The sequence below is a fragment of the Sylvia atricapilla genome, chromosome 17 (assembly GCF_009819655.1).
Source record: "Sylvia atricapilla isolate bSylAtr1 chromosome 17, bSylAtr1.pri, whole genome shotgun sequence".
Classification (NCBI taxonomy): domain Eukaryota; kingdom Metazoa; phylum Chordata; class Aves; order Passeriformes; family Sylviidae; genus Sylvia; species Sylvia atricapilla.
Window position 1 is genome coordinate 2,662,445 of NC_089156.1, and position 57,853 is coordinate 2,720,297.

At 39.2% G+C, this 57,853-nt stretch overlaps 1 protein-coding gene across 1 annotated transcript; it reads right to left on the bottom strand.

The window, feature by feature from the left end:
- Positions 1–10,660: 10,660 nt before the first annotated feature.
- On the bottom strand, positions 10,661–56,269 carry SPECC1L (sperm antigen with calponin homology and coiled-coil domains 1 like). The gene is made up of 15 exons (XM_066331237.1): positions 56,084–56,269; positions 50,659–50,818; positions 48,335–49,962; positions 46,693–46,900; positions 40,838–40,911; positions 40,183–40,358; positions 38,833–38,999; positions 37,120–37,211; positions 32,372–32,462; positions 30,380–30,463; positions 29,053–29,209; positions 25,519–25,621; positions 16,460–16,576; positions 15,884–15,943; positions 10,661–14,163 (listed from the first exon to the last, which is right to left on the bottom strand). Exons 1-15 carry the CDS (start codon positions 56,234–56,236, stop codon positions 14,074–14,076), a joined length of 3,360 nt encoding a protein of 1,119 aa, XP_066187334.1. The 5' UTR covers positions 56,237–56,269; the 3' UTR covers positions 10,661–14,073.
- Between the last annotated feature and the right edge of the window lie 1,584 nt (positions 56,270–57,853).

Below are 57,853 nucleotides of genomic sequence, written 5' to 3' on the forward strand. Positions count from 1 at the left end.
TCAAGTTTACCTCTTAGCGAGTAAATAATCTACCTGTTCCTATTGGGTGGACGTTGCAAACAGGAAAAACCTCCAGGGTGACTCCACATTTCCCATCAGCTCCATGGCAGGTCCCAGCCTGTGACAGACTGATCCCCCTCAGTGACAGCCCGCCCGGGGCCCTCCTGTGCAGGGACTGCCACAGGTTGGGTGCTTATGTGGTGCAGCGAGGTTGTATTCTAGGATTCCCTGCTCCAGAGGGGCTTTGCTCCTGCAGCCTTGGCCAAAAGCATTCCCCCATCCCTGACAGCCAGCACTGCTCCCCCTGCCTTCCCCAGCAGCAGCAGCACGGGTGATGCTTTACATCTCCCTGGTGTATCAAGACAGTAGGAAAGAAGGAGCAGAACTGGCACCAGCCCCTTCAGCACCAACCTCAAAATCTATGAGCATCTAAGCATTAAAAATTCAGCTCTGGCAGCAGCACCTGGCACCTGAGCTGCCCTCCCCTCCACTCTCACCCCAGTCAGGAAGGCAAAAAGGTTCATGGGCTGGCTCAACCACGCAGTTGGGAACCACAGAGCACAGTGAAGGCTGCTCCAAACACAATGGGAATCCTCTGGGGAGGGGAAAAAAAATAAAAAAGTAATTTTTCCCAGGAAGTTACTGAAAAAGCTGGAGTAATTTACCACACAGTAACATGAAATGATTTTAAGGAACACATACACTGACTAGCCAAGTCAAGAGAAAAAGCAAAAGTGGGAGATGAGAAAATTAGAAGTCTCATCAAAACATGCTGCATAAATGATAGATTTAGAAATGCCATCTGCCTACATGATGTTTACCAGAGCTTTTTAAAAAAATGCTGACACTAGGAACGGGATACTCTTCATGTAATGAACAGTGCATGTAATGGTCTCACATCTGCCCTGTAGAAGAGGTAATATTTTCCCACCCCTAGTAGATACTCCATGAAATTTTATGCCATGCTATTGTTTTTGAACTAGAGGGGCAAGTCAAAATCAGCTGCCTGCCAGGCTATGCTGTAATCTGCTCAGTGTTGCTCCTTTCCAGGGCAGTGTTTCCTGTATTGCAGAGGCTGCCTCACTCTTTGGCCCAGATCCTCAAAGCCATCCAAATTACTCTCTCCCACTGAAATCAATGAAAGATGGAAATCAAAATACTTTTAAGGAGCAGAGATGCAGTTTCTAAATATTATTTTGGTCCTGAACACATTAAACCCAAAGCTGTTGCAGTCAACCCCCTTTGCTGAACTGCCAGACTGGGGAGTTTATTCCAACCATCCCATCCTCAATATATCACCTTAGAAGTTTCTCAAGTCACAAATGTTGATCACCATACCTTTAAAGGACCCCAGAAATGCATCGTTGATTGTTTCTTTTCGCAGCTGTAACTCTTTGATTTTTGCAGCTAACCAATTTCAAGAGTATTTAATGTAGATTTTCTTTTCAATCTGCAAGTTGTAGAAGATCCAAAGCAAATGTCCTTTCACAGGACTTGGCTGATGCTGTCTCCCTGACCAGCATCTAAAGCTTCTTAGAAATTACTTTCCTTCCATGAAAGTGTTCTGATCCCAGGAACACCAAACCACTGGTTCCTTCCCTCCTTGGCCATTGCAGTTTGCATGGCAAATCAGATCCCCACTGTCACCTACCGATTTTCTCTGTGCACCTGGGAACTCTGCAGTGATCCAAAATGTTAAAATCAGTATTAACACTTCCCAGAGCAACTGGGCCAGGCTCTCCATGTCCTCTGCATGCTCATTTCTCACTTCTGCACAAGTAACTGTGTTTATAATGAGCAGCTGCTGTTTTATGTCCTATTCAGCAGTTGGATAGGATAACTTCCATTACTATAATAGGATTTGAATAGATCTGTTACCTTTCTCTTGAACTAAAAAATGAATTGGTTTTCTAGTGGTTCTATGCCATTGTCCCTGCCAAGTATCAGACCATAATTCTTGTGTGTATTCCATGTCCTTACCCCTGGGTATTTCTACTTATGCCCTCTCTCACCAGTGGCCAATGACAGTAAATTGACAGTAAGGAATACAAACAGCTTTTACATCTTTGGTTTTTTATAATAAATGCAGGGGTGGCAGCAGCATCAGAGAGTGCAACTTGCCGTGGTCACTCTGGAGAATAAACCAGCATTACTGTGACTGCCCAGGCACAGTTTGAGAAGGGGTGACATGAAGAGACAGGCTGAAATCTCCTGGAAACAAATCAGCCTCCAGCAGCCCCCGCAGCCATGGGAAGGTACTGCCACACCTTCTGAGCTGGCTCTGAGCTGAAAGGAGCCCAGGACTGCCAGGACAGAAGTTAAATTTTCTGATTCTCCCATGTGGATCCAAGAAAGGCTTTCTCATTCCTGGAAAGCAGAGCTGCGGTAACATCCTGTTCATTGTCACACTGAACAAGGCAAACTCCCGAGTTTTGGGCAGCTGGAAAGTAGTGATAAGAGTATTTGCACTCCTCAGACTTAGCAACTCAGCTCAAGCAGTCAACCCTAGAAAGCCTGTGTAGAACCACCCTTGAAATGCTTCCTTCAAAAAGGTGAGAGCAAAGCAAACAAAAACCTCCTGCTCAAGAGCTGTTGTGAAACTCACCCTTCCCTTTGCTGGTACTGCATGAGCAACACCTCGGGCACATCAGGGATACCCCTGGAACAGAAAACAGGCTCATGGCCAAACAAACACAGCCTGCCACCCTGGAAGCAGAAAATCATACCCAGATACTGAGGTTTCCACGTGGAGGACTGAAAATGTTCAGTTTGTCTAGGACAGAATCTAGAAGGATTTATTTTATTTTAAACAGAAAAATTATTTCTGTCTTTACAAAGAGATTAATGCTTCATCAGTTTTGAGGCTCTTCTCTGTCATGAAATTTTTCTTTCTAAGTAGACTGAATTATTTCATATGCGATAAATGACATTTAAGGGACGCATATTTTGCCAAGAACATCAAACTGAGAATTGCATTAGCACTCGTGTTCAATGTTGTTAAACAGGACATTTAAGATGGTGTGTTCTGACTTGTACATATCCCACTCCCCCAAATACTGCCTGAATCTCCTCAGAAGCAATGAAAGACACCTGTGTTAGTCTAAAAGACGGGATGAGGGCACAGTTACTTGAGGTCCTTTGGATACACCAGCAAATCCTTCAGCATTAAAGACAGAGATATATATAAAAAATCTGTATGTGTGTTTGTGTATCTGTGATTATTTCACTCAGATTGCTCAACATTAAATATTTGATAGCATTTTTAAAATAAACATTGGGAAAAGTTCAATTTTTCTTTGATTAAGAGTGTCTTCTTAATCAAAGTTACACATGCAGAATTGTGCTGGCAATGCCCATGGCTAAAATCCTAATGAAGGACACTCCCGGCTCAGAGACTGGAGCCTCTTTGCACAAACTGTTCAATTCCAGCACAGGAGGAGTTCAGCTTTAACCAAAGGCTTAAGGAGAAGCTGAAGTCAAGGTAAGATTTGCCCTCACAGGGAAATGCAAACCCTATCCCCAACAGAGTCTGAACCCAGTCTGGGTCAGGAACGAGGGAAGGATTTTCAGTAATTTCATGTCAAGAGTTAACAACTCTCCGTAAAAGGCACTGCCCAAACAGACTGTGGATTTATTTCTTTCAATGCTATTCAGCATGACAGACTATGAGATGGAATTCAATCTAAATTTAAGCACTCTCTGTAAACTATTAATAGAAGAAAAACTGGTAGCATGAATCATCATGTGGGAGCTGCAGAGCAGCAGCTAAAATATAACTTACCTTTACACAATAAATGAACTGTTTGATTTGAAAGGCCCAGCAGAAGTCACTTGATTCTTCTTCACTTGAACTATTCTCATTTTATTCTGAGGAGCAATGAGAGGGCAACCCTTACTGAACTTGCCAAAATGCACATTGTGTATAACCCAGCTCTGTCACAACACAAACCGGAGACAAAAAGTAGCTGCTGACCCTGCTCCCCACCACTCCCTGCTGGGGCATAGCGTGTGCTGGAAACGTTGGTGCAAAATGACACAACTTCAGGGGTTTACAGAGCTGAGCTCGTGTTTTAGCACCCCATTTCAATGCCAGGTGGACCTGGGGCCAAGAGCAGAACGGCACCAAACCTCCCTTTTGCCCAGACCAAAGCCCAGCTGGATTCATTTCCCAGAGCAGCCGTTTCAGGGGGGAGTTTTTGCAGCTCCCGAAGTGCAAAGCTGACAATGCAAAGCTGTGATTTTGCAGAGACAGCCCTGGCTGTGCCCAGTGCAGGCTGTGCCCTGGTGCAGCCCATGGACTCTGAGTGTGGCCCCATGGAGACACAGCCTGAACTCAACACAGTGGCATTTTGGTGCTCTGTGGGATATTTATTTTTGAAAAATATGATATTGTCAACAGCTCAGTGAAATTGTCTCCAGACTGTTATGTCTCCTTCTCAAGTTTCTTTCATTTTTAAGAGCTTAACTTTTAGGCTTCTGGCGTGAGGATAGAGCCTAAAATGGTTTAAGAAAAGGACATAAACAAGGGAGTGAGCTATGCACAGCACTGGAGAGAAGCACAAATAGTGCCCCACACTATAGAATCAATGCAGATGTCTAAGAGCAAAAATCCTGGGATGAGACACTACTGTGTCCAACCTTATTCTCATAATGAGATTAAGAAGGTTCCAAAGAACTCAAAACCCTGAAGGACAAAGGCTGTTTATGAAAAGTCGACAACATATTTTTCAAATAGGGCATTTCATATACAGAAATTCAGTTCTACAAAAAGGGTTAAACAATGGTGACACAGAGGAAATAGCAGACAAAGGCTAATAAAAACCTTCACCTGGATTAGAATTGGTGGCACCAGTCCCTCATCTGCTTCTTTAAAAATTCAGGGTTTTTTTTGGTGTTTTTTTTTGGTTTTTTTTTTTTTTTTTTTTTTTTTTTTTTTTTTTTTTTTTAACAAAGACTTACATGGGAGAAGTTTCAAATCAACTCTTCTAATAGCAAATAAAATAATAAAAATATTTATTTAGACATAAATGCTCTTCTAATCTTGAGCTGCCAGGAAGAGAGACACTAATTAGCCAACTTGCCCATTCAAGGTGCCGGGCTGCAGCACCAAGCAGGAATTCATGGAGAAGGTACTGCAGCTTCCTCAATGCCATCACAACTCTCCAAGCAAATTCAGAGGAGAATTCACTCAACCTTTAGTATTGAGGATGAAAAAGAAAACCAGCTTGAGATATGAGAATATCTCAACATGAAATGCTGGGCTCAAGGAAAGACAGTGCTGAAAAAACAACACAGACAAAGCACTGAGTGAGGGAGCTGAGAGGGGCACAGAATTCAGCTCCCTTTTTGTTGGTTTTTTAAGCTCTACCAGTAGCTGCTGGCTGTAAATTGCTTCCTAATTAATAAAGTTAAGAAAGGAGTTAACTTCCAATGATAAGGGTCTCCTCTAAAATAACTCTGTGTGATAATAATGCACATTTTCTGTCCATCAAAGCAATTGTGAAACCCTTCAGCACAATTTCAGCAGTTCTGTATTGCTAACCTTGTTCCTCCACAGAATTTAACTGCAGAAAATCAAGACTCCAGTATTAGCTTTTGTGATTTAATACAATGGAATATTATATTGCTGCTTCTTCTGAGGTATTTATTTTACTATTCCATATAGCTGCAGCTTTTTGTCACAATAAGATCTTTAAAACTAATGAAGCAATTTGATTATATTCAACTTAGACACACTTATGGAGCTGGTTTCACATTTTTGACACAATTTTTTAGTGACATCTTGGAAGGCAATCCATGAAAACACTCTGTTGAGGGAAGATTATTTCAGTGGCTATGGGAAAGAAAAGTTGCAGCTCTACAGACTGTGCAGACCCTGCAGTTTTAGCATCCCTCAGGCCTGGCCCATGTCCTGTTCCCCAGATGCCCCTTGCACCTGGACAAGTCCCTCCCATGGTGCTGCCCTTGCTACAGCAAAGAAAAGCATCTATTTTCTAACATGTGTCTACTGCACTACACTTCTGAAACATTTATTTGCAAAAGAAGTAGGAAAACTGAAGATCCACACTTAAAAACAGGATTTAAATCCATGCTGTTAAACCACACACCTCCAGCAGCTCCAGGCAGTGCAGGAAGGACTACAAGGAGTTCCCAGGGAGAATATTTCCCCTCAAGAGAGGAGAAAAAAGGCACTTTCTTGCAGAGTAACATTACTGTGACAAAGACTTTCCTGGATTGCTGAACAGTCAGAAAACACCACACAAAATCTCAAAAAGGTAGAATTAAAATACCTCTACTAGCTAGTGCCTTTCAGAACAATATTTACAATAATTAGGAGCTCAATCCAAACCTCTGGATCCAATGCATTCCAGAGCACTTGAAATTTAAGTTCCCAACCAGCATTTGAAAACAGTTACCATCCAGGATGATTGGAGACCAAACCAGATTTAAGGTGTTCTAAGCTTTATTTTCACCTGGAAAATTTATGTTTAGGCTTGCTTTAAAGAGTTTGAACTGTTCTAGAGATTAAGTCCCCAACCTCTCTCCAGCCCAACTCCTTTAGTGACAGAAAGGGAGTGAGCACACTATTGCCTTACTTGGGTTGGGCTAAGTAACATTTAAGTAATTCTAATCCTGCAACGTGTTACAGAAGTTGCCTAAACTGAACGTATTCTCTGCCATTTCCTTCTCTAGAACAATACAGGCTAAGCAGATGCCTTAAACATGTCCCTCTTATCTGGGGTATTCACTGTCTTATCACTTAAAACCCTTTGGGGGCAGATCCTGTAAAGGCTGCTGATGTCCCCAGAGAAATGACTTCCAAAAAATTCCTGAGGTTATGAGCACCCTCACTTCCATCACTGCTTCCTGCAACACTGCTGAAAAAACAGTGCCAGAGCCAGTGTGAGAACAGCCCCTTCTGCAGGCCCTCAGCCAAGAAAACAAACACACGTTCTGCTATTTGCAACCTTTATTTCATGAATAATTAAGAAGAAAACATGGCAACATTGGCAAATTGAAGGCATACATACTAAATACTCATACAGAATACATTATGGAGAAAGTAAATGCCCAGGTCTTTAGTGGTCCTTGCAAACTGAAAGCATATTGGGTCCTCCAAAAGGTTTAGCTTAACATAGGCTTGCTGACTTTTCAAGTTCCAATCATTACCAACTTGTGCCTTTCAAACCAGAAACAGGGTGAAATACAATTGGCATACTCATTCCAATTGTCCTCAAACCTGTATTTCTCAGCTCTAATCAGAAGCAAGCGAAATTTTTTTTTTTCCTCCTTGCCATTTAAGTATATACACTAATACACCAGCCTAAGTACTCAAGACACAAGCACTTGTTGAAACACGTTCCATGTTACTCAGAACATGCAGGAGTACAGATGTGGAGTACACACATTTATACATGTGCATATGGCCACATCTGTACATTTATGCAAAGCCTCTCTCTGTGTAAGATGTGTGTAAACTATTCAGAAGAGTTCTGGAAAAAAAGCAAAGTACTTGCACTTGTCTAGAAGAATTTCTAAACCCATACACAGGTTGACATACAACAGCTGTGTTTCAAGGAAGAGTAAAACCAACACAAATCAGAAAAGCTGGAAGGATGAGAAGAGCTTTTAGAGTCACTGTGTTTTGTATCATCTTTAAAGGCCATGGAAAGTGAGCTTTAAATTAGCTATTTAGCAGAGATCATTACTGGCTGCAGTGTCATCTCAAACAAGGTTAGTCCTTATCCAGTACAGTGCTGTCAAGTCAGACTGAGGCATCAATAAAATTCTGTTCTTTCACCAAGTCCAAAACTCGTCACACTGTTCTGTCAGTTCTGCCTCACAGCTGAACTGGAAGTACCCTCGTCCAAGAGGTGGAGGGTACCAATTAATGCCCTTCTGGGTTTGATCAGGAGAGTTATTCAGTATTAATTGGGATCATTGATTTATTTCAGATACACTGAACAACTCTTGATCATTACTGACCTAAAGTGAACTTACAGTCTGGAGGCAAACTAGTCTATGTCTTGTTTAATAGTGTTATACTTTCTTCCCATTAGATAATACACAGAAAAAAAAAACACATTTCTGTTCAAAAAAACCCTTCAGATACATATAAAAGTGCTACTTATAGACAGAAAAATTAACCTTACAATACACATAAAACCAAAAGTTTCTATCAAACTGAAATGTTGTAAGTTACAAGGATTAATTACTTGAGTATGTTACATGTATTTGTGCCCTCCTAGCTGAACTGATTCCCAAGTAACCATCCTAACTGAACATATGCAATAATTGGAAACCATTAAAAGCCTCCAAAGAAATTTCAACAATGGAACAAAAAACCCAAAAAAATAAAAAAGACCCAATCAAACAAGAAACACAAACAAAAATACCTCAACAACAACCACAACCAACCCCCCCCCGCCAAAAAAAAACCACACAAAAAACCCAAAAAAAGTGAAGAAGAGCCCATTTCTCCCCACTTGTTGAAAGAGTTCCAAATCAAAACTGGACTATTCCATTATTGCAAGTGCAGTCCACAGTCAGAGCAGGTCAGTCACCAGCCATGGATCCAGGACTGCCAATGGCTCCTGTGCAGCAGGAAATGTCTGCTGGGCTCCCTCACGACCATATAAATACACCAGTTACATGCAGTTACAATAATCCATGGATCACTAGGGTGAAAATGCACATCATACACTGCTGTGCTGGGGCAGAGCAGGTTCCAAGCCTTGGCTTCCCCAAGCAACCTCCTCATAGTCTAGAACTATGCAAAATACAAAAGCCTTAGAAAAGTGCAACAAAACTAGCTTTATGACATTTTCCTTTCCATTTCCATAAATACAATCTCATAAAAATATTATTAAACAGAAGCTTACTTCCTAGGGGAGAACTAACAGGCCACATTTCAGCTCTCAGTAAATGATTGTGCCTAAACTGAAACCCCCTGAAAATAGGGGGTTAAAATGAAACCAGCTTAATTGCATCAGGCTGCTGTAATATTCTGCCAGAAGTTAACCCTACTGCATCCCCAAGTCCTGCTGGGACTGATGGGAACTTTCTGTGCAACTCTGAGGCAGACAGTGGCCTTTGGGTAAGGAATATTCCAAGCAAAAGCTAATGTCAGTTGGAAGGAAGTCATCTGGTATTCATAGGTTTTACTAAAGTTTCATTGGGAGGAAATAATTCTAACTTCCCAGGATGAATTAAGGAGATCAAGACAGGGGCTTTGTCAAACTGAGTTCAAGGGTGCTGCATCCCAACAACTGGTAAGTGTCGCAAAAATATAAAGGGGAAAAAAAAGACTAATATCAATAAAAAGAAATCAGAACTGTACAAACCTCGACCTTTTAAGTTATTTAGCAGTAATTATCTACAGCATACTTGCTACATATTCCAGATGCTTAATGTCTTGGGTTAGATAATTATAGAGTGTACTACAAGACTGATTCTGAAATCAGAGAACACAACAGAAGAACCTTAGCTGAAGGAGGGACACAGCAAACCACACAGTAATTTAAAATCCATTCAGCCACTCTCCTGTGAAAGCAGAAACACTATTAAAGATACCTTGCTAAATAGGGACAATTAAATGTATTAAGAGATGTCTGTGTTTTGCCAGTCAACACAGACTAACTTGGGAAAGCACAATGGCATGTCCAGCCCTCATGGATGATGAAGACACTTTAATAGCACTTCTCACCAAGTAATCTCTCAAACTGGTTAATAGTAGCTTAAAGAAAGGGGTATTACTAATGGCAGCTTAAAGAAAGGAATTGCAGAAATAGAGCTCAGCAGAACATAAAAATCCAACAGAAATAAATATTTACCAAGTCAAGGGAAGGACCATAAACAAACTACACAGTGAACTCAGTCCATACATGAGCATGGCTATTTTAAGGTCCTCTTTCCAGACCACTTTAGCATAACTCAAAATAGGCAGAAAGCAGCATGAAGGTGGACAACTGCATTCCTTCCTGGAAGAATTTCCCCCCTTAGGAGCTCCTGCTTGGGGCTGTGCTAGCTGCAAGAGGCAAGCAAGAAGTGAAGTCACCACGGGAGTCACAGTTTAAAGGTGTAAGTGCATCACTTCAGCCTTTGGAAGGAACTGTCACACAACATCTGAACACCAGGAAGTGTCCCTAGACCAGGAACAGGCAGGAAGAAAAACACCCACAACTTCTCCACATCTCCATCTTCCCAAATAATCTTGGTTAAAACTAGGCCGGAATAAAAATTGTGCCCTGGGCCAAATCTGTACAGAAATAGAATTGAGTGAAAGTAATCTTCTGGTGATGCAAAAGAATCCAAATGTCTGGAGTGTTGAAACTGAAAAAATAACTAAGAAGTAAACACTGAGATCAGTAATGAGTCTCCAATGCCACAGCTACAACATTCACAGGGCAGATCCTGAGCAGCTTACACCACTGCACTGCACCGTTACAGTCCAATTTATTTCTCCTCATGCACCTAAAACCAGAGCATCACTGCTGCAGGGACATTAATAGGAATTTACACCAATAAATTAAAGCAGAGATCATTTAGCTCTGGCAAATTAAGGGCCTTCTAAGACACGATGATGGACTTTACAGAAAAACACAGACAGTGGGACTATTTCATAAAATTGGAGACAAAAAATTATCAGAAACACTACATGTAGCTCAAAGAATATATTTTATGCAAAAGAGACAAAAATCTACCTTTAAATCAGAATATGTCATAATTATATACTACATTCTGGATACACTATGCACAAACACAAATTTAAAAGTGAAAATTTCACTCAATTTTTCAGAGGCAGAAGGTGTTTTTTGTGAGGGCCAGATATTCACACTGGAAATACCAAATTAGTGTTTCTATTTAAACAAACAGCCAAATCAAACTGGATTTTTGAACAAAACCAACTGAAAACCAAACCAAGTGTAGCACCTGTGGAAGTGTTTCCATCCAGAGGATGACACAGCTGTACCTGCAGCAGGATGTTGCCCACTCTACAGCAAGCCATGAGTAACCCTGATATTCTACAGCACAGGCATTTGCAAGGCACATAGTAAAATATAAATGGATGACAACACATTTTCAGTACATTCAATCCAGAAATATCTTCTGGATTAAAAGTAAAACAAATCAGCATAAACTTGCACTTCACATGAACAAAAACCCAAGCTGTTTCAGGATTAACTATGAACAGAAAGCAAACACAGCAGTGTATTTATTCTACATCCAGAAGGGCTACTGCTATTTTTCCTCTTGGACAACTGGAAGTGGTTTGAACCTTCAGAAAAAACCACATTGTAGGGTGCAGCAGGGCACTGTGTTTGCTTTAGATCTTCCATTGCTTCATTCCTTCCACTCGGCAGCTGTGCAGCACCTCACATGTAAAGGCTCAGATACATCAGGACACAAAAACCTCTTCATGAAGCCCAGGGCTCCTGGGCTGGATTCACAGAGTTTTACCAGACAGATCACAACAAGAAGTTCACAGAGCTCTGAAGTTCATAGCAAGATCCCTTCTATAATTACTGCTAGCTTTTATCTCTCTTCCTTTCTGAAGACCAGCAGCTCGTGTTTTTAACAGAAAAGATCTGGCAAACATGATTTCTTCTTTGACAAATGGTTACACTCTCAGGATTATTGCATTTAAGGACTCTGACAACATTCCAGGTAAATGAAAATAACCATTGGACAGAAAAAAAATCAGCTCAAAGCTCAAATTACCTCACCAAAACACATAACGAGTGAATTTAGATCAAGAAATGCTATCCTTTTCATTAGAAAAATATTTTTTTTAACTCTAAGGCAATGAATAAGACAATCATAGAGAAGGATATCTGTTCAGAGGATAAACAGAAGGGTTTTAGGGTTTTTAAACACTGATTGGCAAAATCTGGAATTTAATAATAGGAGATAGAAAGCAAGACAGCAGTAATGTGTATTTCCACTAAGACTATTCTTATTGAAAGTAATGAAGTAAAAAAATGTTTGAAGAAATATAGAGGAGAGGAAAATGCATTTTGGACTTTTATTAAAATCTATTAATGAAGATCTTTCAGTTGAAACCTCTCTTGCAACAGTTGTCTTTAAATTATGCTGGCTCTTCAAATGCACCAACTAATTAACTCTACTTCTAGTTCTAAAGAGCTGTAAGAATGTTTGAGACACTGCTGCTCTGAAAACTTCTCCAAAGGCCCTCAGCACAGGTTAAGTAGTAATTTTGCAAAGTTCCATTAATTCTCACAGGCACATATCAGTGTAAATGTGTATTCTTATACAATGCTAAAGACATGCTGAATTATTACTCTTCACAGGGGCTATGTTCTTCAGATGATGGGGTTTGGGATTTGGCAATACTTTTGAGTTAAATCTGTGCTTTTATACCACGAAGAAGTTTCACAGATGCCAAGCACAGTTGCATTCACTGGGTTAACATCTATGACATTCAAACTGTCCTTAACAGTCGTAAGAGCACCATAGAACAGATTTATTTTCTTTACAGTGGGGTTTCTGCTGAAGGAGCCTGTGCTTATAAATAGCAGCTGTTACAGAACTCACTGCTCAAGTTGGCTTCTGCTTAATATTAATGAGATGTTCCGTGGCTGAACTGCTGGGAAGTGTTCAGAAAAGCAAGAGGCAGAAGCAATGACAGAGTGAAGTCTCCCCAGGATTTGACAAACAAGATTACAACAAACAGCTCGTGACAAATGGAGCCATGAAACTGTTGGGAGCCATTAACATTCCACACCAGGCCCTGAAGTGCCAGGACAGATCAACTCAGTGATCACTAAGGCACTTAAACGCTTTTGCCCAAGAGCTACTAAATGAATTCAGGTACATTTTCAGAAACAAAACCAAAAAAGTTGAGCAGACTAAAGTTTCTCAATTCCTTCCTCGTGAGAGTGAGTCATTTCCACGCAATATTTGAGACTACTGGGTGTACACACATTACATCAGTTCCTCCATAGTCCTTCCCAGAGAACATCTCACCTTCTGTCACTCAGATGAGGATGTGCAAGACCAATGAAAAACACACAGAAAACATGGCAAAGCTGGATTTTGATATAAACTACTTCATTATTACATCTTATGGAGAATATCTTCTCGGCAAAGGAAATGTTATCCCAGTTCCAAACTTCTAGCACAGATATCCATTATCCATGACGTGTGCTCGTATTGCTGTAGAGGAGAGCCCAGGGTGGCTGCATGTGCTGCACAGGCAAAGGAGGAAGAGAGCAAAGAACAAGCCAGGCAAGGGGTGATCATCAATTCATTTCTGTCAGAGTGGAAGCACAGGGACTTTGCACAGATTCCTTGAAGTGTAGTGTACCCTGAAAGCCAAGAGCTGTATGTGCTAGTCTTTACAATCCATAAGATAAAGATGAAAGCCACATCACTGTGACAGAGGTAGGCTTATAATGAAGCTTTAGAATGAAGACTTCTTCTGTGCCAGATTTTTCGAGGTATCAAGAGCACTTTTCCCCTCAATTTGTCATTATGGAATCAAAGCTTGTTTGCCTAGAATATTGTGCACATTTTAAAGGATGGAAAATAGCTGTATAGGCAGTAACTAAGTTACCATTAAGAATTCTACTGAAATGGGCTGCCATATGCTGTGGGTAGAATATTCAGAGTCTGTGGAATCAGGATGCTACAGAAAGTTCAGTAATAGGATGCCATGTTATCCTTTTCCTTCTCAAAGCTTTATCTGTACATTCAGTCTCCTATATGCCAGAGGAAGCATTCATCTCACTCTCCCAGCAAAGAAAGTTTCAGGAAGTCTGACTGGAAAGGCAGCACAGAAGTAGTTCAGGCTCTTTAGGCTACATAATTAATCTGAATAGCTTAATAACTTGGGTTATTCCAAGCTCTGTGGCAACAAGTTCTTGCTTTTAAACAGTTGTTTCCATGCTTAGTAGCTGAAGCAATCTGAGGCAATCCATGATAGTGTCACTGAAGTTTGAGGGGACTCAAATGTTGCCAGTTTTCAGTGAAATGGGGATTAGCATTTCAGTAAGATTTCCATTTGGTAGCTCCTGTTGGTCGTATCCCATGGATCTGTCAAATGATCAGGGTTCAGGTTTCAAAGTATTTGTAAATTGCTGTAACATACAGCATGACATTCTGCCAGTCTGGACGCTCAGTTCGCACCATTTCATTGATGTCCTGTCACAGAAAACAGATTGGTCAAAGTCAGGAATGAAAACCCTGAGAGCAATGTGGCAGTGTTTTCACACATTCCTGGGAATGGTAAATCTGTCAAGTTTCCACAATTTAAAGTACTGATGAAGAAAGCTCTGTTTTCTTCCATATATCTTGGTATTACCCACAAAATGTAATGAATAGCATATCTGTAGATATTTTGTTGACTTAAGATTGAAATGCCTGATGCTGTGCATGCTCAAGCTGTCCCCCACTGAGCACAGCTGGTACAATGGTCAGACTTTGGTGTTCACATAACCCTGCACCATCCTTGCAAATCAACACAACCTACCCAGGAACTGTGAGCCATGGAATCAAGGCCCAGATATTAATTAAAGTTCAAAATTCCCATCAGGTTAAGCATCGATAAATAATTGACTCCCATCTACTCTCTTCAGCAAATGCACAAAGCAAAACAGAGTGGTGTAGTTCCTAGTCATTTCTGTTTACTGTAAGGCTCTGCTTGAAAGCTTTGGATGCAGGAATCTCCAGAACTCAACAAAGAAGTTGTGAGCTCTTTTAGCTGAACACCTTCTTCAGAGAATGAGTAACTTCTACTTGCATTCCACTCCTGTTCACATGCAGCAGTTTTCACACCCTTCTTAGTCCCTTGCTCATGTAAAATGGATGAGACAAAAATCCACAAACCTACAAATCTCAGAGTGTGCATGTAGGTATGTGACTAGATACTAACTTCTTAAGATGAATACAATTTGCATTGAATTCCATTCAATTTGCCTGTTTAGAGTATCTGTAATGAAGTGCATCACAAAAGGGAAGGGCAGACATTTGGACTAAGGCTGAGTTATGCAAGAATTTCTGCAGTTATTTTCCACAATCTCATTCTTACATCAGCACTTAGTAAGAAACTTCCACATCTCAAATCGGTGCCAAAGTCGAAGTATGAAAGCCCAGGAGTTGCACTGCCATTGTCAGCAAACACAATGCTGGGGGGCTAAAAGCACTGATAAGGATCAAGGAAAGTGTTATTTTTAAAAACTCTGTTGTACTGTTAGTTGCTAACTATGGCAGCTTTGTTAGAATTTAGGTTACAAAAGTATCACTTAAATCTCATTTCTGATAATGGCCACTTCAGCTGAGCTTTATGGTCAGTCACAAGGGTTTAGGATACTCCCAATTCCACACCTTCAGAAATACTCCTGTTCTAGTAAACACTCTACTATTGAAAAATAATTCTTATACTCTAAAATTTATGTAAGAAAACTTTTAAACAATCACTGAAAAAACCCTTACAACTACTTGCAATGATGACAAAGTAAAGTCTAAACTTAAGAGGCAAATCTCAGCTCACACACTACACTGAGAAAAAGGAACAAATAACATTGCTTGATTTTAGCTCCAGAGTTTAAAAAATCCCAAATAATTTAAAAATAGGTCAGAGACAGAACAGATTTAACGGATTCTTGAAAAACGTATTTTCAAATTATTCTCAAACAAATTCATTGCTGCTATTGATATTTTCATATTGAGAGGGTTGGTGAACCTTCCTTTGAAAGCTTAACCAGTCTGTATTTCAGTTATTATTTAGTGCACTAATCTCTAGCTGAGCTCATCTGCTGCTATATTTAAGTAGAAACATTCAAATCTTTTGAGTCTACAAAACAGAGCAATTTTGATGTTTATAAATGGGTCATAATTCATTCAATATGCATTTAAATCTTACCAGAGTAGATTTGATGCCAACACTTTCAGCTGCCTGAAAAGCCAAAGTGAAATTTCTTCTCTGCATGAGATATGAAAACATGTTAGAAAACAAGGAAATACTATTTCTAACATAACAAAATGGTCTTAAGAATGTTCATGATAATGCTACTACTTTTGCTTCAAATGGAGACTACAGTAATTTAAAAGAATCATAGGAATGAATGTTTTAATATCATCCAAAAATTTATAAGAATTTTTATTAATTGACTATTCAGAAGACAATGCTGAGTATCATTGTCAGTGAAGAATAACTGAGTTATAAAATACTAAGAAAATATTATTTATTCTCTAAAAAGCATAAATTTAAAAAATCTCTTATCATTATCATTATCTTATCATTAAGGATCTATTATCATTAATTGTACATCCTGGGTTGACCAGCAGGTAGGAACTGTGGCAGAGTAAAATACACAGAGATAGTTTAGAAATCCTAGTAACACTGGGATTTTTAGAACTCAAATTAGTTCATTAGTCTTTATGAACTCATATTAACTAAAGCACTGCAGTCCTGGGAATGGAATTTTTAATGTCTTACCTTGTCCTGGCTGTTCAGCTCTTGATAGGGAATATGGGCTGGGAGGTAAGTGTGGAGAACTGCACAGAAAGCCAGGCCATCATTCCAGCTGCTGCTGAAGTTTGTGATGTCAATATTCTTGAAGAGAAAAAAAATAAAACCAATATTAAAATCATAATCTAACAATTATTACCTGCTATCAATTCCTCAATACTTCTTTTTAACACCTTTGAAGAAATTGGCAGAGAAAGGGACAGCCCAATACCAAAGTGCTGTGGTAAGAGCAGCACTACTAACAGAGGAAAACAAATATAGTGATAAGAAAGTCAGTTATTTTATATATTAATTTCAGGTAATATTAAGTCCTCCCTTAAAAAAAGTGGAAAATACGTGTTTGAGTGTGTGTTAAAAGCTGCAAAATGTTGTGCTAGAGAAGGTAATGGATATGGTGCAACTGTACACCACAAGAGAGAGAAGCAAAGGAGACAAAGACTTGTACCCCAAATCCCTAATCAGACAATGTGCTCCTATCTCAGTTCAAGTTCATTCTATTTTCTGTTTCTACTGCATTCATATCCAGACAAAATTTGTAAATGATGAGGAAAATATTTTTCCTTCTAAGCAAATGATTTCACTATAGAAACTGATGTGAACAAAATCACAAACAAAAGTTAACTTCCATTTGGAAATAAAGATGTTCCAGCAGATTTAGTGCTGACAGTAGAAGAGAATCTTTCGGATTGAAACTGAAATTGAAAACTGCTGTCTTGCACTCTTGATCTTTTAGTTCCCGTAGGAAACTCAGTGGCACTGGTAAATGCATCTCCTGAGACTGTGTAAATTATTGTAGAGTCAGCCCAGTCCAAAAGAGTTATGAACAAGATGCCTCAGTGACCTTTTAAATGACTGTATATTTGGCTGTTGGCAGTCAAACAATGTTAGAGAGGCTAAGTGGATAGCAGTCAGTTTAAACTTTAATTAGGAAACAACCAGTAACAACAATATATCATATATCTTTTACACTTTCATGGAGGAATATAAATATGCTTTAATATCTAACTCACTTAACTGGGCTCAAGCAGAAGCTGACTTAGTTTACGACAGGAACTAAAACCTCCAGTCACAGAAGTGCAGGATCCCGATCACCTGAGCCAACCTTTCACCTGACAGCAACTGAGTCATCAGCAGCAGCAGCAGTCTTGGACAAGACCCTAAAACTGGTTATTCCTAAGGCAGCAAACTCCACCCAGAGCCAGAGCTCTGTGCCAGGCAGTCCAGGGCACTCGGACTTCAAATGAACAACAACCACAGTCTCCTCCGACAGAGGGGAAAAAACAAAACTCTGGGCAATTTCTAGAAGAATGTGAGGGAAATCTTGGTTTCCTGCTCAGCTTTAGCACTTTTGCTGTGAAGTGGTCCCAGTGTACGTGCTGGGGCTCACGGCGCCGCGCACGGAAACGGCGCTGGAGACCCCCGGGCTGTGGGAACAGCTCTGCACAGGCTTCCTCCAGCCACAGGCTGGGAAAAGGCACAAGCAAAAGGGAAAAAAAATGAAGGGAGAGAAAAAAAAAAAAAAAAAAAGCTCTTTTCTCCTCAAGAGAGACAGGAAATTGGATTTAAATTAATGCCTGGTTAAGAGTTTCTCAGTGTTACTTAAATGAAGGACACATATGCAACACATAGTATGAGACTTTAAGAGGAAAAAAAAGGGAAAAATGTCAGATTGTTGAGCCAATAAATCTCTACATGTGTCCATTTACGCTTTTTGGGAAGTTCTTTCTCCTACCCTGTACCCAATAAGGCCTCAGGCTCACATTTGTGCCAGTAAGATGGATAAAGGTAGGGAAAGGGGCTTTTTCTCATTTACAAGTGTGTGTGGCAAGCTGGCCATAAAAATCAGGTGTGAATGATCATGTTTGCTTTGCTACACAATCCACTGAGGGAGAAAAACTCAAAGCTGGTTTTCATCTTTTGGCTGAAATGTTCTCCCTCTTTCCCTGACATGACCAAGTGATGTGGGAAGGGGAGGAGACAGATGTACACTGGCATTGCCACAGTGATATTGCAACAAGCAAAAGTCATCTTCCCTTAAACATTAGAACTTACAAACTAAAAACTTCACTTTAACTGTTAGTAAGTATCCATAAAATGCTGAATTTTTAATATAAACTTTGGGAGGGTGGAGGGGAAAGGGCCACTTAAAGTGCACCCACAAGTTTGGTTGGTTCTCAAACAAAACCAAACTCAGAATACCCCAGTTTTTCTAAATCATCTTGTAGGGTCCAGCTTTTATTATTAAGACAACAAGCAGAAAACAAACCCATCATCCAAGAATTTTAATGTATCCAGAGAAGCTGAATTAAATACAACGGAAGGAAACTATTAAAAGGGACTGGTTTCTGTTTCCAATTGCTCTAAGCATTATGAATTATTATTACCTCTCAGACTAAAAGAAGTATAATATTAGTCAGACAGTAAAAACAAATCTAGAAATGGGACAGATTGTCATTTAAACTGAAAATTTAATTTTTCATGTAGGGCTTTGAGCACATAACTGGCACATTTAAATGCAGCAAATTTTATTTTCTAAATGCTTTTAACTACTTGTGGTTTTTTGAAAAAGCTTGGTCAGTATAATGAAATCAATCTTGCATTAAGCTCTTATTTCTCAAAGAATTGATGGTAAACAGAACATCAGCCTAAAATCTCTGACATAATTTCTTCTTTGTTACTGCTTTTATTAAGTAATTGGCTCTATTAAGAGAATTCTGCTGGAATCTAATCTAGAATTATTCTTCAAGACATTTCAGACCACAAAGTACTAAAGCAATGGAAGGACATACTTTCAGATAAATTGTCACATGAGGAATAAGCTTTTCTGGAGATAAATGAACTAGAAGGCGATTTATCATTGTCTATTAATGACTAATAGGTAGGATGAGAGTGAAGCAACCTCTAGTACTTGGGGTAAATGGTTTTTAAAAAGGCAATTCTAACAAATGGTTAGGTCTAAATGGTTTTTAAAAAGGCAATTCTAACAAAAATTAAGCAACAGACCATTGTCATAAAAAGATCTGTGGAAGACACTTTCCAACCAGGAGTAAACAACTCCTGGTTAAAAAATTGTAAGACTTTCTGGAGACAGAACATACAAACACAAAGTGAAAAACAGATGGTAATACAACAACCTGGTAGATCCACAACCAAGAAGCGTTTCAAGCATGACTCCAGCCCCTATTGAACTGGAAACTGCAGAGCAGGAACAGTTACACAAAATGATGATTCCCTTGAGCTCATACAGAAAAAAAAGCCTAAAACCAGTATTTCCCATGAAACTTTCTACACTGCTTAACAGACTGGCCTCTGCGTAACATCAATCTAAGATCTCTGCAAACCTATGGCTTTTCTAAAATTTACCATTTTAAAGTGGTTTTAACCAGCATATTGCTACTATTAAAATTTTCTCCCATTGCTTTTTGCAATAATTCTAAATTAATAGAGGGTCTTCTAAACCCAGTGAAAATACATAAAAAAGCGCCAAACCCAAGAAACAGATGTTAACTATTACAACCCAGTAACTCCTTACCTTTTTTTATCCCCCCATAAAACTTCCACAGCTAAAAAAATCCCACAAACATCAAGAATCCCAACTACAGAAAACATGGTTTCTAACTTGCAGTTACAAATTAAAAACAAAGTAATTTTAACCATATTTCAGACATCTCCCCAGCTTCAATGTCCCTGAACTATGGACATCCTGCACAGCAGCTATTTCTCCATCCCTTGCTCTGCACAAGGCAGAGAGATTCCCATATCCAAACTTGGTTTGGCTCTCCAAAGAGTCAGGACATGAAGAAAATAAAAACATGTGTCTATGTCTCTGTTGTATTAGTTAATTAAATAAGTGGGTTGAGAAAGTAAAACCATTAATATGATTCTGTGCTATAATATATTAAAGCCTTAAAACAAGATTTGAAGTTTAAGCGTACAGACCTTGGCAGACTTCTTTCCCGGGGCAGAAAATTATTAGTAAAATGCTTTAAAAAGCTTTTAAAGATATATCCACAAAAGAAAAGAGTATCCATTATAGAAGACTACAAAGAACTACAAGACTACAAAGGAACTGCTATCCACGCTCCAGTGAATCAGGATTCACTGACTCTCAAACCATGGAATAAAGCCATGGCTGTAGGTGAGAACATGAAAGACACAGAAGTATTTCTGGAATAGACATAGGAGCAGTCCCAGCTACTGCCTCTTCAATCCCAGCTGCTGGGAAGGCAGTAAATGGCAAATATAGACCATCATAACCCTGAAACTCTGACTGGTAATGTTTCTTTTCGTACCAAACACATGTTATTCTTCAATTTGAGCACAGAGAAGAACCATAAAAGAAGCAGTCATTCTCACAAAATCCAGTAATAGCTTCAGACATTAAGGTACTTAAGAGGTACAGACAGCTTCATAATTTATTCTAAATTTTGCCATAATTAAGTCTAACAAGTTGACATTTCTCTTGTATCAGAATCCAATCCAAACACAAAAAGGAAGCATGTCCTTCCATAACTCAACAATTTTTGGCTAAAGCAACAGCTTAAACCAAGGAGAGAAGTGTTTTGGCATCCTGACTACTCTGATGAATCAACCAGACAGCACAGAATGCACACCCTGGAGTCAGTATTTGAACACAGACTTACATAAGCATAGTCATGTCCTTTTCTTGTGCATTTTTAAAATCTATATAGTACTTTGAATGGAGTATGACCTAGCTTAGGGTTGGTAAGTTTAAAAAAATAGCAACCTGAACCATTTTTTACTTCTAGTTTTGTTATTCTACACTTATTGCTCAAGCACAAATGGAAGCATTGTTTGATTTCAAGGTGCATTGAGCACAGGATTCAATTTTTTGTAAGACATAGCTTTGATCTATACACGAGCTAAAACTTAGATCTTTGCAGCAAAAGTCTTTCCAGAAAGCAGCACTGCATGAAATAGAGGACAGCAACTACAGGGCTGTACTAAGTGTATCAGTACCTAGGAAGTGTGTAAAGCTTAAAGAAAGTTTAAAAAAAATTAGTCTGGTCTTGTTGCTATTTTGTGACAATTGCTTTTTCAGTGTCAGACTCCTGGAAGTGAATTATCTCTCAGAATGCTGACAAAAATGGAAAATAAATTGCAATACTGGTGGAGATAAGAATGGGTAAGGATGTGTGTATCCTGTTTGTTGGTCCTCTTTTAACATGAAACATGCATGCTCACATCCTTTTTGGGACTTTTATTAGCTATGTACTCAAAATGAAAGTAGCTGTGTTCCAGCCAGGGTAAATGCTCCAGAACAGCTGGATGGGATTACTTTATGCTTTGAAGATATCTGGAATTTATGACAGTTTTATGACACTGCACATATTTTAGAGGAGCCAGGAGGATTCTCTCCTCTGAAAAATGCAGCACTTGGCTCTGGACTCTGCAGCAGTGTCGGATCCTGAGCAAAGCTAACACACGATGACATTTCAACTATTTTGTGCCTGATTATCTGAAAACTCAAGGTGATTTGCCCCTCTTTTATCTAAATGCTTATCTTGAGAGCAGCTCTCCTCTCTCACGGCTCAGAGATCTGTCCAGCCCAGAATACAAAGCAGCTCAGTAACTTTGTGTGTGCAATTGTGTCAAGACTGAACAGGCTCTGGGTGGAAGTTAATACAGAACCTGCCTCTGCTAGTGCTGCACTGACCTTCTGCAGATCACCATTCTCCAAACCTGAGCTCCAAGGAGAAATCCTGCCTGCAAACGACATCCAGGCAGCATGTAAAAAGCTACAATATAGTAAGAGATGAAGTCATTCAGGTTTTTACACCAGTAATTTATCTTATTTTCATTGGCTGTATCAACCTGATTTTTTTTTTTTTTTTACTGAGGTCTTGAAAAAAACATTTGGAACACAGTTAAATATTAACAACTACATTTAAAGGTGACTATTCATTTATTCCCCTCCAAATTTGCCTGAATAAATCAAGAAAAGTGTACAATGAAGTAATTTACAGGGTTTTTAACAGGGTTTATTCCACTAAAATGGACTGAAATGAAGAGCTTCACCACACTATCATATTTGAATTATTTAGCATTCACAAAGTTTCAAGCTTCTAAAGCAGAAGTAAGTACTTAGGACTTTTAATCAAAAGCTTGAAAGCAATTTTCTAGAAGGGATAGGAAAGCAGGAGTTACTTTTCTTCCATTCTACTTGAGCAGACAAAAACCCACACCAGTTGTACCAGACAATTCTCTAGTGCTGTACTCTCCTCACAAATATCTTGTGAATAAAGGAAACCTTTTCTCTTTGAAACAGGACAGATTTTGGTGTGGTTTTCTGGTTTTTTTATTTCTTCTTTAGTATTTTATCCTGCTGTTGTTGATAATGATAAACCAACTCCACCACACTTGGTGCTTAACAGGCTGAACCACTGGCAGCTCACCTATAACTCTGTACACCTTCAAAAAATTTTAGAAATTAAGATTTGTATCTGGTTACTTGTGTGATTACTATTTGTTAGTATTTATTAGCTATTTTCCACTATCCAGTGCAAAACGCAAAGGCAAAACAATGCCAGGAGCAAACATGTCTCTGTCAGAAATGGAACCTTAACTCAGCCTGCAGGGTTCCATCTTCCCTGTGAAACACCAACAGCTGAACTCATTTTCTATAAATACCTTTCATGCATTTATGCATAAAGACCTACAGCTGTGAGACATCACCTCCAGGTGAAAGGGAGAAAAGACAAAAAAAGTGATTACATCGGCAGTAGATGAAGAGAGGAAACACATGTTAAAAAATACCAAGTATTGGTAGTTTATCTAAGTATTGGTAGTTTAATATGAATAGGAAAAAATCAAGAAAAGAATTATTCTGAAACAAAAGACTTCTAATCCTTTCTTTTCTTTTGCTTGTTTCCAAATGATGGTTGCAATCTTCCAGGTCATCTTAGAACTTGTTACAGACTCAAGTTGTATCTTTCCTTTAGCCTGCCATATTTACAGCTAATATTGGCCAAATTGGTAATATTGGATAGAAATTGGTGACTGGATAGAAGGTGACCTGCTGCTCTTCCTAGAGGAAAAGGTTGGGATTTTTAGGACTTGTGTTCTATGAGGTTCCTGCAGCAGCTCAGAGACAGAGGAGGGCTGGGCAGCCAGCGTGTACCTGCAGCTCAGAAAGCTTGTGCTGGCTCTCACCCAGGTGCTAAAGCAAACAAAACAATAGTGGTGGAGAGGAAAAGTAGGAGCTCTAATGATAGGAAATGCTGGGAAGAAAAGGGAGCTGTGGCAGAGTCTGAGACACCAGGAAGAGCTGGAGGTAAAGAGGTATCCTATCCATCCTTGGATGATGGGGAAGGAAGAAGAGCTGAATACCTTCAGCAACACTGAATGAGGAAGGGGCATGTTCATTACCCTGATGCTTGTTTACTGTTTGTCAGCTTTGAACACACAGAGTTTTAAAATAAAATTAAAATGAAGCAGAGATTCACTGAAAATAAAAAAAAAAATAAAAAAAAAAAAAAAAAAAAAAAAAAAAGAAAATAAAAAGATCCTTATCTGTGATTGATAACATTGAGATGCCAAAAATCTGGATAAGCACTGTTCACAATGAATACAGTGCTGAGTATATTTAAAACCCTAGAACACCACCGACAAGGTGTTCAACCAGAACTGAATTCCTGGGCATGCTGAAAATAATCAAATTCTGTACAACAAAGAAATGAAAAATGAGTGTGCCTAAAGCAAAAGCCATTCTTCTCCCAGAACTACTTAATATAACCTCCTGATACTATCTTACAGTTTCAATGAAGGCATTGCAGTGGCTCTGCAGATGCTCTGTACTTTTGCAGTACCATGCTGCAGGTTCTGAAGCAAGTACAGAAAGTCTCAAAACCTGTCCTTTTCCCAGTGTTTATAAAACTCAAGGAATTATAAGCAGCAATCCGTAGAATCAGAAGCATATTCTTGAATGTGCACACAACTACAGAGTGAAAAGTTTGGAATAATTTCTATCTCTTTTCCTAACTAGATTAACGAAGCTGTCAAATTCATCTTTCATCTCAAGACAATATGGGAAAATATTTTTGCACTTAGTTTGAGGATTTATAAAGAAATATAACATCCTGCCTCTTTTAAAACGTGGGGAAGGAGAAAGGCTCTTTCCACAAAGCTGCTTCTCCTCAGAAATAGCACGGCAGAGTACCAGACGTGCCACAGGAAGAGGGGGAGGGCTCATATCCCAGCCTGTCCATTGTGCTGCAGGAGGACTTTTCCTATGGATGGGCGACCATCCTGTTATGAGGCTCTCAACTTCCTCCTGCATTGTGAGGCTCAAGTCATGGAAAGAGAAAAGTTCTTAAACTGAGGATTGTGTTGGGAACTCCAAACACTTTCAATACAAGTTAACCAAACAAATACATCACGGTCAGACTATTAACATCCTGGTTTAGTTTGCTGAAGCCACTATTCTTTTGAAAAAATAATGTAATCAGGAGAACTCTGGACAGTTATCTTGTTAGTTCTTTTGGCTTCTGATAACAGTTGGACCAAGTGAAAAAAAAAAAAAAAAAAAAAAGTCTGCAACCACAGTGGAAAGCCAAGTTCAAAATGCAAGACAATGCCACCTTCACAAAACAAACTGTCCCTAAAAGGCCAGATGGGAGTGCATTCAAAGATCCAAAGAAAACCCCTATGATAATTACCAATAAAAAAAAAAAATCTCTGAAATCTGAGAAACGGTACTCTAACTGCATTTGGGAAACATTCATTTAAACATGAGGCTGATAAAGTTTCAGCTCCAGTTTCAAAAGTGCAACCTGTGAAAGGCTGATTCCGAGTGCCTCATTGGGAGGGCAGCTGCCCCCTTAAGAAAAAGCTGTGGAGCCAAGTGCCAGAGGAGCTGCTGGTGCTGGAGCAGCACTGGGAGCACACGTTCCAAGGGGAGGGTACAGGACATGCCAGGGCACTCAGTCTATGCAGTCAGGTGTGCAGCAGCCTGGCTCCAGAGCCTGGCAGCCACTGACCATGGCCTCAGGCAGCTCTGCAGGTACCTGGTAGCCCTCTGTTTTCTTCTGGCACCACTTCAGCAGGGCGTTCCTCTTGGAGCCTCCATATTCTCTTGCCAAGGCAGACAAGGGATCTTTCCTCTCTTCCCTAGGAACAAGGCCAGAAGAGCTTATAATGCAACAGAAACAGGTATTTATACAGGCTTAAACAGAAGGACAAATTCTTGGCACGCTGACAGTAGCAGGATACAGCACTTCTGACTGAAAACCAGAACACACAGGAATACCTGAAAAGGACTTTTGAGTTAGTTTGGAGGAATTCTTTCATTAGCAAGCCATCCTTCTTTTTCCTTTAAGCTTTTTTAACTAGATCTTTCCAGCCCAATGATATTTCTTTCTAAGAGTTTGAAAAATTACAACAAAGTAAGTTCCAGCCTGAACCATTAAGCCAGCTCAAGTGACTTTATTTCTTATTTAGAAAGAAAATAAACTGATGCTATCTCTTTTGCATCTTATGGCTGATTACAAATGTCACCTTGAAACAACAAGTTTGCATATGAGCAGCACAGTGTTATTAACAGAACATTTGCCTGAGACCTGGAGTTCTCAAAAAAGAAGGGGGAGATCTATGTAGGCTGATCTGCCATTTGATGTATTAGCACAATAAAAGCAGTCAATTAATTTCAATTCCAGTTTGTCAAGCTATCTTAAGTAATTTTTTCCTTAAGAAAAGATTGGGGGAGAAAAGAACATCCTAACTAAGTTGGCCATTTTTTCATGAACCTTTCATTACAAGCATCTCTTTACCAGGCTTCAGAAATTAAAATTAAAAATATATATGAATTATAGAGGCTAATACTTCTTTAGTGGCCTGGTCACATGATTCAGTATTTCTATAGATATTATAATAAACAGTCTTTGACAGAAAGAGCAAATATTACACCATTGTGGCTATCAGTTACCACACATGAAGTGTGCCAGCAGTTGTTCTTGTTTTTAATAATCTCCATTTGGAAAATTAAAATAAGATAGCTATCAGTGAACTGCAAAGACTTCCCCATCTGTCATTTTAAAGAGTCTATCAGATGTAAGCAAATTTTTGACAACATTCAGAGATGATATCCTAAGTCACTCTTTCTGAATATTTCCCAAAAGACATAGGGATTGTATAAATTCACTCTCAAATCTTCAACTCTTTGTTCTTTACAGGCCATATGGTGACTGGAAAGAGGGGTGGAATGTGGAAAGACATCATATCATCAGTGGATTCTCTGCTGCAGATTTACAGGTAGCAATTCTCCAGCTCCTGCTAAGGGAAAAAAAAGCATCCATGGAATGTGGATTTCTTCCTTTGTGTGTGCTATGAACAGAACACCAGAGACTATTCCATGGATCAGCATCTCTTGGTCAATGCATAAAAGAGGACTGGCCCAACAGACAAGGAAATGTTTTAAGGCACTGATCTTAAGTACATGTGTACTTTTTTGTACAATTCGTACAATTTGCTTGGCCAACATATGGATGGGCAGGATCTCATAGTTACTTAGAGATAACAGTTGAAATATCCATGAAAATTTATGTCCAGCAGGACAGTAAACACAAAACAGTAACTACTATCTTTGGTGCTGAGCCTTCCAATCTGACTGCTCATCTTGACTTAACATGACAAGGAAGTGCAAAATTGTGCATTTAAAATATGAAATAAATTATCTGAATAGGCCACTGTACCTAAACTTCATAGGCACCACACAGCCAGAATGATGGTTCAAGTTATTAAATCAGTACAAATAATTCAGTTTTTAAATCAGTATAAATATCAACAACTTACACTGGTGGATTTTTTTCCTTTGGTGATTGAAACAAGTAACAATGGGATTGCATATTCAATCTATAATGAGGGTTATGCAACACTATGAGAACTGAAGAACAGAGATCTGGGGCAACAATAGAACTCAAATAAAAATATCCCTTTCTCTTTACGCTAAACATACTGTTTAGCCATGAGAGAGCTGTACAGCCTGTTCTCAAATTCCAGCAAGAGCACATGGTTTATATCAGGTTCTCACAGTTATGAAAACACTGCTGAAGAAAATAAATTAGCATTAAGTTGTATGGAGACAATGAGAAATGGCTTGACATACAAATCTTACATGTTCACATATTAGGTCAACTGCATTCCAAATCAAAGAGCCAACAAAATTTCAACTAGAACAGGGAACAGTAAACTGCAAGTATTTGTTCTAGTGAAATATACCAATAACTGGTTATCTTCCAATAACTTTCAGAAAAGGTAGGGGGAAAACAGAGCAATCTGGTCATGTAACAAAGTGAACTCCAGCAGTGACACTCAGAGTGGCTCCTAAGGCCACACTCACCACCCCACACCCACTGCTGCACAGCCCATTAAGTCTTTTGTAGCACTGAACATTGCAGGCAGTGCTTGGGCAGTAATGATTTCATAATTATAACTGTACAGTTTCACCCTGGATTTCATAATTATAACTGTACAGTTTCACACTCTTTGCTCCAGTCTGCAGATTGACATCAATACAACGCAATGTTACCAGTTCAAAGTTCATACACAGGTGTTTCAGGGTTTTTTTAAAAACTTATTTCTGGATGTACTCAGTTTAAATTTAGGTGCTAACATACACGTTAATTGCTGGTCATAAAGTACCCACTGTTAAACTCTTTTTAATTTCTGCACAATAAAAGCAGGGCAGCATGGAGGCCTGTCTCAGCTGATTCCAGGAAAATCACTTTCAAAAGCACCCACAGTTGTGAATATCTTAGAATTTTATACATATTGCAAGTGTCTCCGACCATTAAAGGGTTTAAATACCTCTGCTGTACAAAAGCTTTGTCACGAAGCTCTGTGAGAAATGGTCTTGACAGAGTTATTTAACTTCTGTCTGCCAATTTCCCAATCTCAGAAGCAGAGCTGAGAACATACTTCACTTGGATAACATGAGGATTAAATACTTTGAAGTCCTCTGACTGATAACACAACAGAGAGGAAAAGTTTTAAATTTACCACAGACTTATCTTTTGTCCCTACTAATCAAAGGAGGTTGTCTGGCTATTTGTTGCTCAGACTTGCACTATGACTCCATCTGTGGGACAAAAAAACCCAGGCCCATTCACTCATGGTTATTAAAAAGACTTGCCAGTGTCTGGGATTAAGAGCTGGGCATGCTGCTTTTTGTCTTCAACTGGGATTACAGAATTAAGGTTTATCATGGTCTCCCTGGGTCCAAGCCAGTCTGCATGATCTGCTCCATGTGCTGCAAGCTCACTTCCTGAATTTGGCTTTGTGGTATTTTGAATTGGTATTAATATTTAGTGACATGACTTAGCTTGCTTTTCTTTAACTCATAAGCTTTAAAAAGCTTATGAGAAAGTCTTAACTTTTAGTCTAACTTTTAAAACAAATACTGAGCTGCAGAAAAACCTTTCTGAAGCTCTTACAGATTACTGAAGATCATCACTGTGTGGGGTCTGGAGTCTCAGCACCAATATTATAGAGTAGAGGTACGCAGACAGACAGCTGTGGAATTAACCCCAATAAAGGATTTTTACCTTATTCTGCTTCTGGTTGTAGGGGTGACTGATGCTGTAGGAGAAGATGAGAGGGACAGCTGTGGTGAGGTGGTACCCATTGCCATCAGAGATGCTGGGGATGCTCCATCAGGTGCACTGATGTCTCGCTTGATTTCTTCACTGCTTCTTCGAGACACTAAAGGGGGAATTGCCCATGCATTGATCATTTGCAAACATAAAAACTTTCAAACTTGCTCTCAGACAAGCATCAGTTCAGAAACCAAGCATAGAAACCTGGATCTAATAGTAGGTGTCAACACTCTTCTTGATACTTTGCACTTTGGAAATATGAAGGTTTTAGACTGCACTAGAAACATTTATGATCAAGCCTGTATTTTGAAGCAATGAAAGTTTGATGGATGTATCTTAATGGAATATCACTATTTCCAATTGAAGGATTTAATGAATGAGAAGGAATTTGAACATCAAAGCATTTATCTTCCTCTAGTCCATATAGTTGCACTGCAAAGCTTCAAGTAAAAAGAAGACCAAATCAGTTTAGAGATGACAGCTGTTTTACTTCCATTTAATTTTAATGAAGAATTGGCATGTATGTGATGTTCTGGACATTAATTAAATATCATCAACAATAATATCAAACATTGACCTGAACCCAGTCAGCCACATTCCACAGAGCTTGCTTCATTTTATCAAAGGAAATGATTTTCCTTTCAAACGAAAGCACAAGCATTGTACTCTGTAAAACCAAGTTTGGAATTGTTACATGTTCTCTACATGGAGGAGTTTCCAATTAAAATATGAGGTTTGCCTTTGTACTTAAATAGTCACCACTCTTTGCATTTGTGCAAATCAAAGATTCAACTCTACATAAATCAGGGACTCATTTTCTAATGGCCTAGAGGTACCTTAATTTATAAATACCAGACACGAGAAGTTTGGGTTCTTAAGACAAACAAAAACTATGTAAAACTTGTAAGCATTTACTCAAATACAGGTGTTTTTTTAAAAAAATATTGATCTAAAATCAATTCTGCCTAGATTATACAAAGAATCATTTTCACAGTATCACACTATTTGTGCTATAATTCATAAAGATCTGGTTTAAGAAGCCTCTGCTGATACTGAGACATCAGTATATACAGCTTCATAGTAAATTAACACTCTGCATAAACTTGTATTTAGGAAGTCTGGTTTTGGGGGGTTTTTTTAATGCACAGTTAATATCAAATCTTCAGCAATACTGAAGAATATTTGTGGGTTATGCTAGTCACAAAGTGCACCTGTAAGTACATGGCTGAAATGACAGCTCCTAATTCTCCTGATCACCTAGACCCCGTGGTGTTACCTGAAATGGATTTGGCACTTTCCATAGCAGGGACTCTGGGCAGGGAGGCCGGCCGGCTGGTGGAGGATGTTCTCAGCAAATGCTCTAGACAAGGGAAAAGGAGGGAGATCATCACTGCTGAGGATTCCAGTCAAATGTGAGACATTCACTCTGAGTCATGAATACTGCCCATCAGTGCCTGAGTTTGGCTGTTTTAGGAGGGCAATTGATTTGATCTGGAAGATAGAGAAGCCCTAAAATTGCCAATGAAGTGCAGTAGGAACACACCATGAGCACCTTAATCCTTTTGCCCTAAAGCCTCTTGCTAATCCACTTGCCCTGGTCATAAAAAAATATCCTTAAACCAAAAGGCTGAGAAAGGAACCTCCATTCAGCACATGGCCATAAAAACTCAATATGTCCTTCACAATGTTCAGTGGTAAAGCAGATTGCTTTGTCCTCCAGGTGATTTCCCCCCTTCTCTCTGGTTTGTTGGATTGACACTTTTTGGGCTTTGGTTTTTGTGGGTTTTGGGGTTTTTTTCATTTTATTATTAAATAAAACTACAAATTTTTTCTTTCTTCCTCCATGCAGTAGAGTCTAAAAGGTGCCTTTACATATTGTATTGCAAGATTAGTTCTGCCCAATGCCAATGAGTAAAAAATAAAAACTGCAACAAAATTAATTTTCTATAGCAATAAATCAAAGCTATTTCCTAGTACAAAATATTCCTTCAAGTAAAAACTGCAAACAAGAAGTTTACATACTCCTAAGTAGAAACCCTTAGAAGACAGTCATTTGAATATAAAACCTCATGGAAACAAGGATTAAGAAAAGTGAAACCCCATTTATTAGTTGAAAATGTGACATAAAAAATATACACTGCTGGAGAGCTACACTAAAAGTTTATCTGTATGGCTGTAAACAGAAATTCTGTCTGGCACCCTCACTATTGGAAGGAACACAGTCCTGCTCCTGCATTCACTGATTGGAAAAAAAGCCCACAAAAGCCATGTGAAACATACCATTCATTTTGTGTTTAAGCTTACGTCTACCCCTGAACTTTGTAACAATTAAAGAATCCTGTATTATCTTCTTGGAAAGGCATTCCAATATTCCTAAAAATACCAAAGTTTCTAAAATTAAAACTGCAGCTGCATTGTACAAAGAGCCTCAATATGGATTCAACAAAAGCAAGAAGGAAATCTGGCACATACCGACTATTATGAAGTGCTACAGAAAAAAAAAAATCCCAACCCTTTAGAAAACATCAGACCTCAGGAATACCAAATTGAGAGGAAATATTCAGCCTGGAGTCATATGGGGATTATCTTGAGAAACATCTACACACAAAAAGCCCCTAAAGCAGGCATAAATCAGAGAGCTACACCCAACACATGATAGCCATTCATTCTCACAGGAAGAGCACATTGTGAGCAGTGTTTTGAGAGACAAAACAAAGTTCACAGAACAGGGGAATATTGGGAAATAGATAAATCAACACTCGATTCCATTCAATTTTTCATCTGGCTCCTGAAGGTTCAATACTTAATAAGTTTATTTTATTATTCACATGCAGTACAATGCCAACCACTGTCCTTGTTTTGTTTTCGGGGGTTAAAAAACCCACGACCACACAACTACTGTAACCCCAGAGGTGGGGTTTTTAATATCTGGGACAGCTGCAAGATATGTCCCTGAAATCATCTTATCTTGATTTTACAAGTGATCTTAGTTTATGCACACATTAAAACTTGTCAGAATAATACCAAGTTATCAGCATGCAATTGTGGTTCTGTTGGAAATTCAAAAAAGCATCTTGATGTTATACCATCACATGTGATGAAACACAAGTAAAAAGAACTTAAACATGAGATAGTCTATGATCCTATTAATATAATTTGATAATAAAAAGTATGTAACATGATCATGCTTTGGATACTAAACAATTTTTTTACAAAATTATCAATAACAGGTGCTAAAACCAAAGTTAAAATGAACTTGAATCAGTACCTTGAACAGGAATTTCTGCATAGCTTGGTCTTTTGTCTGTCAGTGTAGCAAGGGGTTTTGAAGCTGAGATTGGCCCACTTATGGAATGCCTCTGAAATGGAAAAATACTTGTGTCAGACATAACTGGAAGGTAAAAAAACAAATGTGGGAATGCAGAATCAGCTTCAGAAATTCAGATATGACCTTCTTACTGATTTTAAAGAACTACAAAAATAAAGGAATCTTGTAAAATGTTTCCTTCTTTACTTTAAAAACCTTCACTTTTGCCAATCTGCCTATGCCTTGATCCTGTAACATTTACTTCTTTTAACTGAGACTTGTTTCTCAGACCAGTGTTAAAAACGAAGGCTGTCAATGCTCTCACAGTTTTTGTATTAATTCTCACCCTCATTTATATTTTGTTTGAACAAATGTTCTGGTTAAACTTGATGTGTTTATTTAAATCAACAGAATGCCCTATATAAAGCCAAGGGTTTAGTGTATGACTTGTGTTATTAGCCTAAGCCTTTACAGCTCTGTGCCTCTTCCTGGCAAGTTGGGAGAATGGCTATAGTGACCCAAAGTACTCTCTGCTAAGAAAAACACTACTGAAAAAATGGGGTTTATTCAGAATGTCAAGAGCTTTTGTTCTCACATGTTTAACTGAGATGCTCTGGGAACAAGTGGGAGAGACACATTTTATTATTTGCCAAAGATGTAATAAAATATAAATATGATTTTTTTTGCCTTCTCAGGTCACTTTAATTTTTGTTCTCCTTTAAACAGCTACAAATTGAGCATTTTATTTTCAAATTCTATATAAACATTTAGCAATATATGGCTTTTAGCAAGCACATGATCACAGCTGTGTTAAGACTTGTAGACACAATTCAGAAAGCACTGAATAGGACTAAAATAAGCATTTTAGTCTCACACAGTAAACTGCACAAAGCAGTAATTACTCTTATAGTTACTGAAACAGATTCAGTTGCTGAAGACTCATGGAGGATCATCCACAATTATTTCAAATTAATCATTTCAAAGAGCCTGTTGCAAATTATAGTTCATTCTTTATTCACCCTGTCCTTTCTATTAGATTCCAATATTTCTTCATAATCAGTCCACTAATGTGTTTATCCTGAAAACTCTTTCAGGTCTCCATCAGGCCCAAGATTAAATGAGTCTTATCTTCATAAAATACTAAAGGTCAGGCGTTTCTCATGCCAAATTATGTAGGCAAGACAGACAAATCCAGAACTGTGATTAAAACAAGTTAACAGTATATACTTCACACCATCCCATAGCACAGGCAGGATTACAGGGCTACTTATTCATCAGTTAGAATCAAACTAGGATTCTGTTTTTGTGCTAGAAATCAAATGGAGAGAACTACTGCCAACGTACAGAACGAAGAATTTCATCTCTTTGTATCCAATGTCCTGCACATACACAACAAAGATTATACCTTTAAATGTGCAGGTGAAAGTGACTGTGAGCCATGCACAGAAATGTCCACAATAGCTTCCCCTAGGAGCTGCTATTTCACACTTCCCCACCTAAAAAAGCACCTAACATTTCCTAACTAAAGGACAAGAACTGTACCAAAGTGAGCCATTTCATTGCATCTCCCCATCCCAGGAAACAGCTAAAATAGATAATGAGGCTAAAACAAAAAGATTTAATTTTGGTTAGCTTTGGGGCTGGCACTACAGAGACAGGGAAGTACAGAGCTTCAGCCAAGAAACACAGGTATGTACAGAGCTGGAGAACCCTATACCTTTATCCCTTAAAAACAAACATCCTTGATGGATATTGTCAGAAAGTAGCTTTATCATTCAGCTGAGAACTTGCTGCATATTGGTCTCTTTGCAATGAAACCAACTGGTTTTGTCTTTGCTCCTGTTGGCCCTGCAGACAGGACTCCCTTGCACTGCTTAGTGCCTTATTCTGCATCTCACAGCTACAGCAGTAACACAGTGACTGATGCACTGCAAACCACAGGAACATGGACCAACTGACGTTTAGCTATTTTCACCTGCCTTCACCTATGCAGCAGTGCACAGGTGTCTGGGAGATGCTTTAAATTTGAAACAGAATTATGGCAGGATGAACTAATCACTTCAACTCCAAAAATTTGGCTTCTGACTCATCATCCTTGTGTCAGGTATGGAAGCTATGGAAGGAAACATGACCATCACCACTAGAGGAAGGTACCTCTTCCTCATCACTTTGCACTTCAGGCCACTGCACCTACACATGGCAATTGCAGAACAAACACAGTTTTTCACATATTGGCTAGTTAAGATATAGGAAATCTTTTACAATAAATTGCTTGGACCCTGGAAGTTTACATGCTCAGAGCAAACTAGGACATTCAGTGGTAACCTGTAAATCTGAAACCATGTCTGTTTCAGAGAGCCCTCCAGCTACAAAACAGCAAAACAAAGTACCCAGGGATAGCAGCAGATATACTCCCTTGTCCTTATATTCCTCCCTAGGCATCTGCTTTGGTCACTCCCAGTGGCATACCAGACCAGCTAAGCTTTGGGCTAACCCAGTGGGGCTGTTTTCACATTCTGAAGAGCATTCTCTTCATACCTCTGTGCCTAAATTGTTCTGCAGTACTGCTAAGAGCCATAGTAAAACACAGTTATGTTCCAGTGCAGGCTTGGACCTGAAGCCAGAAAGGGTTTTGTTTGTTTGTTTTGAGTTGCAAAATATATCCAAGAATCTGTCTCATTATACATACACACACAGCTGTAAAGAAAAACAAACCAAGCAAACAAAAACTCTTCGAGACAGAGGAAATTCATGACACAGTCCAAAGACAAAGCACATGGTTGATGCATGTGTACTGGACAATGTTTTTGCAACCAATCCATCTTATGGAAGTATCAACACTGTGCCAGTTTCTCAGTAGGTGCCCATGGAAATATTTCCCTATGACAGCGTTTAAAAGCAACCAAGATAATAAACACTGCAACACCCATAGAGAGATCCACCTTTCCTCAAAGACCTTCAACCATAGATGACTTCTATAAGGTGGGAGCAATAGGTCAGCTCACACTGTGATTACTTATTAATTTCTTGCTTCTTAATTGCAAGAGAGCACAAACAAAAAATTTTTCAAAAATATACATAAGAACACAACAGTAGAAAATGAGGCAGCAATATGAAAATAAAGAAAACTCAACCCCCATCTCACTTGTGCAGAAAATATTCACATAACTGAGGTCATGAAACCCAACTGCCTTCTGGATAATTACAAGCACTTTGAAGAAAACCACCTATCTTCAGAAAGACAATAGAAGCTGTTTTCATTTACACACCCTCCCCTTTGTTTTTCAGGCAACGTTTCCCACTAATGAGTATCCAGCTGTTAATGACTTGGGTCTACACCAGAAGTCGAATTCAAAATTCAAGTAATTCTGGCAGATCAAGAACATCAAACAAGAGCTATAAACTTGAGCAGCTTTGCAGTATTCTAAGAGATTACTTTGGTTTATGGTTAATTTACAGGTAAATAAAGTGAGATAAGCCTTTAGGCTTCCCCAAAAAGTCTTCTGTCTGCCAAAGGTCTGGTTCAGCCCTTTGGAACATGAGATTAAGTCTGCCTCCTCCTACAAGAGTGCAGAAATAAACAGAAATATAAAGACAGATCAATAGGAACAAAGCATCTGTCAACGAACTCGTCATATTTGACTAATTTAGAAAACTGCTGTCAAGAGTGACTGAACCACAAGAAGTAGCAGAAGCTCTCCCCAAAGCCATTTAATTCTTTCTCTTTGCTTTAAGGCTATCTATTTTTTTCATGAAATTTGCTCTTAAATGAATAAAAGCTGCACTAGTCTCAGAACAGGAGAACAGTCTGTCTGTTCCAGGTATTGTTCCTTGAGGACTAAAAGCTAATATGGCTATAAAGTCCTCAGTTCAGGCAGAGAGACTGTATTACCAGACCATTACACTGACTTACAGTGAACATCAAGTTTTGGAACTTTTGGATAGCGATATCTTGAAGGCAACAGGAGAACTATGGATATTAAAGGAGTAAAACAAAGTACCTTCTTTGATTTTTCTTTATTAATCTGGTCCCATGTGCTTTGCCCTTCAACTTGTTGGCTTCTGCCAAAATCTCACTTCACACAGCAAGTGAGATAATCAAACCAGCAAAGATCTACAAAGCTGAACATCAGAGTCCTGACAATGCCATCTCAGTGCACCCAGGCTGCTGCAGCAGCTGAGCAAAAAGACAAAGTTTCAAAGGGGACAGCACAAAATCCACAGCACCATCACCCACTGGCCAAACTCAGTCAGTGCAAAAGGAACAAAGATCAGAAATTCGCAATTATTTCAATCCTCCCTTGTCAGGTCTGCAATGAAAGATACACTTATACTGATGATTGCTGACAGTTCTGCACAGACCTTAGTCCACTGCCAAAGGGGATTACTGCTGTTTCCCTGCCGGGCACAGGACTAAGAACTGACAAACAGCAACTCTAAAACTAAGGAATGCAAATACAGTCTTCTTCTCAGGCTTTTTAATAGCACAGGAATAGCAATGGCTGCAAATATTTAACAAGAACTTCCAAATTTCCAAGGTGCTTCTCAGTGAAAGACTTGTTAGACTGAAGAGTTTAGTAATTACTTACTTAAGGCAACATTTTATCATTATTTCCCCAGCAAGTCAGCCAGTATTTGTACCTTACCACCCGTAGTTTCACACAATCTTCTTCCCAGAGAAGGATTAAGTGCAGTCTTAAAACACCCACCTGCATAGGGGACACAGCAGCAGCTGGGGGGGTTTTCATGGGACTTGGGCTCAGGGGAGTGCGAGGAATTGTGGCAGCAGCAGGGCTTGGAACTAGGAGGAACATGGAAAGGAAGCCATTGTGAGCATGATGCTGTTCTACAGCGCAACAGGAGATGCTAAAGCCAACCCTCACCTTGTACTTTACATTACTAGTTTTACCAGATCACACTCTCAGAATTTCAATTAGCAATTGACTGAAAAGTCATTTGAAAGTATGCCTACACATTTACTCCCCTGCAATTACCTTCATTTGCTGTCTTTCTATCATCTGTGGTAAAAGCCTGAGTTTGCTGGGGGTGGACAAGGCTAAGGTGCAGGATACTATTACCTTGGCAGATGTAAATCATGGCATTACTAGTTCTCTTATCTTCAGACAGTTAAAGACATAGCAGCAGGTTCCTGGCTCTGCCAGTAATACAAGAAAGATAAACTTATATCACCTGCTTCTGCTTTCTAGTTTCTAATCAAAGTCCACAGGGAGTAGATTATTATATACCTTAAATTTGGGGATTAAACAAGTAACATTTTTAGAAATGTTTGAAAACAGAAAAATTCTAAATTGGTGAATCAGTGATCTGATGATTTAACAACATGATTAGACATGAATGCTGAGGTAGAAGGGAGATACTAGCTTGAAATAAAAGATTTCAAAGAAAGGAGAGGGAATTTATCATTTAACTAAACTAACTCGCAAGAAAGCGCCTTCCTTCAGTAGTACACTAAAAACCCCTTTTAAATTAACACTAGAAAAGTAAAAACCGATAAATGCCTATGAACAAAACGAGCAAGTATGGAAATAGAAGCATTTACAGAATGGTTAAATAACAGAGATGGTTCTGTATCTTAACCTTTCTGGTTCTAAGCAGTGAAAAGCAGCTTTGCTGTGCACAGTACTGTACTGTCTCTGCCAACACAGTCTGCTTCACACCAAGCTTTTTACATGACACTTACGGTGATTTTGTGGGACATGAAAGTCAAAACACAAAGACCTGGCAAGGGAAATATTTTAATCCATACAAGGTCTCATGCTTGCAGTTAAAGGTGAAACCCAAGTGTTTCTCATTTCAGAATAATTACTTTGACTCCTTATTCTGGTCCCTTCTTCCCACAATCAGAAACACAGTAAAGTCCGTTGTCTCAAGAGTGAGACTCCTTTCATTTTAGAAAATATCTCCTATATCTTTCAATAGGTGATACTGGCTGGACCTTACTTTTAACTGTCATCAGAAGTCTGAATATAAGATACAAGTTATTAAAAGAAATAAACTCAGCTCTAGCTATTACATGGCGTTTAAAATGCTTAATTTGGTACATTAGGTTCACATTTTAATAATCGGGCTGAAATCAGCTGTGCTCCCAGCTATAATTATGTGTGTCATATGTGTTTATGTATTTCTAATATACAGGAGCACTGAATCAAAGCATCCAGCATATGAGTCACTGGCAATGCGACAGCAAAGAGAAAAATAAAGACAAGACAAAAAAAGGATGCTTGCACTTAACTGCAGTGAACAATCTGTTCTGCAATCCAGTTTGGGTTGGTTTGCTTCAGCCATCACTTGGAGGTCATGACAGGATAAAGCAGTTTGCCTGTGAGTGAGCTGAGCCATCAGAGATGCCCAGGTAACACGTGCAGAGGGGCAGCCAGTGCAGCTGATGCTGCTGGACTCACCTTGGGAGGAGGCACTGTCAAAGGACTTGATGAGCGTTTTCACAGTGGGAGTTGGCTCTGAGGAGGTGGAGGATCTGCGGCTCAGGCCCATTCCTTGTCTCAGAGCTGCCAGATCTCTCTCCACTGCATTCATGTAATTGTACACTCGACCACGTTCTTCTTCCTGCCTGAAGTCAATGTGCTGCTCATTTAGGGCATTTAAAAAACATTCTAACAGGCAAAGTCTTAAAATAACATGAACTGAAGCGGAATTAAAACTTATGGTCCAAATGGGTCATTACATTAACCTAGTTTTCTTTCCACTGTAATTCAGAAACAGGTTATCAACCCAAATTATCACTGTGAGTTCCTACTATTTGTCAGCAACAGAGCTCAGCAACTAGTAAAAAAGTCTATCAAAACAGTATTTGATAGAAGGCTTAATTCCTCCTCCTATCTCATACACACATGGATGGAAAAAACTGAGACTTAAGGATTTCATCATTCTACATGAAAATAATCATCTCAGAGGGGAGAATTTTTTTCCACCTGAATAAATGGAAAACAATTTAATACTAAGGAGGTAAGAATATATTTCTGGTATACATCTTTAGGCAGCATCAGCTTTTCCCCGAGTTTCACAGCCTGTGCTATCTCCTATCATACCAGATGCTGGGCTAAATGTAATGTAAATTTTAACAAATTCCCATCCATGCACAAACCATCATTACTGTAAGCTATATACATATCTGACCCCTAGAGACAACATAGTCAGGATTCAAATGGTGCTGTCCAAGATGTTCCTATTTGAGGACTTTAATACTTCTGAAAGATATATAACTCAGTTTCTAAATATCTGGAGCACCTAATTCAAGCCACAATACATCACAATTTGGATTATTTTTGTTTTTATAGAGAAAGCACCTCTAATTAGGAGTGGAAAGAAAACCGTGTAACTTATATGTAGAACTAGATGAAGGTTTCTTCTCAGGTAAAAACCCAGCTGTGTTTTTAACCACACCAAAAGCCTTGGCTGCTAATAAGAAATATTAATGATGGTACATAAAAGCCAACACTGCTTGTTTTTCACACTGTGGGAAGTGAAATCATTTTTAGCTGTTAAACTGGAAAAATCCTGCACTTCAAGCTGCTTTCGTAAAACCCTGGGTGGATTAAGTATACAGTGTAAAGAAACAAATATTGCTGGTGTAAGTGTACCTATTTTGACTGCTGACAGCAGCATAAAGCAGCTGGCTGAAATACAGATCTTCACAGTGAGAGGATTTACAAACTTCTGGAGCCTCAATAATTAAAAAACTGGATTTCCAAAACTACAAAAGAGACCCTACATCCCTGTTGTCATGTGCATACTTGCGTGACTTTATCTCCTCCAGCTCCTTAGTGAGCTTCTCGTTTTTCTCCTGGGCCTCGTGCAATCTGCGCTTCAGGTCCCCGATCTCCTCCTGGGCTTCGGACTTGATATCGTTGGCTATCACCACTGCAGTCTGCAGGTCTGCCTGGAACTGGCGCCATTCTGCTGACTCCTCCTGGAAGCATCCATTTGGAAGTTAAAAATAAAAGTTAACCTTATTGCTCATCGTTTTCTCATGCTGTTAAAGGAAACGATTTACAGAACGACAGAGGCACTTGTCCAGTGTTAGACATGAGCTAACTCATAAGTTAAATTGAAGAGGTTTTGCTGGAAATAACTAGACTTTGAAAGTCATGAATTTCTTTGCTGGAGACAAAATGTTCAAAGTGAAGGAGAAAAATATTTTATATTAAACTCCACATCAAAATACACAAGAACATTTTCCTCTCAGGCCGACATCATATCTTTGTGACACTGAGAAATTTTTTGCGTTGTTTAGTGTCTGTAGGTTAGTAAATATATTCCCATGATGCCTGTCTTTCAGAATAATTATTTTATTGGCACTGTATCTAATATTATCTTTTCACAATTTCATATGCTTGTCTCAGGAAATTCTAAGCTTACAATTTATTGACTTTTTCGGTTGTTACCTACCCGGAGTCTCCTGTGAAGATTCTTGATCTCTCTTTCCATGTCATGCTTTTGATCCTGAAGCTTTTTAACTGTGTCTGGAGAAAAAAGTTAAATTCCCTGTAAGATCTTAGTCAGGGATTTATTTACTTAAAAATGACTTAAAAATGAGTAACTGAAAAGACCTGCAAATGTTTTTGAAGAGTTACTCAGAGAAGACATTTTTATAACCAAAGACATCTGATGAAACATAGTTTGAGAAGGAATAATTTGCCAGAGGGTGTTAATAGGCACACACTCCTCAGTGACTGGTAAAGGGGAGCAGCATAAGCAAACTCAATTCTTGTACAAGTCCCAAATCACAATACTAAAGCAACAAAGCAATAACAAAGAGCAAGTAAACAAGGTAGGTAATTTAACATGAAAGGATCCTAAAGACATCAATGTCTGGAGGTTTTCCCTCCTCAAACATAAGCTGCAGTTACATGAAGCCTTTTGATTCACAGTTTAATTCCTGCCACAAAGCAGCTGACATAACACTCCCAGCCGTGCCTTCCACAGGGATAAAACTGAACTCGTGCCCCCAAGAATCTGACATTCTTGTCTATCAAGGTACTATTTGAGGTCAAAGCAAGCTATATTTACAGTAAAAAGCCAAACAGTCTGTGGGCTCATGTTATGAGAGAGATGTTCCCCTAAATCTGTCAGCAGTGACACAAAAGGGTTCACAGCCCGATCGCCAGCAGCTCCTGTGTGGCGTCTGACAGACTGGCTACTGCAATTATTATTCATTTGTGACTTTATTCAATACACAAGGACAATGTAATTGATTCCTCCATTCTTAAAACTAATCAACTAATAAAGAAGAACACGGCATAAATTTCTAATCAGTGTGTCACTTCACTGATCCTCGGATTCTAGGACGGTTTATTTTTATAGCATTCGTGTGACTGTAAAAACTTTAAAAATTATGGAGAAACTGACTAAATGCATTTTGTTGCTCAGATTCATTATCTCAACACCTGCTGGAAACAAATATTTTTTCCTGTATATTAGCAATGCTCTTTCCACAGCATGACTGAAGGTGCCTAATACCTTTTGGCTGTTCAATACATAAAACCTTCCTGAATAACCCCAAGTAGGAGTGCTTTTTAAGTCACAGTTTCTTTACAAGAACCATATAAACCTCAGCTGGCCTGAAAACATGATAACCTTTCAAACTTGGAAAAGTTGGAAGATTAAAAATAGACAGATACTTCTGTATTTATCTCCTCCTTGCAAGACTACCCATTTTAAGTTGCACCCAGCTGATCTTTAAGCTTTGAAGATAAGCCTACAGGGTGGGCCACTCAAATCTCATGCTACTATGATACTTAAGCAAAGCCCTCCAATTTTTAGCTTGTCTCTTTACACACAACTTGTTCGAGCTAAATTCAGAACTAAGAGGCCAGCTTTAGGCCAAAGTTATAAAACTTGCCCCCCCCCCCCTTTTCCTTTAAATACATTTTGGAACAAATCAAGTTGATGTTCATTTTTATTTTTAAAACGGTTCAAAGAAAAAATCTTTTCAAAAACAAAATTTGCAGTACTACTAAAAGCAAGCTATCTAAAAATAACCACAAACCAGAAACCATAAATGCACCCACAGTTAAAGCTTGTGTAGTGCCATTGTTTTGTGCTTCTGTGAGTTATGAAACGCACCATTAAATTTTAGTGTATTTATGCTTTGAAGTAAAACACAATGGTCTGAATATTCTGCAGGTACCATAAATAATACAGAGCAGTTTAGAGCAGTTGCTGGAAACAGTGCTCTCTCTCCTCCCCCGTCAACCAAGGAGATTAAAAACATCCCCCACCAAATTGCAACTGAATTTGAAATGCAGTGAGAAATTATGACTAATAAGTGATTTCACCTCTTCCACCAACTACAACCACAAAATTCAAGTAGTCAAAATAAGTAGAGGCTGCCATGTGGCATCTTTCCTTTCTGCATCCTTGCAAACTCCACACCCTTCTCTAACACACACAAACCCTTTCCACCTCCATGTGCCTGAATTTTAGTATGGAAGGACCTTCTACCATTATCCAGTCTCCTTCCTTGAAGGATCACAGACAACAAAGAAGACTGAGATAAAAGAAAAAGTAACTACATGTTAGGGTAAATGAAGAACAAGGAGATTCTTCTGATGAATGAATAGGATAATCAGAAATGGCAAATCAGCTAGCTCATGTTTTACTGCAGGATCAAATTACACCTACATTTCACAAAATGATATTGATTAAAGCCACAGTTTGACATGGCCTTGCCTCTACCTAAGAGGCAGAAAAAAAAAAAAAAAAAAGATTATGGGACATGCAGACTACAAACGGTAAAGAAAATCTTCACAACTCAGGCAGGGGGTGGGAGGAAGAGTTTTGTAAGGCTACCAGAGCAAAGGTATCACAATGTTCTCTATCTGCAATTTTTACTAATTATAATGTAACTAGCGGTTAGAATTTATCATTATGGAATAAAAATGAACATCAACATTCAATTGTTTAATATAATAGTTTCTGGGGGAAAATAAGATAAAAAAATACTAACAATATTCAGACCCATGCAGTAGTTTCAGAAAAAATGACATGACAGTTCCTGGGAAGGGACACCAAACCAAGTAATTCTGACCCAGGTAATTCCACAATGGACACTCCCACAGTTTTTGTACTGGTTACACAGGCATGCCCTATACTGGGAGAGCATTTTGATTCTTTAGCATAGAAATGGCTGTCCCAGCACAATCACAAATACACAGAGCAGTATGAGAACTCCAGCTTCCTTCTGTAATGAAGAGGCACTGGGTACAAATACCAAAGCTCAGGCAATTTGTAAATTAATCTTGCTTTTGAGCTCATCATGTCAGAAAATATGTTTATACAGCAAGAAAGGTGACTTTTTAAGGGTCCACCGTTAGTCAAAAAAAAAGTACAAAAAATGTTTAAAAAAACAGAAGAAATTAACATCCTCTTGACTTTTCCAACACTTTGCTAGAAAAGGCCTAAATATGGTAATGCAGATATTTCATTTCATAACTGCTGTCAAGATCCTTTTCAAATGAGATATAGCAGAATTAAAACTAACACTGTCAGATCCATAAAAGAACTATTCACTGAACATTAAATATATCCACTTTCTAGCTCACCTACCCTTGCCCTAAAAATTTACTGACTTCCATAGTTACAGACTAGGAGAACATACGTGCACCTGTGCTAAAAGAACAAGCAATGATGATTTTTGTGCTTCAGAAGAAACCTCTGAGAAGTGGTAAGCCAACCTACAAATAATATTTTCTGCACATCGGGAGTCAAACTTTTCAAAAAAAAAAAAAAAAATCCTCACAAACTCTTACTAACTGCTTGGGAGAAAAAAAGGTTCTTTCTTTCCCCCTTAGTTACTGTGGATGACTAATGTGACAGCTGGGCCACCTGACTACTGCAAGTTTTTGGGAGTCAGAAGTGAAACCCAGAGGGAACACGCCATCTAGTGCAGTGTCAGCCTTCTCCACTGTCCTTCCCTCCTTACTGCCTGCTCCAGCTCAGCACAGCAGGGAGGATATCAAACATACGGATTATTTTATTATTACTGTGACTTTTCACATACAATAGAAACATAGAGCATCCCCAGTTGGAAGTTGGATCGTTGAGTCCAACCCCTGGCCCTGCACAGGTCACCCCAACAATCCCACCCTGTGCCTGAGAGCATTGTCCAAACACTCCTTGAGCTCTGGCAGCCCTGGGGCTGTGACCACTGTCCTGGGGAGCCTGTTCCAGTGCCCAACAACCCCCTGGGTGAAGAACCTTTTCCTGGTACCCAACCTACACCTCCCCTGACTTAGCTCCAGCCATGTCCTCAGGCCCTGTCACCAGTCACAGAGAGCAGGAATTGAAGACCACAAGCAGGTCTCCCCTCAGTCTCCTCCAGGCTGAACAAACCTCAGCTGCTCCTCATGAAGTTTCCCCTCCAGGCCCTTTAAGCACTATGCTTCAAGCTCCTCATCCCAGCAGTAACAACTCACTGCAGCTCTCACCACATCTGGATGGATGTCAGGAACATACTGTGTGTTTTCCATCAATGCAATTTGCATCCTGCTGCACACATCAAAGAGACCCCTGTTTCTGCAGGCAGACATATTGCCAGCTGAAATGTGACAGTTCAATACCCAGATTACTGTGAAAAATGGCCCACGGTAGGTTCCTTGTGGCTCTTGTTGGTGTTTGAAAAGCCCACAGTGAAGCATGCCCTAAGTACCAGTGCTTGGAGTGTTTCCTATTCCAAAATTACTATTTTTGTTGATTAAATTGAATGAACACTCACCACCTCATCTATGAGGCATCTTTCTCCTAAGTGCAAAGTGTGTCATTAGTAAAATCTTTAAGTTATAATTTTCCATTTTGTGTTTAGAACTCTATCTTTTAAATGTTGTAAGTACTACCTCGAAGTCCCAGGTTTTTCATGATGTTCTATGCTGTCAGTACTTAGAGAGCACCACGAAAAAACTCCTGTAAGAGGTTTAACTATGAACCCACAATCAACAGAGTTTTCAAGCTGTCAGAAAAAATACACCTTAAAAAATTTAAACAATTCTTTGGGTGCCATCCTTTCTTGCTGCCACTAGATGCCACTCTCCTTCCAGCATAAAACAACAGCTTGCTTCTCCTCAAAGGATCACGTCAGGACACTGGCTGGTCCAGATGAATTTTCCAAACTATTTCAAGACCAATGAATAACAAAGACTGTTGCAATTTTTGTTGAGAATTTCTCCCCTGGCAGAAGTTTGTCTGAGAGAGTTTTTACCAGTCGAAATTAAATCTCTGACAGCTGGTTTGTACCCACAAAGTAGAAGTATCCAAAAATCAGAGCTGCCTTGTAATCAGGAATTCCTAAATGTCTATTGGACTACAGTGGTGTTCCCTGCATGAGTGTATTTCAGTTAAGGGACAAAACACAACAAGTAGAAAACTTTTGAGTAAAAAACTCAACCGTTTTGAGTCTTTGCTCCTAAATGACTGCCTTTTAGCACAGAAAAGGAAAAAAATTCAGAATAAAACTTTATAACTATTTTGTGAAGAGAAGCAGTGATTGCCTTTCAAGATAAAGCAAGATTGCTTAGGGAAACAACACTCACAGCCATGTCTGAAGATACTGAACTTGAATAAACCATTTAGCTTGCTTAAGACACTAACTTTTCTTGGTAGCAGACCAATTTAAAAGCCCTTCTATGAATATTTCCCTCGTTGTTAGAAGGAATCATGCTTTGTTGTTGTTTTTTTGGGTTTTGTGTGGCGGTGGTTTGTTTTTTTTGTTTTGTTTTGTTTTGGTTTTTTTTTTTTGTTATCTTGTTTCATCTTTGAATAACATGGAAGACTAACAGATATTTAAATTCCCTAAGTAGCACTGTGCAAATACAGCTTGCTAGGGTAGAGTTGCCTGTGTTCTTATTTAGATGGAGACTAATTGCAGAATTCCAGCCCGTGGTAGGAATGTCTGAGCAGGTCTCCAAGATCAGAGAGGGAACTAAGGCACAGAGAGCTAGACAGGTACACAGTAAACATGTTTTCTACTACATGTTCTTCTACTTTGAAGAACTTGAAAACAGTATTAGTAGATTTCATATTTGTTCTCTATTCACAGGTTTTTATTCCCACACCAACACTACGTGGGTCTGGAAAAGCTAAGCCAACTTGATTTTTTTCTTTCCCTAATGCGAAAGGATTCTGAAGAACCTAGTCTGACTTGAATTCAGACATACAAAAGACAAATGGAAATATTTTCAATATTACAGTGTTCTACTTGAGCTTTTCTTAAATTATCCTTTCTCTCAAGAGAAATGCATCATACTTACTCTCCAAATCAGATATGATAAGATTGTCATGAAGCTTCACAGCACGGTGCTGCTCTACTTCATCCTCCAGCTCAAAGATGGTTTCTTTCATGTCACTCCTCTCAGTCTCTTTTTCATCTAGTTCTGTCCGAAGCTTTTCTAGAGTCACATTGAGATCCTCAATTTGTTTCTTGGCTTCTTCTTGGAACACTCGATATTCATCTTCAACCTAAAGAAGAATTTATCTTAGTTGCCTATTAAACATACGTTTAGTTTTGTGACTACCACACTTACAATCTATTTCTGCAACCAGAAAAACACAGGGGAAATGTAAGCCTTTGACTATGCATTCTTCTAGTGCAACTCTTTTCCTGGGCCAAAGTTAAACTTTTTTTATTCCCAGGCTGGATATATGAGTATTCCCAGGTACCCTAAGAGCAGTACCCTGCCTACAAGTGAAGCAACACCACCACTGTATCAAGGCTGAGGTTTCATGAGCAGCTGATCCAATTTAACATCCAGCTGCCATGGAAAAGGGACAGGGTGGGGGGAAAACTCTTTACCCTTCCTTTCTCTTGTCAAAAGAGAGAAAGCTTGGTCTCTTGTGCATCAATTTCAGTGCTTGCTGGACCTGTGTGGTGAGCGATTTCCTTAAGCAAGTGTCACATTTGTGTGTGAGGTGTGTCAGTGACTTGAAGCAGTTCTCAGAGGAGTCTGTCAAACTATTAAATTGAAAAAAACAACCAAAACAGGGAAGGGAAGAAGTGGACTTGGTTGACTCCTCCCTTTCAGGAGCAGAGGAAGAGGTTTTTTGTCTTGCCTCATAAAACTGTAACATAAGTAACAGACTGGGATCAGAGGCACAGGAACATTAACCCAATAGCAAAAATAGGCTGTCAGAAAAACAAGAGAAATTAGGTTGTGGCTTAGAGTGGGCAAGGCTGGCAGGCACCAAGTTTGACAGACAAAATACCCTGCTTTTATGTCATTTGTTTCAGTGCTTTTTTTATTTTAACAGCACTCTCTAACTACAGTTATTAAAATTATTTCAGTGTATTTTTCATCCCAAATTAAGGTTGATTCTAACAGGCTCATGATCATGACTAACATGTTGATTTGCAGCTAATACATAGTTCACACAATAAATTCGGCATAAACGGTCTCTTCAGGAAGATACACCTTTAAGTGCCTATAAATCAATTGTGTGATTCTTGCTTTTATATGAAATTATGGTAAATACTTTTACTAGACATAGCTACTGTGTAAATTAGAAATATTTGAGTGAAAACAGAACTGGAAATAAACACTTTGATCTGAAACCTGATCAGCACATAAAGTCTTGCAGAACGTGTGCAATTTAAGCACTAAACTAGGACAATATCTTAAATACTGTTTAAGTTTGGCCACTGAAATAAGTTGCGAAGTTGTCAACTTCATAAGAGTCATAAGGACATAAGAGTCCCTCTGTAGCTCAGTGTATCCATATAATTTTTTCAAATGCGGACACCATTTTTAATGCAAAAGTCAAGATAAAGTAATCAGTCCTAACACAACTGCAATCCAATTAATCCATAATTAATCTTTTACTCTTGAAAGCACTACAGAGGCCAAGAGGTCATTGTGTACACGGGATGTTAGAATGCAATGGTGTTTTTAGCACTACCTTAGCAATGGCATCTTGCAGTCGATTGGCGTCGTTGCGGGTGTGTGCCAGCTCTTCCTGCAGGCCACTGGCCAAGGCCTCTGCTTTTTCCTTATCCAGCCTGACACTCTCCAGCAGGTCTTGTATATCTGATTTATCTCCTGAGTTGTGTATAGAATACAACTCGGCCACTCTCTGCTTTTCGTGCTCCAGCTGAGCTTTCAGCCTGTTCATCTCAATCTGGTCACTGGCTACCGTGGCTTTGTACTCCTCTAAGGTAGATGCCAGAGCAGTTTTGCTTTTCTGCTCTGACTCAATAATCCGTTCCATGTGGTGATTCCTTTCTTTTAATGCCCCTATCATTTCTTGGGCTTCCTTGTTGTCTTGCTCTGCCATCTTCAAAGTGTTGCTCAAGTGCTGCTGCACCCCCAGCAGCTGCTCCCGCTCGAAGCGAGCGTTCTCCGCCAGCTCCATGTAACGCTGCTCCAGCTCCATGTAGCGCCCGCTCTTCATGTCTTCATCAATCACATAGGAGATGTGGTGCTCTTCCAGCAGGGACCGGAAATACTCAATCTGACGGCTGAAGTGCTCCAGCTTGTCACTCTGCTGGCACAAAGACTCCATCAGGATTACTTTTTCCTCTCCAAGTCTTTCATTCTCGCTGTTCAGCTCTTGTGTTATTTGTTGCAGGTCTGCAAGCTCTTGAAGTGTGGCTTGGAGCTCTTCAGCTGTACTGTGTTGATTCTCTTCCATCTGATGTATCCGTTCTGTCAGACAAGCTACGGACACTTCACTTGCATTGCCACTGCTTCCCTTCCTGGATCTTTCTATGCTTGGTACTCCTTCAGATTCTGAAGAGGACGGAGCATCTAAGGCATCATCGCTTGATGTCAGTGGCTGATAAACTTCACTGCACTCACTGTCTAGATTATCCATGGAATTACTGTGCTGGTTGTCCATGAGAGTGTTTTCATCCTGACTTAACAAGTCTTCCATTGATCCAGGAGCAGAACCTTCCACTGAAGATGTCAGAGTGCCCCCACCATCGCTGTGGTTGCCAGCTGTAATCTCTGGACTCAAAGACTGATAGCCAAAGAGCTTTTCAGAGTTGTCCAGCCTTTGTTCCAAAGAAAAGCCCAAAGCATTTAGTCTGTCTTTTAACATTCGATTCTCATTCTTCAGCTGGTTGAGCTCTTCTCGGATGGCAGTGTTTTGTTCCTGTAACTGGAGCAGTGTAGACTCTACATCAGTTGGCTGATGGACAACAATGGCTTCTTTCTCTTCAGATTTTTCATCCCCCTCAAGATGATCTTCATTGAGTCCCAGCTGAGCACGCATGTCCCTTAATTCATTTCTCAGATGCAAGATCTCCACGTCTTTTGTTTTTGCCAAAGTCAGAAGGTCATTCACCTTTGCCTCCAGTGCAGCTTTGTCACTGATCTGGTTGTCTGACTTGGACTTGCTCATGCGGATGTCGGCCTCGGGGTTGGTGCGGCTGCGGGAGCGCTTGGCCAGCACCGTGTCCCCGGGCCCCTGCCCTGCCAGGGGCAGCTTCTTGCTCTGGCTCAAACGGGAGCGATCCCGGATCCTCTCCCTGGAAGAGCTTGACTCTTTATTTCCAGATGAAGTGCTACGCTTAGCTGTGGAACCTGTATGTATTATGAAAGTTAGGAACATGAATTTAAAATACAGTGTCTGTCACAGAAGGCAACACAGTGGTTGATTTTCTGAATCATGCTGCTAAATACATTTCATAGGAAATATTGGAACTAAGCATTAACCCAACATCCAGCATTTTCTGTTTCCTGTATTTTCATCTCATTGCATAAAAATGAAGATAGATTATTACTCCTTTATTTCCAGATGCTTTGCAGCTTTGCAAGCATTAGTGAATCCAAAACACAGCAATAGAAGGCAAGATCTATTTCAACCCATATCAATAACACACTAAATGATTTCACTTTTCTGAACAGTTTCTGAAAGCCTTCTTACTTTATTTCTATAAAACATCCAAAATGTTCACTGTAACAAGGCATCTTAGAAATTTAGTAGTTGTGTCATGGATTTTTTAAGCAGGCAATTTTTTAAAAAAATCTATAATTCTCTAAATTAATTATATTATTTCATTTTATATAAGAGTTGCATATTCAGTACCAAAAAAACCTAAAAGGAACACCCTCCAAAAAAGCAATTACACTATTAAAAACAGCAAAGGATTTCAGAAGGTGTGTGATTTGATCAAGGTTTGAATGAGCACTTCAGTAGGCAACACGGATCCTCGATACATTAAATGAAAATAAAAAGCCCCCCAACTTCCACCTTTAAGAATCAATATAACCGTTTACCTGCAATAGTTTTGGGCTTGTTTTCCAGACTGTTCATGGTTGTCCCTGGAGCTGAAGATGCTGTTGATACACAAGAGTTCTTCTTGGCCTTGACACCGTTGGTCATTGTCACTCCACCGCCACCAGCCATCCCTGCTAAGAGGTCATCGTTACTCTTAGTCTGAAAGAAAGGGAAGAAGCAGCTTTAAGACAGCTGGCCCAGAAGTCTGCAGAGCCAACACTTCTACTGCTAAAGATTCCTTCGGTTTAAAAAGTACATATTTGACAAGTCATGTGTCTATGCAAGAATGCTGAAAAGTGTAAGTGTGCTGCACTGTGCAGAGCTGGTAAACTGAGATGGAACTTTAACTCCTTACATATGAGTGAGCATTGAAACTGAGTCTTCTTTCTCCCCAAAAAAAATTCTTAATCTTTCAGTACCAAGGAGAAAAATAATAATAAAAAAAAATCAATTAAAGCATAGTAACACATAGCATAAAACTTCTCAATTTTGACTGAATGTTTGCTTATGCATAAAAATGAAGGCAATTCTTAGGTAATTAAACCACCAATTAGCAGGAAGTTAGTCCTTCAACTGAATATGGTCAAATGTTTTCTGGTGGACAAATTCACAACAAAAAGCTCAAATCAAAGAAGAATAAAAATTAATCCAACATGAGCAAAATACAATTTCTAGCTCAAAATACTAAGCTACAGATCACTAGAAACTAGGAGAGAAGCAGGGGAAAAGCCACCCTCATCATATATCCTTGCCTTGCTTTCAAGCTCTTTTCTAGGAAATTTTAAGAGATGGGGTATTTGTTTGATGGACTTTTTGTCTAACCTCATATGATTGTTTCCTGAAACTACTGTTAGCCACAAAAGCCTCCTGGAATGTGACAAGGCAGCAAGCACAGGATTCTGAACAACCAGACTCCCAAACAGAGAATATCTCTTTCAGAATAAAGCAAAGTCTAGAAATACTAAGCTCTTAAGCATTAATTGGCAGACTTTATAAAATACAATTTTTCAAATGGTGAAAATCAAAATATGCTCAACATTTGTCCCATTATATGAGAAAAAAAAAAAAAAAAAATTAAAAGAAAACAGCTGTGCTAGCAGCATTCCTTGAGCAACTGTATTATTCAGCTGGACAACAGATTTGAACTCTCCTCCAACATCCCAGCTAAAAGGTAGTGCATAGAAGTTAACCAGTTGATTTCCATCATGTCTGTAAGTTTGTAACTTCCAGCTCCCACACAAATCCATGTTAAAAACCATATTGCAGACATTAAAATTCTATACATTTAGAATAAAGATAGATTTATTTAAAAAAAATAGTTGCATGTCACTCTATTCTCTACAGTCTGTTTTTTGCAAGTGCCAATTCCAGAACAGCTAGGGATACTGATCACAGCCCTGTGGAAAGAACATGGATGGGATCTGTGCCATTTACAAAGAGCAGCTGCAAAACAAAAGGGAGCTTTGGGACAAGAACATATTTGCTCTGCATGCAATTGATAGAAATACAGAAAATTTACAGATAGAAATTTTTAAGGGTAAAATCTTCTAGGACAAGAATGTTTTTATTGAATCATGTCAGAAATGGTGTAGCTTTCTGAAAAGGTTAATGAAAGCTAGAAGAAAACACATCAATCCAAGGATCTAGTCTGCTGTGCATCTAAAGCTGGCTTTTCTGCTATGAAAATACCATTGTTTGCTGTGCAAACAAGCCTTTTCCAAGGGCTCCTTCCTCCCAGGAGTCAGAGCAGCCCCTTGATCTGCCATGACACACAGCCATGCAAACAGGCACAGGCAATGGAAATATAAATAGGAAAGCAGAAATGTCATGGGGCTATAAAAGCCATAAAACCCACCCAACTCACGTGGGGAGGACAGGCTGAGCACAAACTACTGGTCTACAACAACCTGGGCTTACCTGTGATCTAATCAGCTTTTGTATCTAATTGAAATTAATTTTGTGGGCATGGGGGTACAAGGGGAAGGAAACAACCCTGTGCTACTGTTGCCTAATCCAAGGAATTACAAAAAAGCACAGAACAGTGATTTTCTGCTTTGCTGCTGCATCTGCCCACCCTCCTGCAAACGTGATAGTTCAAACAGACTGTGAGCTGTCAGCATTTTTACCCTGCTGAAAGATTGGGGAAATTAGATTAAGCTTTTAGACACTTAAGAGTACAAGTACATGTTATCAAGCCAAATAGGTCAAGATGTGACTCAGCTTGAAGAAAAAAAAAAAAAAAAACACTAAGTAAAATACACACTTTCAGACATTAGTCATCTGCAGTCCTTGCCGAACAAAGGAATTTAAGACAGCCATTCTTCTGACTTACCCATAAACTATTTCTGGTCTAGGTTGGAAGGCACTGCCTCCTCTGCAGCCAATTAGTAAACAGTTTCTCAAAGCTGTAACATTATATTCTTGGCAAAGAAAACTATTTAGCAAAGCTTTGGAAAAATTACAAACCAGCAGCTCTCTTCTTAATGTTCCGCAATGGCAAGCGTTCAGAACTTTTAAAATCAAAGTATTTTAGTAGCATATCTTTTTAATTGAAGCAAAAGCAATGGTGTATATTTAGCAAACCACTTTTTTTCCATTGACTAAGAACTGTGCCATCCTGCTTAGCATTAAAACTCATGCATTAAAACATGAAAAATTAGAAAATCTCATAATTAGAAATGCTCATCCAGACCTATTTTGATTTTCTGTATAAAAAACCACTTTATAATTATACAATTCATATTCTGTTTTCCTCTCACTACTTTCTTTCATTGCAACAAAACTTGAATAATGACCTATACAATTCATTTCATCTTAGTTTCTCAACAGGTATACCCTATTTACTGCATCTCATTCAAATTCTTTTATATATATATAATTATTCCTACCTAAGATTTTCTTTGATGGTTGTTGTTGCTGCATTTGAGTTTTTCAAACATAAAACTTCACAACAATCTGTAATTAAGTTACTGCATTTTGCAAACAGAATAGAAGCCTAGACATATGAATACTGAAAACACACTAACTTTTAATATTCAAATATTGGTCTCAGAGTCCTGGCTTTTCAGGGACACTGGATTTTGCAATTCGTCTGAAGTACAGCTGCTGTCTAATTACAGCTGGGAGTGTTAGCAGGATCACAAGCTCATTAGCTGAAGAAGTCAAAAAATAATGATCTTAAAAATAAGAATACATTATTTGTAGGGTGTTCTTTGACAGATTATTAACTAAAAGTGGCCAGCAGTTAAATTTCTGTAGTAATCATGTGTGTGGGGTGCTGAACACTTACACAAGTGCTGGGAAAAGTGGGAGACAGAAACTACAGAGAAGGAACTGACCAAGGGCACTGGGGAGCAGCTGAACAGAAACCCTGGGACAGGCTCAGCTCTACTGAAGGGTGGGTCCCACAGTTTTCTTCCTGTGCTCATTGTCCACACATTCTGAAAACTCCACAAAAAAGGACAAATGCATGGAACAATGCAGTTAAAGAAGCCCACCCAAAGCTGAACACTGGCCTATCATGAAGAGGAGGCTATAATTACAAAATAATTTTCCATTTTGCAACATTATTACTGATTGACTGTAGACTGATTACTGAAGACTGTTACAGCACTGTATTTCTGCTCTTTAATAGGGGCCTTTCACTCAATATCCAACTCAAAGGATTGAATTCATTAGTAAGCATTGCAATAAAGTTATTTAATGCCAGCTTTTTTTTGTCCAAGAATATTAAATGAAGTTCAGAACACACACCGATTCACCAAGCCTAGAGCTTCTATGAGGAAAACAATATGCCAAATGTTTCATCAACAATATCAAACATAAAATGATATTAAAATACTTTAAAAAATGCAGCTTCTATTGATACTTCTTTCAAGCCCGAAATTATGTCAGTTGTCAGTCCCAGTAAACGAAAACACCCCACAAACAACTAACTTTGTTATATACATTTCTTTGAGAGCACTCAGAGGAGATTCATCACTATCACTGAGTCACACAGCTGGCACAACAGCACCATAACAAGTAAAAGACATCCAACTGTAGGAGTTAGCCTGGTTGAACATAAACCTGAGATAAGCCTTAGTAACCAAGAGAAAATTTTCATTGTGCCTCAAACTCATAAATTGTCATGAATTCTAATCCCACACCAAAACACAGCCAGAAGTGTTACTAATATAAGTAAAACTGTGAAAGCATACTGGGTCAAATCTGTTCAGTGTTAGATCATCCTCCTCCTTTATCTCCCTGAGAGGTATGACATAAGAAACTTGATAAGTAAACTACAAAGGACTTTAGCTGCTTTGAGAGGTTTCTAAAAATATAAAGTACTGTCAACAAGCATCAAAAGATTATTTAAAGCTCAGAAAACTGCAAGATGCATTGGGTGATGGAAGAAAGGAGGGGCACTGGGAGAAAACCTTCCTGGAACCTGGCTTGCAAGTTCATCAGCAAAAGTATTAACCATTCTTCCATAAAAGAAAAGGAAGAAGAGAAAGGGAACACACCTTTTGACTCCAGTAATCCTGCAGACCTATTGCAGAGAGACCTCAGCTCTTGCACTTCTTTAATTCTGTACCTTTATTTGCCAGTTACTTAAATGGCCTTTGTGGCTCCCTGTGTGTCAGTGACAGTGGTTCAGGTCCCAGCTGGACACTCTGTTCCCTGCTCTGCTCATTTGCTCCAGAGCAGCAGCAGCACAGCACTGCACATTGGGCTGCTGAGAGCAGAAGGAGCTGGATCCAGCCACGTCTCCATGCCAGGAAAAGGAGACAGACCAGGCAGGCTCATTCCATCCATCCAACACAGATGTGGTTGCTCCCAGGTGAAAACTGCACACAGCACACCTCAGAGTGTCTGATTGTTTGTTGGAAGCCATATGCTCCTACATATACTGCCCTGTTTTGCTACTGTAAGAGAAAACCTCTACCTTTGAACTTGTTCGGGGAGCAAGAATCAACTTGTGAAAATTCAGCTCAAGCAGAACTTCAACAGAAAGGCCAAAACAGCCAGAAGAATTCAGCTGCACTGACAAATAAAAGTTCTCATGTAAGATACTTCATTAGTTCTTTTCTCAGAATCAGTAAATAACTCTTATCAAATCCTATTAGTCACTGACACCGTTCAAGCATAACACCAAACAAACAACATTCGTCAGAACACAACTTCCACTCTGCTCCTTTTGCAGAAGAGCCAAGTCCTGCACAGCACATTCCCCTCCATCTCATCCTGCAGTATGAAAGTACAGCATGAATGACACACAAGATCCTGTCACCCTGCCCAGTGCTCTGGAACTTCCCAGATTCCCTCCAGCTACCCATGCAACCTCTAGTCTAAGCTTCATTAAAGACAAGCCTTGAAATTCTACCCTTTTTAAAGCTTTACTGTAAAAAATACAAATAATCAGAAGGTTCTGCTGGTTATTACCTTCAAAAGAGATGCCGATGTCCCGCTTTTGGAGAGTTTTGTTACTGCAGACACTGAGGAGCCGTTTTCTGGTTTGGCTTTTTCACTTGTTTGAGCTTTATTTACTCCAGGCACTTTGGGCACTGAGCCAACACTCCTGCTTGCTTTCTTCATTCTGGGCTGTCTGTTTATGATGCATTTACAAACAAATCTACAAGCAGAAAGAGAGAGACTTTAAATATAAAATACAGATGAAAAGCAATGCCTTTTTCATATAATGTTCTATTTAAGACCAGAGCAGCAAAGACCTCAAATTAGAGCCAAACAAAATGCATGTGACTGACCAATGGTTTTTGCCTTTTTTTAAAAAGGATTTTTGCTAAGGACTAAGCACTTCCTACAGCTCCACTCCAAATTATAATCTTTTTTTTTTAGTTCTCGTTCCACAAATGGCATTGAACTGAGGATATTTTATAAGTGACCCATGCTGCTGAGTTCACTCGTTAGCCAGCAAAAGAAAGGCTTATTAGGGAGCAACGTCCTTTATTTCTGACTGTGGGAAGGAAAACACTGTGGGAGTGTTCAGGCAACAGCCTAACTACCAACAACACTGGATCTGAGAAAAGATTACCACCAGCTCAGTAACTCTGGCGCTGAGAGAAAAACAGCAGCTGCAGAGAAAAACTTACTCTACAAAAAAATCCAAAGAAGTTGAAAAATTCAGATTCCCTCGAACCAATTATTAAAAATCACAATAATAAACACATGGAATCTTACAAAATTTAACACCAAGTCATGTGATTATGAGGATTCTCTGCAAGAAGAAGCCAGAAGCAGCCCACTGGGTTCCACAGCCCGCGTGAGGACACTGCAGCTTGGCCAGCCTGATGTCTCTGCCAGCAGACAACTGCCAGCACTGCCATTTCACCCACGAGCACAGAAGAAAGTCCAGAAAACAAAGCTGACTTTATCCCAACCAGGAGCAGCCACAACACACCAGAAAACTGGAGGTATAACAACAGCAGCTAATTCCAAGCACAGACTAACAGGAGAGCAGCCACAGAACAGCTATAACTTGAAGCATGGGCTACCAGAAAGACTAGACACACCAGGATCTTCTCCTCCTGCAAGAGTGAGAGCTGGCAGCTGCTTTCTTCATCACCCCTTAGTCAGATATCATGGGATGGAAGATTAAGAGGACAACATCTCCACTCTGCTTTCAGTCTCACAGTGATCAGGTTTATCTGAGCCCAATAACTCACAGCTGATTTGAAACATGAAACATGTCCAGTCATTTCCATCTCTTAAAAACTGAAGCATTTCAAAGGCACAAAAAGCAGACTGATGACTGCATACATAAGACATTTGACATAACACAGTCATCAGAAGTACTAAATAATTTAATTTAAAACAAAATTAACACCATATCCTTGCACACACTCCTTCCTTCTGAGCACCACCTCAGCTGCCCACAAATATATTTCAATTCTGCCTTTGATAAAAGTTAGTAAAACTCCAGGAGTTTTGTCTCCTCAGATCCCTAAGTACTGTTAACAGAAGCAACAGGAAGCTTCATCTTAAGACACTGAAAATATTTGTTTATAGCTTCCAGATTCCCTTTAGCTCTGCAAGCTGCCAGACACAGAAAAGTTTATTTGCTGTTGCAGTTTCATCATCACAATGTCAAAAATGCACCAGTCCTGCCATACAGCTACAAGTAACCAGAACGCCTTCACAGAAGATTAAATAACTGAGAGAGAACTTGAAATGAGAGACTCCTTAAAAAACCAA

Excerpts from the sequence above, each read along its gene's own strand:
- SPECC1L (XM_066331237.1), bottom strand. The coding sequence starts at position 56,236 with ATGAAGAAAGCAAGCAGGAGTGTTGGCTCAGTGCCCAAAGTGCCTGGA. Across the intron at positions 30,464-32,371 it reads TGCAGAAATTCCTGTTCAAG|AGCATTTGCTGAGAACATCC; the intron begins GTACTGATTCAA and ends TCCCTTGTCTAG. Across the intron at positions 14,164-15,883 it reads TTGGCATCAAATCTACTCTG|GACATCAATGAAATGGTGCG; the intron begins GTAAGATTTAAA and ends TTTCTGTGACAG.